At 35.4% G+C, this 70,682-nt stretch overlaps 6 protein-coding genes and 2 long non-coding RNA genes across 15 annotated transcripts; 3 read left to right on the top strand and 5 right to left on the bottom strand.

Moving 5' to 3' along the window:
- Window positions 1-18,667: 18,667 nt before the first annotated feature.
- On the bottom strand, window positions 18,668-32,060 carry LOC110119310. Of its 2 annotated transcripts, XR_007224721.1 has the most exons (10): window positions 31,598-32,060; window positions 31,135-31,296; window positions 30,499-31,017; window positions 30,330-30,426; window positions 28,695-28,899; window positions 27,967-28,594; window positions 27,670-27,827; window positions 27,473-27,574; window positions 27,163-27,320; window positions 18,668-19,267 (listed from the first exon to the last, which is right to left on the bottom strand). It is a non-coding gene; the product is annotated as an uncharacterized LOC110119310 (long non-coding RNA). The 2 variants fall into 2 exon arrangements; XR_007224704.1 differs by having other exon boundaries at window positions 31,135-32,060.
- Window positions 32,061-33,549: 1,489 nt separating this feature from the next.
- LOC100649127 (nascent polypeptide-associated complex subunit alpha) lies at window positions 33,550-39,174 on the bottom strand. Of its 4 annotated transcripts, XM_003393424.4 has the most exons (13): window positions 38,804-39,174; window positions 38,055-38,096; window positions 37,782-37,969; window positions 37,519-37,705; window positions 37,125-37,362; window positions 36,840-37,019; window positions 36,561-36,746; window positions 36,354-36,447; window positions 34,738-35,002; window positions 34,540-34,659; window positions 34,245-34,340; window positions 33,995-34,153; window positions 33,550-33,798 (listed from the first exon to the last, which is right to left on the bottom strand). In XM_003393424.4, the coding sequence occupies exons 1-13, from the start codon at window positions 38,837-38,839 to the stop codon at window positions 33,784-33,786; spliced, it is 1,806 nt and encodes a 601-aa protein (XP_003393472.1). In that variant the 5' UTR covers window positions 38,840-39,174; the 3' UTR covers window positions 33,550-33,783. The 4 variants fall into 4 exon arrangements, with proteins under 4 accessions (XP_003393472.1, XP_020720925.1, XP_020720928.1 ...); XM_020865266.2 differs by lacking the exons at window positions 36,354-36,447; window positions 36,561-36,746; window positions 36,840-37,019; ... (3 more) ...; window positions 38,055-38,096; window positions 38,804-39,174 and adding an exon at window positions 35,768-35,920; XM_020865269.2 differs by lacking the exons at window positions 36,354-36,447; window positions 36,561-36,746; window positions 36,840-37,019; ... (3 more) ...; window positions 38,055-38,096; window positions 38,804-39,174 and adding an exon at window positions 35,454-35,715.
- Window positions 39,175-39,290: 116 nt separating this feature from the next.
- On the bottom strand, window positions 39,291-41,369 carry LOC100649488 (malate dehydrogenase, mitochondrial). Its single transcript, XM_012314222.3, has 3 exons — window positions 40,760-41,369; window positions 40,269-40,652; window positions 39,291-40,170 (listed from the first exon to the last, which is right to left on the bottom strand). Exons 1-3 carry the CDS (start codon window positions 41,168-41,170, stop codon window positions 39,796-39,798), a joined length of 1,170 nt encoding a protein of 389 aa, XP_012169612.3. The 5' UTR covers window positions 41,171-41,369; the 3' UTR covers window positions 39,291-39,795.
- On the top strand, window positions 40,935-46,435 carry LOC125385784. Of its 2 annotated transcripts, XR_007225410.1 has the most exons (4): window positions 40,935-41,007; window positions 44,477-44,582; window positions 45,396-45,578; window positions 45,663-46,435. It is a non-coding gene; the product is annotated as an uncharacterized LOC125385784 (long non-coding RNA). The 2 variants fall into 2 exon arrangements; XR_007225409.1 differs by lacking the exon at window positions 40,935-41,007 and having other exon boundaries at window positions 44,107-44,582.
- Window positions 41,505-44,099, bottom strand: LOC100649367 (condensin complex subunit 2). Its single transcript, XM_003393426.4, has 3 exons — window positions 43,956-44,099; window positions 43,776-43,899; window positions 41,505-43,692 (listed from the first exon to the last, which is right to left on the bottom strand). Exon 3 carries the CDS (start codon window positions 43,617-43,619, stop codon window positions 41,637-41,639), a length of 1,983 nt encoding a protein of 660 aa, XP_003393474.4. The 5' UTR covers window positions 43,620-43,692; window positions 43,776-43,899; window positions 43,956-44,099; the 3' UTR covers window positions 41,505-41,636.
- Window positions 44,678-47,852, bottom strand: LOC125384636 (endoplasmic reticulum junction formation protein lunapark-A-like). Its single transcript, XM_048409234.1, has 10 exons — window positions 47,557-47,852; window positions 46,702-46,743; window positions 46,439-46,626; window positions 46,176-46,362; window positions 46,072-46,083; window positions 45,679-45,934; window positions 45,414-45,575; window positions 45,132-45,320; window positions 44,969-45,052; window positions 44,678-44,895 (listed from the first exon to the last, which is right to left on the bottom strand). Exons 1-10 carry the CDS (start codon window positions 47,581-47,583, stop codon window positions 44,774-44,776), a joined length of 1,269 nt encoding a protein of 422 aa, XP_048265191.1. The 5' UTR covers window positions 47,584-47,852; the 3' UTR covers window positions 44,678-44,773.
- A 623-nt stretch (window positions 47,853-48,475) lies between these two features.
- Window positions 48,476-52,843, top strand: LOC100649015 (N-alpha-acetyltransferase 35, NatC auxiliary subunit). Of its 2 annotated transcripts, none has more exons than XM_012313522.3 (10): window positions 48,476-48,954; window positions 49,135-49,196; window positions 49,507-50,039; window positions 50,136-50,328; window positions 50,400-50,581; window positions 50,650-50,982; window positions 51,065-51,457; window positions 51,534-51,707; window positions 51,783-51,893; window positions 51,967-52,843. In XM_012313522.3, exons 1-10 carry the CDS (start codon window positions 48,896-48,898, stop codon window positions 52,105-52,107), a joined length of 2,181 nt encoding a protein of 726 aa, XP_012168912.1. In that variant the 5' UTR covers window positions 48,476-48,895; the 3' UTR covers window positions 52,108-52,843. The 2 variants fall into 2 exon arrangements, with proteins under 2 accessions (XP_012168912.1, XP_003393471.1); XM_003393423.4 differs by having other exon boundaries at window positions 48,479-48,954; window positions 51,777-51,893.
- Window positions 52,844-52,986: 143 nt separating this feature from the next.
- On the top strand, window positions 52,987-62,680 carry LOC100648893 (IQ and ubiquitin-like domain-containing protein). Of its 2 annotated transcripts, XM_003393422.3 has the most exons (9): window positions 52,987-53,300; window positions 53,457-53,684; window positions 53,760-54,304; window positions 54,405-54,605; window positions 54,688-55,066; window positions 55,132-55,974; window positions 57,886-58,127; window positions 59,705-59,824; window positions 59,899-60,157. In XM_003393422.3, the coding sequence occupies exons 1-6, from the start codon at window positions 53,077-53,079 to the stop codon at window positions 55,235-55,237; spliced, it is 1,683 nt and encodes a 560-aa protein (XP_003393470.2). In that variant the 5' UTR covers window positions 52,987-53,076; the 3' UTR covers window positions 55,238-55,974; window positions 57,886-58,127; window positions 59,705-59,824; window positions 59,899-60,157. The 2 variants fall into 2 exon arrangements, with proteins under 2 accessions (XP_003393470.2, XP_048265185.1); XM_048409228.1 differs by lacking the exons at window positions 52,987-53,300; window positions 53,457-53,684; window positions 53,760-54,304; ... (1 more) ...; window positions 54,688-55,066; window positions 55,132-55,974 and adding exons at window positions 60,254-60,615; window positions 61,246-62,680 and having other exon boundaries at window positions 56,572-58,127.
- Window positions 62,681-70,682: the final 8,002 nt, after the last annotated feature.

The following is a 70,682-nucleotide window of genomic DNA, read 5'->3' as shown; positions in this document are numbered from 1 at the left end:
TGTGACAAACAATTCTTTTGCGGACCTCTACCATTTCAGCCGAATGTTTCGTCGAAATCATACAAATAATCATAATACTGTTTACTAATATCTTTTACACGTTTCAACAATATATTCTGGACGTTTTGCTTGCGATGAAATAACAAATGCGAATGGTTTGTTGAAATAAACGAAGCCTTGTTATAATAAGTCGCTATCAACTGTTACCAAGGCACCACGGTGATCACTCGTGACCACCAATAAGATAAACGGTCCATTGGGGAAGAATGTTGTCTTACATCATCAATTTATTATTACTTTGCCATTATATGCTTTGAATAATAAAAATACTCCCGTGGCGTCCTGAGCGAAACACGTGATTTCGGCATGGCAGTTAAAGTGTTAACAGAGATCGCGTGTCGTATAGAAAGAGCGTTTAGTTTTACTCATTGTTTTCTACTTAAGGGGTTAATAACAAACAATGTTTTCATTGTTTCATATTAGCTAAGGGGATTAGTTTCTTCCCTAACTGCGTTCGCTTAGGAAATCAGTTCTGACTTTTCGCTTCCTGTCACGTATTAAGTTGATCGTAAGGAAATTCTATATTTACCAGTACACAGGCTCCGGTCGATAGATACTACCTGTGATTTAGATGGTATATTAAGTGTCTGGCTATTGAACGCTCGATTCCCGCGCGATACATCATACCGATCGCGGCATCATGGATCTGTTATCTGTTACGGGCGCAACGGACGCGATCGTTTGTCAGAACGACATGGTAATATGATTGATCGAACATCGGTCTATTAGAAACGGTAAGAGAGATCTTGCTCGTCCAAACTGGGAACCGCTAATGGAATCGAATGCGTCATCCCTTTATCGAACGTTCCATTGGTTGCGATGGTTGAATTTGCCTTCGAATTAACAATTTCGATGTTCTTATCTTTGAGAAAATTCTGTTTTTATCGCCGAAGAATATTTTTATATTTATTACAGTCTAATTTTGTATTTAATGTGGCTTTGTTTACGATCTTTATTTAAATATTAATATATCTTGTATTGTGAATAACGATTTCATAATGAAAATATAGAAAAAAGGGCAAAATTTAAGAATATATCGAAGAAACTTTGATTTTTATGTCTATATTATTTATATTAATATCGTTCTAATTACATAGATGTTTTTTTTAAATAATTATACCTATTTCATGTTTACGCGTTGCAGTGTGATTATTTCACACAGAATGCCAATTAGAATACTCCATCGTCAAAATGCCAATTGTTCAATGACCCAGGCTACAAAATTCTTATTAAAGATTACGTATATTTCTGTATAATTTAATTCATATGAAAACTACATCTAAAAATTTCAATCACAACTGAATAAACAACCACAACGAACAAAATTTCCTTCATCTTCTGTGTCTACCTTACGATCATTTGCATCGAACAGACGAATGCAACGAGTCTAAAATCGATGGATGCAGAGAAGCGCTAGATATTCGATCTGGAAGCCACTTCCTGCGCCCATCTTTCGTAGAGAATGAGAAAGTAAAGGAAGAACAGGGTTGGAGTTGGATTCGTAGAGAATGAGAAAGTAAAGGAAGAACAGGGTTGGAGTTGGATTCTTCTAAAATGGGAGCTGGTGAAGGGCCTATGAAAAGGCGTCGTACACGAACGAAAAAAGTAGCAGAGAATCTTGCAAATGACGATGCGATGACGATGCGCGTGTTGTCGGTACGTAAGGGAAATGAATAACGATCAGCACCGTGGCCATTCGACTCCGCTTGTCTGTCAGCGGGACCATTATCGATTATGATAGCCGCTCGTCATGATCGATCAGGGAATCTGGAACTCGCTCGAATCATTCGTCTTCAGCTCGTTCGCCGCCTGTCGATCCGTGATTCACGTGGTTGTTGTTCGATTACCTTTTGAACATTTTGTTGTGAATATTCCATAAGACGAGCTGTTAGCCTCGTTAATGTTATTGGTTGTATGCTGGTTAAATTCACGTCGAAGTAGCGGTACGAGAAATATTGTTATAGTTGGGTCTTTATTAAGTCGTAAAAGATTACAGTAGTGCTTCGTTAACCGTCCTTCACTATATCCGGTTTTTAGAATCAATTTTATCACCTGAGTCTTGAAATCTTTTTGCACAACTATAATATTACATGATATCATTAATAAAACCGTAAAAGTTACAAGTTATAGTTATTAATGGAAAATTCTCCAATATAGAGTTAAATATTTTTGTTCAAATGAAATTTATGTTCAACGTGGATTTCGATTCGTTATAATTTTATGTAAGAAGTAATTACAACTAAATGGTTAGCTGTAGGTAATTATCGACTATTTTTTAAACATTCTTAATGACATTCGAACTTAGTATAGTTAATGGATCGAATATTTCGTCAATTCATTGATATTAAGTTTTAAATTATTTAAAAAAGTCCCTGGTCTTACGTGTACACTGAATGAAAAGGAAAAATAGATACTCGTGACTTCCTAGAAAGACATATACTTTCAACAAATGTCCAGACAAGGTTCCAATGGATCGATCCAATTAACGAAACATTGCTGCTAATGTATCTTCCTAAATATACAACAGACGATGGATCTAGAATTTAGTAACGAAGCCTACATATTATCAAGGCTTAAGAATATTTAAAAGAAAATTCCTGCCTCTGCTATCTAGTTAAAGATTATTATACAAAGGAAAAATAGATAACCATAGTCTAACCTACCTTTTACCGAACGCAGTTTCACCGACAATTATCTCGTTAATTCTACCAGCTGTCCGAAGACAACAATTGGCTGGTTTCAATTTAGACAATTGCCTGCATAATTGGCTCGCGTCGCTGTTTTTAAGGCCCGAGATGGACGCGGTGCATGTTTCATTCGCGATTAATCCCTGGGCATTTCCAGGCCCGCAATTACCCAAGCTATCTTCCCGAGAGACCTGCGGGCCAACCTCGTTTTTACCTGATCGCCTTTTTCAGTTTCACCAATGAGCAAAATCGTTTGGTCGTGGTACCTCGATGGTGCCCAAATGGCCCTGAAAAACTCCACACACGATTTCCCAATTTACTAGCGAATTCCATCCGTAAGATCGTATTAATACGTCCAGTTGCAAAAAAATTCTAATTGCCCCATTGTAATGGACGACCACGGATCTTGAATTCCACGAAGATTCTTTGCGATCGTTTTAACGTCAGGCTCGCGACGCTTTACGAAAGCGGCAATTTCGTTCGTCCCGCGTCGACATCTTTTTTCCCCTTCTTTCCTTTTCTTCTTTCTTTCTTTTTTTTTTCACCGATGAAACCGAAGGAACTTGTCAGATCCTGCCGGCAATTCGATCCTACGTAATTACGTCTTCAGCGTCTCGTTCGCCTCGGTTTCGTGTCCGTATCGAACGATTCTATTACGACGTGGACTACCTTCGAAGCGGCTCGAATTCAACCGATGAACAACGTACTTTTACATTGGTGGCCGGCATCTTTTCTTATTGGCCAATGAAACTCCTGACCAGAAAGAGCTTCTCTTTCTTTTTGTCTGACCGAAATACGAAAGAATACTTTCATCCTTTAAAAAATCGATATTCCGATTTACAAGTGGAGAAATCATCGACCTCTTCGATTCTCCATATGTTAAATCTAATCAATCAAATTTCCAACGATCTATAGAAAAAAAGTAATAAAATTAACGTGCATCAAGGATATACAACTTTACATAATATAAATTCGTATAAAAAAATGTACAGTTGCGAATTAGTTAAGTTTGCTCGCGACGAGTGTCAATAAAATGCAAACGAAATGGAGAACAGCTGTTTGGCGATCGGTGAAAGAACCGAGATGATATGATTAATGGAAACGAGTATAGTTAAAATTGTTCCATTAATGGTCGATTGAAATCAATTAAGAAGATCGTGCTAATAGGTGAGACGTTGTGTCAATATCATTTAAGCAAAATGAAGTCTGAATTACTTGTATAGCGTCGGGTCCGTTCGTTCCATATTTGTACAGCTGTACGGCGTTGAGGAATCGTTCGCGCCTCGATTCTCCAACACTCTCTTGTCATTTAGCAAAAGGAAACAAAAATCGTTGGAAACCACTCGCTGGTACGTACGATCATAGTTTCTGGCATATTTTTCGTACGAGAATGTTACACTATCAATCTTCTCGTGTCTGGCAATGAGAGCTCACCAAGGATGAAGAACACTTGAATCCACACAGTGTTCCTTTCGTCGTTACATATGGCTCTGGCTTTGTTCGTGGCTAACGATTTTACCTTTCTGTTCGCGATCATCGTTTGTCTTTGGGCTTGTCAACCGCGTGAGTCATTACTCGGTCGCTTAGATTGCTCCGTCAGGTCTACAAGTGATTATTATCTAATTACATCCCTGGGAAAAGGAAGAGAGAAAGCTAATATCTTTCACTGGAAACTCTGTTCAGCTAAATCTTAGCAACAGAAACTCTAAATAATCATTTCAAAATCGCACGGATATATGTACGCTTGAAATTCCTATTTGTTCGATTTAATTAAAAATCCTTTCCGGGTCCGCGTCTAATCGATTATCGTGAGAACAGGAATCTCATTAATAACGGAATGAAAAGTGCCTTATCGAGCATGACACACTCTCTTCCTTTTATACGACGTTATTCATCAATCAAATTCTTATATTTAAAAACGTTATGAATAGAAATTTCAGTAATTCAATGTATCTAAAATTCTAACTGTTAGTTACCTCAAATTAACTTTCAGACCAATGCCAATAATGAAATAAGTATTATCGTTGTAACATTCTCGTTCTCCATTCTCAAAGACACGAAATTATGAGTGAAAGCTTCAGTAATCCACTATATAAAATTCCAAAAACCATTAAACTCTGATAACAAAATAAACTTTTCCATTATTTTCTCCCGTTCCCAATTACCAAAAAAAAAAAAAAAAACAATAATACGGCTAAAAATGTTAATAATTCAGTACATCTGAAATTCTAAAAATTAATTAGTCCAAATAAATTTTATAAGCTGCTAAAGCGAAACAACAAAATAAAAAATCTCCACCTCTCATTCCCTATTCTCTCAGATATACAACGCAGTTGTCGACATTTTTGTATAAAGAAGTCAAAGAGCCGCAAATGAAGAAAGAACTATAAATAAAAAAAAAAAGAAAAAAAAGGAGAGACGATTCCATTGACTGGCGAAGGAGGACTCTATAAACGCTAGACCTTTCGGTAGGTGGAGCCTGGCTAGCCAGGGTGTGGCCCCTGAGGAAACCAGGGGTTGTTAGTACACGCAGGAAGCACCGGTAGAGGGGCTGAAAATGATTTAGGTTCTTTGTAGAAGGATGGTGGGGAGGGCATTGGCCGAGCACGTTAGGGGGTTGGTTTCAATATGAGCCAGCTGGCGCCTCACACGGGGATCATCGCTGATACCTATGTTCCATTTCGGTGGAAGCCGGCTTTACGTCCCACGTTTTGTGTACGCACCCTGGAAAAAAGGCAACGGTCTCGCGGATGATGCCTGGCAAAACGACGACGTCTGGGAAACCGTAACTGCTGGGCAATCTACGTTCGAGGGGTTGACTTTACTGCGGAGGATACGTGGGAGATACTTTTCTGAGAAACCACAAGAAATATTTTATTACAAACTGGGGTTCAGCAAAACGTAAGGGTTGTCATTCTAAGGGTTGTCGTCTTAAGTATTAATATGGCTCTTTTTTTGCTAATTTTAAGACTCTATTTTTTTCAATTTGCAAATTTACTGATGCATTGGTAGACTGCATAGCAATTGTCAAATTTTTCTGAACAACCGGAAGCGTTTCTATAGTTTAAGGAAGCTGCTGTAATCGCGTTTTGTCTGTAACTGTAAGTAGGAGGTATTTACACGTATTGAGGAGGTCTCATACGTATACTCATGCATATTCAAATCATCACACACCAAATTGATTTGTCACTTGACGAATATTCCGGAGCATACCAAAACACATTAGCTTCTAATTAATTCTCAGAATTTTAGATACATTAAATTACTGAAACTTGTTCTCATAGGACAATTTCACATATATATAATAGCTGGTCATCGCAATCCTAAAATTCATAGCGATTTTAAGAAGTTTACGTTTTTGAGAAGATTCCAGATAAATGATTGCGGATTTTGTCAATACCGCCTAATGATAAAATCCGCAATCACTTAGTTGCCAGCCCAATAGTAGAACGCAAATTTCCAAGACATATGTGACACAAAATCAGTATTTGTTCTATCCAACCCTGAAAAAGAAATGTACCAGCGATTTCTCTGTATAAAAGAAAATAGGAAAAACACGAAAGACGAGAAGATGAATGGTTGAACGCGCGTGTCCTAACAGCAGGGCGCAGACTTCACCGACGGAGAAGGAATCGGGGTGATACTGCGCTCTTGCGGCGACAATGAAAGGGACGGGACATCCGAAAACACGGCTACCGCCCACTCGATCGTTTGTACATTGGCATTGTCGTTCTGTTGTTGCCGCTGTTGCCGCACTCGCTGTCGACGTTACCGCAATGCACAATGAGCGTCACCGGTCGTCGACAAAAGGGACAGATTTGTCCTAGCGACCACCCTACACGACCGTCACAACAGGACGATACGTTCTAGAAGTCCACGTGTATCTCTCAGCATCGAGTTCATGGGGTGCTTCTTTTTCAAGAACTTTTCATTTTCTTCTATTTATGTCTTTTACCCCGTGTTTGGACGTTTATTAGTTAGAATTGTTTTTCTCTGCTTGATGTGTTGTAGGGGTAGATTTTTGATAAACCTTTCAACTTCAGATGTTCTCTATAGTTCATCGAAAGTTTTAAATGAAAAGATAACGAGAGAAGATTAATTCTAGTTTCCACTTTTTCTTTTACGACGTTCGTTAATCGTTAAATATAAAATTTCTTAACTACATCACTATGTTATAGATAGCAAATTGTTTGATTGTCTAATTTATTTTTAAATAGATAGACGTTATTGTTAGACAATTTACTTAATTTGGATGCCGTTAGAAATGTGTGCAGCCTGTTTAAGCCATTTTTGTACTCCTTCCATAACACCATATTATTCGATTAAAAAAAAAAATTCAAAATGTTTGAAACAAAATAATAAGTACATAAAGTACGTAATAAGATGCAGTATGTAAAGAGTATGAGCTGGAATCAAGGCTAATTATTTTCATTACTATATACAAAATCTGTTTGCGCCTCAATTTCGAATGATCTTATTATATAATTTCATGGCCAGAGGCTGTGCATTACTATCCACGTTATTCTCCAATTTACGAGCCGAAGACATCCTTATCGATCCTTGAAAGTCTGCTTCTTCGTTAAACATTTCTTCTGGTTGGTCTATCCGTTCTACTCGTGGCTCTCATGACACGCAACGTAACTCCACATGTCTCAAAAGTCGCCGACACAATGAGACGAGCGACGCGAACCATCTAACAGCCACCTTTCCAGCACCTGGCAGCCCTGAAGCGTTCGCCATAGAAATCGGAAATACAAATTGTCCGGGCGAACGTCGCGTGGTACTGGGAAAAGCCACAAATCACCCGTTTGCCCCTCTACCTTTCCTTTTCTCTATTCTTCGATCCACCATAGCCAGCCACGATCCGATCTAAAATGACGCTAACGAGGCTGCTTCTCGCCGAGCTGACGGCCAACTTCCAACAGACTTTGCATAGGTGCTACACGAGTCCACGAGCTTATTGAATCGCCAAGCAGATAGGCTTCTCGCTCTGGCTGCTCGGTGAGAATGGGAACGCACAGAATTGACGTTTGAAAATTGATCGTCTTCCTTAGATCTTGAAGACTTAATTGGGATATGTGTTTGACTTTAACTCTTTCAGGTTCTGGCTATATAGTGTTCTAAATATTAATTAAAAACTATTAATGTTGATGTATTATATATAAACTCGCGCTTCTTCGTATTTATTAAGTTTCGTGATTATTTCTATTTGTTGTTAGACAAGTTAACAAACACACCTCCGTAACATCAGAAATTTTCACCATCACTTCGATCCTTCTCCAAACTAACGTTATATCCTCTCTCTCTTTATTTTCCCAATGAATCTATAGCGACATATGAGTAGAGGATAATTTAAATCATGTTGTTATTTTGCCTCGGAGTATCAAGATCGTTAGGATACACGTAATGTAATAATAAATAAATTCCGGGTAAAACAATGTCGCTGCTACGTGCAACCGGCGAACAAGGACAAATTTGAATTTTCCGACTTTCCCCTGACCAGTATAAATAAACGGACGCAACCGAAAAGAGTTCAGTATACACCCAGTATCTATCAGTATCTACGAGTTATCTGCGAGTTGTTATTACACTGTCTAGCGAATACGTTTGTACGTGCGTTTCACGACAATACTTATTTATTTATATTTATTTAATCATTTCAAATATACTTGACGGATTGCAACAGTGAGTTCTCGTTACCTATTTACCAATCCTCTGCGAATCCTTTACAAATCTTCTGCCCCAAAAGCCGCTCTCGAACAGTAGTTTCTTCGGTTGCTGAAAATGGAACGCGCAACATCGTCGAAGTATCCTCTTGCAACAACCGCCTACCTTGATATCAATGTAAAAAGAGGAAAAAAAAATGAAAGATTTTAAAAATTAAAAAATGGAATGAGACAGAAGGGAAAAAAAAGACATGGCTTGGCATCTAGGTCCTGTGGAGGTCTTACGGTTGTCTCTAGTAGCGATTGTCGGGACCCGAGCACGTACGAGAGAGCCGATTAGCCTGGAGATCGTGTTATATTCCCCGTGGGCGAGGGCAGTCGCGAGGCAAAACGGACGATCCTGCTCGAGGACATAATTTACGCTGGGAAAGGGCGAGTAGCGACAGCATTAGTAGCTAAGTGGGGTCCTACGTTATCCTATATCCCCGGCGTGGATTGCGTCTGTACGTGTACGTAGACACAGTGTGCCCGGGGACTCACGATACGCGCTCCTTCGGGTGATTCCTATCTGCCGCTGGCACCCGCCACGCCGGCAACAACACCGAGGCCCATTCAGATTACGATCTTCCCTTCCTCTAAGCGACCACGAGAGAGCCGGAGAAGGCAACCGTTTAAGGCTCCGAGAAAAATGAACCGACTACGATGCGCGCTTATTGTTGCGCGTTTCTTCGCTACCACCACCGGTGAATCGCAAACTTGCCGCGACACCTTCGTCCAACCGTTTGGTACCACTTTCCCGAGTACGTGGAAGGGTTATTACCATTTTGTTTGGCGAGCTCCTTTGTCTTCGCGTGAATCGTAGATCGTTGGATCGAGGGTGGAAAGTAGGTAAAGAATGGTTGTTGGAAGAGAAAGGAATTTTGGAATCGGAATCAGTTAAAATTGAAAGAAAAAGCTAAACAAAATGGTAATAGTCGCGTGATACGATCGCAAACATTGGAAAGAAGTGTCGATAAGCTGAGGTATTTTGGGTTTCGGATTAATTAAAATTGAATAGAAATAGTTTTCAATGATAATGATTCCATGATATGGTTGCAAACGTTATAAGAAAGTTTTCACAATAATTGTTAGCGGATATTCGTGAATTTTGAAGGTGTAATTAACCAAACTGAGTAGGTTCACAATGTATTTAATCACAAACGATACAAAGAAATCCGCACCACGTTCATTACAGGGAACACGCGAAGAATTATAATATTTGAATTGATCAAAATTGGTTGTTATTAACAAACACCGTAATATAGTCTCAGGCACTGTAAAGAAATTCTCGTGACTAATCATAGCAGAACATGCAAGAAACAAACTTTACACTTTGATATTCGATAAAAACTCGTTTCAATGATAATAAGTCACGATACAGTCGCAAGTTCTACAAAGAAGTTACTTATTTCAACACCAAATACGATCCTCCGCGATATTCTACATTCTCTCACACAATCGCAGCACAAAAAGACGACTATAAGAGTAACCGGCGCTTTGCAACACGTATCGCGAAGCGCGAGAACAGGCGTCGACGCGAGAATCGAGCAGAAAGGCATCAAAGAGTATCGGTTCGTTGGAGACAAGGGTCGGTGACACACGATGCTCGAGGAACGTGGCGTCTTCCTCCCGAGCCGGGATTTACATTTACCTGTGGAACGATCGCCGAGACCAGGCGGCATTGAATCGTCAGTCAATGTGAAATTTAAACGTAGAAGCGCGTCCGGAGGGTCGCGAGGAGGCGACCAAAGGCGAGATAGGTATCCGAATACATTAAAGCAGGTTCGAAACGCGGTGCATGGGATTGTCGAGGCCTGGTGAAGGGTTTTTGGTGGCCGATAGTCGGCAAGAAAGTCCCGTCAATTAATTAGAGGCAAAATGGCCACCACGGGGGAACCGGTGGACCACCATTTTATCTGTTGCAGCGCAGCACCAGGCCGGATTCGACGTTAAGCGTCGAACGTAGTCAGTCGTAAAGTAGAGATAAGTCGCCGCCTACCAGAAAGGATAGCCGAAACGGCAGCAGCAGCTGCGCCCGCAGATATTATGGCGCCGAAAGGGGGCCGGAGAGGATAAATCCCCGGTAGATTAGATCGTGGGCCTGACTTCTCCTCGAGCTTTCCAGTCTCGTGAAACTTTTGGCCTTAACGTTTAAACTACCACTGATCATCCCCCTTTCTCCCCGTTGTTCGTTCTATCGCGGTGTTCTTCTCGCTGATGGCGCTGGCCACCTGGACGAGAACGAATGTCGCGTCACGCTGCCTCCAAATCCTCTTCCTTTGCGATCGTGACGCATTTCCGTGCCGCATTTTGCGTCTTTTAAGCGTCTTTTGTATTAATCCTCGCGATTGGCATGACTACTGGCTCATTTTAGATTAGGAGTTTTAGATTGTTTACATACCTTTCAGTTTCATGAAAAAATGTAATCCCCCTCTCGTTGTACAACTTCTTCCCATTTTTCAAGTACGTTGGTCCCTTATCGCCGTATGTTTATAAATCGACACATGAAATGTATACACAAAAGTCGAGATACGGATGACCTAATATATGCATTGAAAAGGATAATGTGCTAACATAAGCATTTATTTAAAAAGAAATATAATTTCGAAATTTATTACCCCATTTTTCATTGCTTATATACCTAATAATAAAATTAGATACAGCATGGATAGTATTATACTCTGTACAGAATAATCAAAATATCGCGTGTTTTAAGTGCAATAAGGTGAAATATCAAAAGTGAGAAACTAATTCGAATAGATCTATTATACTCCTATTAGCTTAACCTAATTCAGAAATGTTTCAGTGTGTTTTAATCGTTTTGTTATTGAGGAATAAACTTTGCCACGTTATACGGTAATTTCATTTTCTTATCGAACGTTATCTCCTCTTATTTGAGTAACCATTTATTTGGAATACATTTTAGATATTTCGATGATATTAATTTAAATGAGGAAATTTATAATCTCGAGGTAAAGTGGCCGTGTCGGATCGTATAAATAAATATAATTCAACAGTTTAGACGGGTTTCGACATCGTTGAACGTTCGTTCGGCTTCCCTGAACACACGCGCCATTTTAATGTTAGCCAGCGTGAACGCGGTTTACGCCCGTTAAAGGAAATAGCTCGCGTTTCAGACGTTCACGTAACAACGAGCCGTTGTAAAAGGCAGCGTGGCGGATTTTCTGTGACGAGCTGCCACCGATCCGTTAGCTCGCCATATTCGCGAGCAACGATGCTTACCCAATCGAAACGGTAACAAGAATTTCCCTCGGTAATTACGATCAATTACATAATAAATAAGGGTGGAGGATCAGTTGAAAAAAGCTGTGGATGGTCGTTGATTCATAAACAAAAAATTCTCCGAGCACGCATCTGAACTTTTGCTACCGATTGATCTAGATAATATGATTAGAGATGCGAGTAAGTGACAAGTAAATTACAAGTTCCGATGATGAGTAATCGTGTCTTTGTTTCCGAAATATTGTGGTGTCGAAAAAAAACCTTGGTTAGCAACCGATCGAAACAGTGTCGTCTGTCCTTCGGCTGTTAGTTTACATAGGAGAACCTATTGACTAAAGTCACCTAGTCCTTGCGGCACGAAAACAGGACCGGATTAGGAAAAGGACAAAATAACGTTGATCGAGAAGTGAGAATGTTTTATTGAGAGAGTCAGTGGGAGTTGCGGAGTTGCCTGAGTTGCTAGCGTTGTTGAGAGATTGAGCTGTTAGAGTTATAGAGTTGCGAGAGTGATTTGAGTAGAATAAGATTTTTGCGTTTAGTTCAAGTTGAACATTTATCGTTCTCTGTGCAATTAATCTCTGTTATTTTTATTTATCTTAAATAAATAATATTAGGAGAATTTTACAAATCTAAATTATCCCAATCCTATCCTTTCCGATACTACAATATAATACGTACACATAAATTTGTATAACGTTTCCATTGCTTTTTGGTATAATAGCGCTTTTTGTAAAATCACTGTGACGCTAAGAAATATAATACTCGTGACGAACACTGTTTAATAAAAATTTATTTGCGAGCTATGCTTTTTGTTTCAATTCTGAAATCCAGGAAATTTCACACAAGAAATATATTTTTCGGATCAATCGAAGAATATTCCTTACCTTATGTTCACGAAATATTATACTACAACGCTGAAGTCGACATATTGCAACTAACGATAAGAATAACCTTTCTTTAAATGTTTCATTAGCCGGCGAATTTCCTTTGCAAATAATTCGTAATTCGTGTTAGTCGTACTGAAATACAGATTTCGTATTTATCTGCCTAAACACGGCAGTTAATTCGATTTTTCCAAAGTGTCAGTCGAATGTATTCGATAGAATGTTAAAATTATTCTGAAAAATGAATCTTCGTGCGACGGAAAGTGCTTTGAGCTGTAAAATCTGCCGCGCCATACTTGCGGCTCACCCTTTACGTAGGTAGTAGATGCACCATGAAGAAAAATCGTTCACGATGGATGATCTGACCGATTATTTTCACGCGAACTTAGTTTACGTGGACGATGACGCAAGGATAAAGAAGACCGAGGAAATAAAAGGGGAACAATATAAAATACCAACACAAGAAATCCGAAGAGATTAAAGAAGTAAATAAAAAAATTAAGAGACATAGAGGGAAGTGAAATTACGTGAAACAGGGACAAGGAGAGAGAAAGAGAGAAGAAAAGGGGAAACACGATGGCTCGAATAATAAGCGATAAAATAATTAAGCTAGCGACTTAAACTGGCGTGGAGACTTGCATAATTTCGCACGAAAGTGTCGATACTCGGTGCAAAGCTTGTCAGAGAGGAAAGTTGACGTGGAGGGTCGTGAATAAAGAGAAAAGAACGACCACATAACCATAAACGAACGAGGATATAACGTGACTAGTTAGGTGTAATTTTAATTACACACGATACACACACGCAAACTCATACAAACATACTCGAATTATAATATTAATAAGCCATTTGGGAATTTATCAACCGACCGATCTAAATGAGAAAATAATTACGCACGATGCTTCTTAAAATTCACATCTCGCGCCATCCGTGTCTGATCTATCCACCTTATTTCACTTACGCGTTCGTATGAAAAACACACGCTTTTACCGGTGAGTTTATTCAAACCTTTCAACGCAATCTTTCAAGAGAACCATTCGGGGAGGCTATCTTTCTCAAAGAGTGCTTCAAGAACAGGAATATTCGTCTCGCTCGCCGCGTAATTTCTCACGAAATCGGTGAGATGGTGGAACAAAATCATGATGGTAAAAGAAAGAGAGAAAATAATGGGAGGGAACGACGGGATATAGGAAGGGGAAGAAAGAATCGGTCGGTTTCACGGCAAAGAGACAGGGGGGCAATTTGTTCGCTAAAAGGGAGAGCGTAATAATGCAATTATGCGCCAGCTACATACGCGGCTGGCGCGATTCTTATTAGCAGGCAATATTTTAATCCCAAATTGGATTTAATGATCCTGTAATTCGGGGCGAGTTGTTGTTGCTGGAGGGGCGCCCCTTCGTCCACTTTGTTCGAGACATTGAACGCCGCTTCCGTTGATCGAACCGTTCCACACGCTCTCTACGAAAAATGAAGAGACTCAGTCGCGGCACCAGAGAAACGTCTGGATCATACGAGCTCGACGTAAATTACGAACCGGTCAGATCCGACGTGCACATTTAGTCGCGATTATTGCACGGTAGAAATCCATGATTATTTTAATATCGAAGAAAATGACGGTTTGCATCGAGCATTTACGAAAACGCAGTTTTCTGAAATCGTTTACAGGTGTTCATTGAGGAATGTTCGAGGAAATCGAAGGCCGGCATGAATATTACAATGAGAGATAAAAGTATTCGTATAGTTGGAATGTAGAAAAAAAACAACAAATATTTTTTAGAAAATTCTACTCTTAGGATTCTTGGTTACTATAATTTTTTTCACCAAAAATCTCATCGATCTTATATGTATACATAATTTTTAGAAGAAGAAAATTGAGCGAAAGATAACAGTTTTACATAAATGTATCTACTTCGAATTCACGATTTTGCTTCGTAACCTGAATAAGATCGCATCATGCTAATACTGTTACCTAATACTCTTCCTGTTTAATGAATATGAACTATTTTTTCATGACGTCACGTCCTCTTAATTATCGGAAGAACGCACTAAAATTTCAATTAATTTTTTACATAGAAGAAGTTGATCAATATAACCACGCATATACTAACAATATATATAATAACAATAATTTAAAAAATATATAAAATCTAAATACAGATTCGTTTCATCCATTAAACATTAAAATAAGTCTTTCGCTTGAAATATTTTATATATTTTTCCACATTATATACATTCTGTACCTTCTTACATCCACAATCGAATAATCAGAACAAAGATCCTATTCCATTAAACGAATATACTCATCCCCCGAACTGCAAAACAATATCACCCCTCGTCCAACAGCATAATCTCTCACGTATAAAAGTCGACAAACATCCTAAACATCGTGCACAGAACAGAGAACAACAACGATAAGAAGAATCGCTTATTACACGTAATATCCGATGTGCAGCTGCACCAAGCAACCCTCTGATCTCTCACTTTTTTTCTCTGAAGTGCATTCATTTCGGCGAGAGATGTCGAGGGCGTGACGAGAGGATACGAAGCAGAAGCGAAGTTCAGAGTGGGGGAAAAAAACTGATTGCAGGTACCCACGAGCAGCACTCAATTCAGATAATGGAATGACTTGATCGCGGCGGCAGCTTCGTCTTCTCGCGCTCTCGAGGTACCTTTACCACGCCGGAATAAATTGGCCGCGCGGGCTGCGTCACTTCCAACGCCTACCAAACACGCTCCGCGAATAAATTTGTATCTCGGCTTCCTCTTTGCTCGTCCTTTTGTCGACCGTGCTTTCTCCATCCCGATATTAAATCGATCGACTTCGAATTCACCACGCTTCCGTGATAAGCTAAACGATTTTTCATTCGTCACTTTACGAGAGATCATAAGAAATTTCGACTCTATCCGAATAGGCGTGATTATCTCTTGACCAAGCAAAAATGCAGTTTTCGACGAGCATGTTTAACACTGGAACTACCGATAGTTAACACGATGCTATTTCTACCAAAACCAGTGAAAATGACTGGTTTTTAAAAAATACGTAATAATAGAATATTTTTGTATTTAATGATTTATTACTTTCTTGCAGAAGGAATTCCATGTTATGTAGTACATTTTTGGTATTATTAATCCATCTGGGACCATCGTCCCTAAACGAGGGTTGACACATTTATAAAATTGTAGAACCAGTCATTTTACTGCTGTGGTATTTCTAGTGTTAGCATCTAGCGAATTTTCCTGATAACTGATATCATTATATCGAATGACACGCGGTAAAAATTTTAAAAACGTATGGCAAGTTGTAGAAAACGAGGAAACTGGTTAATTGGGGTTCGATAAACAGATTGTAAGACCCTTTTACACTTTGGCAAGTATCGGTTATTTTGACTGGTATTGGTATAAGTAGCCTTGATACAAAATTGTTTTGAGTTTGAATATATAAAACACAAAATAAAATTCATTGTATTATTCCCTTAGTTATCGTTACAAAAATCATTACATCATTGCGAGGAAAAATATAACATGAAGTAGGAATTTTAAAATAAAGTTGTAAAACCAGTCAATTTTACTGGTGTGGTAGTTCTGGTGTTAACACGCGTCCCATTTTAATTTCCTACGATATTGTACGAATAAATAATCTTCATACAATACCTGTTCTTACATCATGGAACCTCATATATGTGTTCAATAGGAATTATTATAAAATACTTTTCACATTCAAATCTTCACATTTCAATTTTCACATTCGGAACAATACCATATATATGCAAACTAAAAATACCTATTTGTCGACTTTAATGTCCCATTGTAAATGTGTCAAATAGATAAAGAACAGTATGTCGATTGTCGACATTGTATATATATGGTTTCGCATATGCGGTCTGATCAAAAAATAATGAAACTACTTTCCTTATAACTCATTGCCTGACTGGTAAAGTAAGTGTTCACTTAAGAGTAAAGCTATCGCGAGTTGTTCACGAGAGTACTTCTTGCAAGCGAATACTGCGTTCAAAGCGATTATCCGAGTCACTATCAGATTGGATAGCCACTTTCAACGCAGCGAGAAATGCTGTCAAAAGTAACTCGCGATAGATTTACTTTCGAATAGACGCGTACCTGTAACTCTGGCAAAAACAAATGAATTATTACGATCTATGGATCTTATTGACGTAATACGCACGTGTTAATTGATTTCATCGATATAAAGCAATTGCTAAATAAATGATTGCATGTTTGGTGAAACAGAGATGCTGCATCACGACGTGCCAAGCAGCTCTCCATGAAAGTTACACTGGCCATTGGTCAATGAATTTTTAACAGCAAAGAAAATTGTCGCTACTGTAATTTCTTATATCGTAACATTCACTTTCACACAATCTGAAACACTAAAAAATTGCGATCAGTCAATCAAATATTCTAAAGAATTAACATTACTTTAAGAAGTAGGAAAGACGTTCTCATCGATGCACTTTTGAAACTTTCAAAAGGCACAATTTTGAAGAAGATCGCGTTGCTTCTTAGAAATCTAGCATACAAAATTTTGCGTCGCTACTTTTTCTAAAGAATTTTATTTTTGCTCGGTGAAGCTGCGAGTATCCATTTTGGACTGCTTGGTCGAGTAAAATCGGTTATTTAAATGGAAATTGTCAGAGGTGTATTAAATTAGAACTCATTTTCTGGGTGTGTTCAAACTAATGTTAGTAACGAGCTAAGTTGGGTCGCAATTACGGGACTGCCGAAGAAAGTAACCATGCCAAAGACACGTTGAACTAGTTCTGTAAAAGGAGATGTTTGAAGAAAGATTGTAATTAACGAAGCATTAGTATGGTATTAAGAGTTCTGTTAAAATGTAAGAGAAACACTTAATATTCAAATGAATTCCAGGAAATGAATAAATAACGAAGGTCGAGATAAAAGTACTCTCCAAATTACTCTGAAGATCCTCGACATGAATACCAGGATCTTACTTGTCAGCGCATGATCATTAATCAAATTAAATGAACTGGAATATATTATACACACATACATTTTAAATACGATTTACGAATATATTTGTTACATTTTCAAACACTATAAACACAGAATAGCTTCCGAATTTTTATTTCGAACCGGTACAAACTTAAAGTATTTGAATTAACTCTGATATAAGATTTATATCTATAAATATTTCGCTATAATTATATGTATACCATAACATGTAAATATCTTTTGTTATTTAATTATTCTTTTAAACCACTCTATACAAGACTGGATTATTTATATCAAAAGAACGAGGACCGGATTCAGGATAAAACGATCATATGCAGAAACCCAGAATTAACAAAAGACGATTAAACGAGTGTTCTACTAGCAAAACGAGGAAACGAGGATCGAGGAAATGTATAAATCCGTTCCAATAATCGCGATATTTACAGTTAATAGATACGACTCGATATCCAAGGCTCGTACGTTTAATAAACGTAATTAGCTTCCGCTTTTATTGCGTGCCGTTCAGCCGACACTGCTACGAAGGCTGATTTCTCAAGGTCGAAAACATCCAGCTCAGTCGTTATTCACGATTACCAATAATAAATTCACCCATCACGAGCGTGCGTCTTGCGCAAGGGTTACCGGGGAGGATGGCGCGCGCGATATATCGATTTTCGCGAGGAGTTTAACCGTCGATGGTGATTAATTGTGCTAGCGTTTAATCTTTGCGCCGAGTTTTAAGAGATATTTCGTTTAACCGACCGGCCTTGAATTATTGCCTTGAAAATAATCGTTCCCTCTGTTCTTCTGTGTGCTTCACCACGAAGAAACATCATGGTGAACATGATAACCGCGTGACTTATCTTCATCTGGAATGAATGTTCTCCTAAGTTTCTTTTTCTTCGTGGAAAAAAGGAGGAAATAAATTAGGGAAGATTTTCAAGGAAACGAATGACTTTCGAGTTTTGAACGTTTTATTGGATGACTAGGTCATTAACTCGTCGAGTGCTAAATACGACTGAGTCACTATGTCCAGACACATTAGTCAGCCTCATTCTTGAAGAAGTGAAAAATCTAGAAAAAGTCTAATTGGTTGCTATGTAACTAAGAACCGCAGAAGGATTGAAGAGAAAATTTGATAAACTTTAATTTAATTACGTATCACAACTCTTACAGATATCGTCCATTTAGTTTCGTAATTCATTAAGGTATAACTTCATCCTCTGTTACAATACGTCTTCATGACTTGGAAAATAGAACGAATTTTTATGACAATAAACGTAGAGCATCGTTTTATAAACAGTAACAATGAACTGACTTACACCACTTTGAGCCCGTAATTTTTAGCAATATTATGTATCTACTCTTAATAATTTAGTAAATAATTTTATCCATAGTTGTATATTCGAAACGTTCGAAAAATATTATCATATTTATGATTAAAATCGGTCTTAACGTTTCTCGACCAGATTCTAGCCGTTCCGTGGAAAAAGTCTTTAAATTCGATTAAAATACAGAAAAACAAGCAACGAATGTCAATTGGACGACATATATGCATAAATTTAGAAGTGAAAGTAGTATTTCCTCAGAGACACGTAAGCGTAGATAGCGATTAGTTAGCTTCATGTTTCTCGCGAAGGCGTTAGAGCAAACACAAGACCGCAGTTGGCATTCGATTACCGGCAGACTTGATGGCTCGTTACTGCCTCCGGTGTGGGAGCTGCAATTGAAAACGTTACCTTTAACACCCTGTAAGCTCAATTTCGTTCGTGCGATGGTGCAATCGATAAGCGATTGCGGGATTAATGCAGGCTTCGTTCGCATAACAGCCATATAAATTGGTGCTTTCATCGACTACGAGAATTCGCTTCATTTTGATTATTAAACAAAATTTAAAAAAACGTTTCAAAACACACAAATATATCATAGTAATTTAATATACACTTTGAAGTATTGCGGTATAAGCATAAACCTAAAATTAAGCGGAACCACGATTTTTCGAGGGTGATTTTAATGATTGTTCATAAGCTAAATCGCGGGGCGTCCGCGCGGCATGAAGAATAGTCGCGATTCATCACGCTGGAACGGGAGAGAATGGACGGAGGAAAGAGATAAGTAATCGTAGAGCTTAAAAAGTGCGCCACGGCGCGGCGATGGCGGACGAAACGATCTAACGCCGGCTTAACTACATAAGTACATCTTTCTTTTACGTTGCTCGCGAATAGAGCCTGCAGCCTCTCGCCACCTTCGTCCTTCGTTGAGCCCTTATTTCTCTCCTTTCACCTATCCGATCGTGCCTTCTTCTACCCCTTTGCGTGGTCCTCCCACTCCCGCAATTCTTTTTCATCCATCCTTTTTCATACCATTCACTCTATCTTCTATCATAGTCTTCGGCAAGTTGTGTTTCTCATATGGGAACGACTAGTTAAGTTATCGCGGATCTTTTACAAGCGGAAAATTAAGATTAAGCGGAACCAACCACGATATTGATTTTCCACGGACGAATCTTCCTATTCTTTTTATATTTGTTAGTTTCCGAATTTGTTTGGTTTCATTACTTTTTCACGTTTTCCAGAATACTCTTCTTCCTTTCGTCGGCGTCTCTCCACTTTTCCTTTGGAAGCTCGCACTTCGGGATTCTGTTCATCCCTCAACCCCCACGATTTTCCTCTTGCACCCTGTTATTCCGCGGTGGACACTTTCCCGCGCGTTTCTTCAATTTCTAAATCTTTCTCTCGAAGTCCACGCCGTTTTCTTCCTCTCGTGCGCTCCCTTCTTTGTCTCTCCAATAAAGAAGCTCCTCAGCAACCTCTTCACCACCTCTTCTACCCCCTTCTCTCTCTTCGTCCTCCCTTTCTTTTCCCTCCAGTGTTCGCTGCAGCCCGTACTAGACTCGTTCTCTCCTCGTTCCAACAACCTCCTCCCTGTCTTCCTTTCTCCGTGATCCTCCTTTCCTCCTCTCTCTTTCTCGAGCGTTCGCGCCGCCTTTCTGCGTTACGGTACGATCCGGCAGAGCCGCGCCGCTGGCGGCACGGAAAAAAGGCGGCCCTAAAAGAACTTCATATTTTTTATGCTCTGACAGCGACTTGGGTGGTCCAAAATGGCCGCCAATGATGTAATATAGTGCTCTCGCGCCGACTATCCCACCACGGAGACGTCACGGCAACCTATATAGAGGTAAAGCTTCTCTTTCTCTTTCTCTTTCTCTTTCCATTTCTCGTTCTCTTTCTCTTTCTCTTTCTCTCCTTCGTGTTATTATCTCCCTCTCTGTATTGTTTCTTCTTCCTCTAACAACCTTTGCCCCCTTCCGCCTCCGCTCGGCTTGACGAAGACCGCGGCACACCTAAACCCTTAACCACCTACTTCTAACCGCACGGGTTCCTCGGATCCCATTGCCGGCCTCTCCCGGGGCATGTAATTACTCGACGGACGATGTCTTTCGGCCCTTTTGCTCCTCGACCGTATTACCTTCTTCGGCCGCGCTCAGCCGCATGGCCAAAGCTGTCGCGCGGACAACACACCGGATCGCGTGGCCTTTTTCCCCTCAGCCTGATCACGATTTTACTCTACTCTCAGGGCTGAGTTTGTGAAATTGTAAAAAGTGCAACTTTTTGGAGGGGCAAGTAAACTGTGGAGAGGTGCAAAGGGTAAATTTCAAAAATTGAACCGAAACTTTGTCTCCTTCTTCTTTCTTGTTGATTTAGAATTAAAACGTCGTAGGATTAAATGGAATTGTTTGAACTTACAGTGGGAAAATGCCTGCTTTATTTTGGAAACTATAGAATTACCTTATTATTTTATACGAGTGTTTTAATTTCGTTACTGTAGGATCTCACGGACGACTGATTATTTAATTCGTCGATACTTCCGGTCACCAGAGACCGATAATAAAATACATTTATTTTACATCCATGTAGATATAGTTAAGAGCTATTAGGATTATCGTCATCCAATGAAAAATTCATTAAGTTTTTCAGTTAAGAGCAACAGCGATAGGCAGGAAATCGAAAGAAGAATATTTTCATTAGAGTTTTCTCATGTGTTTAAAATAATCCAAATTTTCAGTGAAATTTCAAATTGATACATCGATATCGAACCCACTTCCCACTGTCGTTCAAGCTTCCGTGCTACAATTATCCTCTGTCGCTTGAGGCCGCTTCGCAAGCGTCGTAATGGCGGCGAAGCCCTCGGGAAAGTTCGACACTTCCCTCGCCGTATATTTATGAACGCATTGTGTCTTTTATCATTACGAAACGAACGAGTTTATCCAGTTACTTCCTGTCAACAGCAAAGGAATTAACTCTGAAAAATACTACGAAGCATATTTTCACCAGAGATAATCGACTCGTCTTTCCACTTTGTTTACGATCCTCGACTACACACGTGCAGCGACAGGCGACGCTGTTGAAACGAAACAACAAACGTAGAACCCGCCTTTTCGCCTAATCTCAAAGAAAATCTTGCAAACCATCCTGAGCGTGCACAGGTACCTCAGGTCCAAAGTTCCACGCGATATTTAACGCAGCAAGTATCGAACCTGGAAACTGATACTAGAACGATTCGTCACGCGGCACAGTTAAAAGAACCGCACGTTTCCTCAGGTAACATTCCAAAAACTCTAGTCGAATCCGATGTCTCGCGATCGGTTCGTCGCTTTAAATATTATGACTTTGGCGTTCGTCACGCCGAAGAATTTTTTCGACGAGAAACCGACCGATTTTCCCATTGTCCTAATTCTGAAAGGAAATTCTAAACGTAACAAATTTGACGATTGTCATATCTTTTTTAACCGATCGATCTTTGACTGGATTTTTGCAGTTCGGCCATCGAATTAAAATTTCGATTTAGATAGCTTCTTCGATTATAATATGTTTTGGTAGTCTTTGTACTAATTAATTAAAAAATAATTAAATTTTTAAAATGTTTAATTTTATAAAATGGATATGATTTCATATCGAAACAACGAATTTGACGTTATAATAATACGACAACTTGATGATACAGGGACCTACTTATACAGACCAAAATCACTATAGCGTCATATACATATATAAATTATTAACATATATATGTACAACGTTGTGGTAAGAAACTTTACTGTTAAAATTCGCTCATACCTCTCACTTTTACCAAAGAAGCGAAAGGTATTAAAAGTATCAAATTTTCCTAACCAAATGGATCGATGCATACGAAATTTCATTTCGCTTCGAGGATTAAATTGAAAAGACCAATTCTACCATCTATCGAATCTTGTTCTAACGTCAATTGTCAGCTATTGGACAACTAAGTGATTGCGGATTATGTCAATACGTGGTCTTAGCACACTCTTTTGTTTTGTCAGCATGTTCAAACCAATATATATTGTTCTCTTGTTGTTTGGACTTCCACGTTTAATTTAGTAAAAAAATTCTATCGATTAGTTATTTAGTTTCGTTTTTATCCAAATTTAAAAATGAAGTAACAAGACGCGCATTTTAGACATATTTTATTGTATTATTTCCGTGAAGGCAAGAACACATCGCAAGCACGCGAGAAGTTATGTGCCGTATATGAGAATAAAACCTTGAAAGAAAGGCAGTGTCAAAATTGGTTTGCCAAATTTCGTTCTGGCGATTTTTCACTGATCGATCTGTTGAAGTTGATGAGAACCATATCAAGGCCATTATCGATTCAGATCATCATAGCACAACGCGTGAGATTGCAAAGAAGCTCGATGTATCGCATACATGCACTGAAGAAAGATTAAAACAGTTTGGCTATGTCAGGAAACTCGATTTACGGGTCCCTCATCAGCTTAAGGAAATTCATTTGACGCAGCGCATTAGCATCTGCGATTCGCTTCTGAAACGCAACGAAATTGATCCATTCCTGAAACGACTGATTACTGGCGACCAAAAGTGGATAGTTTATAACAACGTTAATGGTAAAAGATCGTGGATGATGGAAGATGAACCAGCCCAGACGACACCAAAAGCCGAGACTCACCGAAAAAAGATTATGCTGTCAGTTTGGAGGGATTATAAAGGAATTCTGTACTTTGAACTTTTACCAAGAAACCAAACGGTTAATTCAAACGTGTACGTTCAACAACTCGCCAAACTGAGCGATGCAGTTGAAGAAAAGCTGCCGGAATTGGCAAATCGTAAGGGTGTTGTCTTCCAGCATGATGATGCAAAGCCCCACACATCTTTAGTCACTCGCCAAAAATTATTGAAACTTAAGTTGGCCATATAGCCCTGACCTTGCGCCTTCAGATTACCATTTATTTCGTTCCATTCAGGACTCCTTAAATGGTAAAATTTTTAATGACACTAATGATGTAAAATCATATTTAATTCAGTTTTTTGTTGGCAAAAATCAAAAGTTTTATGTACATGGAACTATGACACTGTCTGAAAGATGGCAAAAGGTCATCGACAAAAACGGACAGTACCTAATTGAATAAAATTGTATTTTTACTCAAAAATTTTGAATTTTTCTTCTTATTTAAAATACGCAATCACTTGGTTGCCAATCAATACGCTACTATATTAAACAAGGAGCCTTGAAACATCCAACAAATACAGGAAACGATAGTTCAAAAAATTAAAGAATTCTTTATGATCATAAAAGAATACTCGGCCGCGAGACCTCTATAGTTACAATTTCATCGCGTTCATTCGCGATTTCTCGAACCAAGGAAACGAAAGAAACGTCGGTTCACAGAGCAATATGAACTGAACTGAACGACGAAAGAGGATAATCGTGGCAACTTTCTTCATTCCAGGGTCATCGATCATCCAGTTCGGAGTAAACACCGCGAAAGAAGAAATTCTCGATGCTGGACAACGTTAATATCAAGATGGTAGAGCGTGGAGCTGTTTCTGCTGATCGGAGAAGTTATTGTTCTTGCACGACGTCGCCATATTACCAGCGAAAACAGCTACTTCTGGGATAATCCGGAGAAGAAGCAAGCTACGTCCGAATCATTGAAGCATCACCATTTGCGCCGGATCGCTAATTCCACGCCCATTCTATGCTTTACCGCTGGTCGACCGATGGATTCAGGATATTTCTTCAAGCAACGTTTGGGAAATCTTCCAGAGAACGGAAACCGATATTTCTGACGACCGTTTGCGGTTTCAGCGGCTCGTTTCTCACCAGAAAACGGCTGCTTACCGACAGATTTTTGATGAGTTCGATCCACGGAAGTCCAGCCATTGGTCAATTTGAGACGTTGTTACAGATACAAAAACTTCTTTCATATTTTTTGCTCCTGTTTTGTCCTTCAAAACGCTTTATATATATATATAAGTATATAGTACATATAATATTTTTTTCATTCTTAATTCTATACTTTTTTCAACTCTATCGCATTCTTTGAGTCGTTCTAAAATGGATCATTTCAATCACTTAATCGTGTTTTTCCTATTTGTGAGAAATGGTTTAAATTTGGCTTAGTTTTAAATTAAAAACACTTAAAAGATTCTTTTAGACTATGAAAAAAATTATTTTCTGTTAATTGTTAATGATAGAAACACTTTTTCAAACGGTTTTGCAAAGAAGACAGAACGGGCTAAAATTTAAAATTAGTTTCATTAAGAACAGATACTTTTATCATCTAGTTAACTAATAATCTATAAAAATATACATAACATCGAGTACGGAATGTTTATATTTATAATATTTCTTAGAACGTTAAAAACAACGGTGAAATTTAAAGACGAAAATTCAAGGACCATAATACAAAATTGGGATATCTATAATAGAGACCATAATGTGTTAGAAAGGGAAGTTGATAACTAAAATACGTTCTCTGATATTGTTTTCTTGTATATGGTATAAAGTTGAATAAAATGGTTTTGAAAATGGTCTGGTTGGAATGTTCTTGTTATTAAGAAAGCACTATTAAAGTATTAGCGGTGAATCGTTGGTAGCCATTTATGCGAAGTCCTACCGATGCTTCTTACCTCCTTGTACCGGCCAGTTGTCCCCGTTTTCACAAAGAACTTTATTCAATAACGCAATTAAGACCACGGCAATGGAACGTTCGCGTGTAACGATCGAATTAAGCGCAACGAAACGTTCTCGGTCCAAAACTAAGTACTCCTCAACCGTAATGCATTTCGGATTACAAGTTTCTAAATAAGAAGTTGAGTCGCGTGAAACCTTCGTTAAAAATCCCATTTGTTCCTAGTACTTCGGTGTAAACCATAGTGATTAAAATGATTTATTTCTTCGTTTATATTGTAATCACAGTATCGTTCGATATTCTCCAGCTAAGATAGTATTCCATTTATCTAAAGCCATTGAAGAACAGACAGTTCGTAGAATAGTAGCAGTTCACTGATCTTCCACGCTACTTTCACGCAAGTTCACGTTCGGATAAGTGACCTCAGCCTAAAGGAATCTGCTTAAACATGCGGACAATTGAATTCTCCTCTAGGTTTCTATAGAAAACCGCTCCTAATGCCAATTGCCTGGATATTTTTACGTGAAAATTCACACAATTTTAAACGTCCAAGCTTCAACTCACATTTACAATTCATACATCAAATACATACATACATACGTTCACATACAATTCATAAATATCGAGTAACCTGCGAACGATCATTGGCTACGTAAAAACGCATAAATAGAGATGAAAGAGCTTAACAAACGCGCACGATTACGCAACAATAGTTACTCGAGTATTACAATACATAAAATAGCATTCCGCTAAATAAAACTCGTATAACTAAAATTTCACTCTATCATATTGATACATATATTGATATCTAGAACTATACTTACCCTAATCGAGAACAATCGGTGTCTTCTTCCCTCTTGCTTATCAATTTCAACGCGCATTCGTAGCACGCTTGAAGAACACACAGGTGAAGGAACACGATACGAAGAGAACACACAGCAACGATAATAGGGAACGAGAGGCGATTCAAGTGTTCGCGGCGGTTTCAATCTCTGTCGGGATCGGTATTAATATTTATCGAGCGTTTTCGAGGAGCAGTAAATATGGAGCGAAGCCGTGGTGCGGCGCGTACGATAATTTCATTGCTTAATTCGAGCGCGCCGAGCATCTGGCCCAGAGGGTCGAGCGAAGAGGGCGCAGAAAATCGGCCAACGCCACGCGTGCTCGTTCGTTTTTCGTGGCCGCGAAATCACCAGGCCCTCGCTGACGATACCCGATGGCTGTAAACAATCGCTTCGTACCGGCCGAAAAATATTACGTCTTCATGGACACCGAGGTTACGCGGTCGCTATAATTTCGTGATTAAACTCCTTCTGCCATGCTGTGTGTGCGTGGCCGTTCGCCTGTTTCCTCTCTACATATGCGTTTATCCTGTATCGACGATAAGGAAAGAGAAACGAAAGAAAGGTAGCGAAAGAGAGACAAAAAAGAGGGTGAAGAAGAAGGGGGAACGCGAAGGCCGTGGATCGATCGATGATAATGATCCCGTTGATGATAGCTCGCTCGTTATTATACGCGTCTCATCGGTTAAACGAAAGAGGAAAGACGTACCTATAAAGAGATGCAAAAGGAAGAGAAAGAAGAAAAAAGGAAGGGAGAGTGGGATAAGAGGTGCGTTCGTGTTTTAAGAGCTGGAAGCGATTGGTCGACGCCATTACTCACACCGTTTGCGCCTGCCACATGGCTCGATGGATCTTTTCTTCTTCGTTCGAGCCCCTGTTCCACTTTCTTCGTTCTTCTTTTGAGTTTGTAACTTGCACTTTCACGGGTATCCGATGTGCATGATTGTTAGGCTACGTGCGTGCATTTGTTGTCACGTGTGCTTCAATGAAAAAGTTATGGAAGTTTGTTAGATAAATGCAAGGTTGTCGGATAGCGTCGGATAGAATTTATATTATTTATTACATTAATACACTGCACCTCTGATCTTTTATATCGTTGCGTTATATATTTCTACATATTAACACGAATTACCTTTGTATTAACGCTTTGCACTCCTATGTCGAGTGTGACTCGACATTAGTTTTTAGCTCAGGAGCTGCTTCGTCGAGTGCGAAGGAAAAGCAGGATTGCATCCTGGAAATTGTTTCAAGATATATCATACACTTAAAAATTACAAAATACAGCAATAGTGTGAATAGAACTGGTATTTAAGTGAATTTCTTTCTTACCTTATTTATTTAAATTGTCTTATTTTTTAGTTAAAGTAAATTTCAAATAAACACTTAAAAACGTTGGAAGCTGCTGCTAACGAAATTGAAACAAAATTCGGAGTGCAAAGGGTTAAAGGAACAAAGTATATCGTGTTTGAAATATCCTTTCCTTCTTCCTGAAAAATAGATAGTTTTCATTATAAAAAAGAAGAACATAGAAGACATTATTTATTCTTGTTGGAAAATCAAACTGCTGATACGATAAAATGAAATTGTAACGCTAATTTTTATAGATTTGAACTATCTTTTGCTTACATACTGCTAAATCTGATTTCATCTCTTGCGCCTTGTATATTTGTACGAGAATGAAAAATCTTAAGCTGGTTTTACAGTTACTTTTTTTCCTTAATATGCGATACTTCTGGTACTTTGACATTTCGCAAAGGACATAATCTGATTGCATAACGCGCGATTAATTTCCGATGTCTTCTAACGATAACGACCGTCAGAAAATTCTAACTTTCCATTTCTCGGCCGTCTATTTGGATTCGTCATATCGTCTCATATTCACAGACAAACAACATGGTGGCAGCTCGTCGGCTACGCGAAACGATCCGTCAAATTGGCCTTATCGCGGTGTGTCTGTGCGTTTATGCGAACCCTGCCATTAGCGGGAAACCGACGCGCGTCAATCCGTTTTAAAAGTGGTGCGTCAAACTCGCACGCCAGCACCAGGATCCCAAGGAACACGTGCACGCTCGTCGAAGGGAAACGTGTTCATACGACTCGTCAACGGCTTGTTAAACACGACGATGGCGCGTGAACACTGTACACGAACAGAAAGTTCAACAAGGGTTCATCGACTGGAACCGTGCATCATTGCGAATGAATTCGCGTGCAGCATTTAGGTAACTTAATCGTATAATAGAACGCCTATTAGTATCTGGAAAAAATGGAAACCACTTTAAAAACAACCATCTATTACACGTGTATTCGATTTCTGAAGATTAACGATTCTAGATAGTTTAAGATTTAACTTTAACCTTTCTTAGTATGTGACCACGTTTCAGCACCACTGAATTTTTATTTAGTTAACGAAGCAAGCCAGTAGGAGACAATTTCATTCGATCGTTCTTTTGATCTAGTAGCGACGAAGCAGCGTGGTGTTGCAGAAGTACAGGAAACGTGCACATGTTTGAAGAGCGGCTTATCTTTGTGCGCTTTGGAAGACCACGAGTATCCGAGGCTCTGCAAAAATTAGCTTTCAATCTACGAGGCAATGTATTAGGTCGTTCGAAAAGTTTCTTTCGTTTTATAAGGAAACACAATAATGGATGCACAACATTTTCCATTTTATATTATTTTATCGAATTACGTATGATCCATTTTGTTCTATCAAGATAAAGATCACAACATTCGATAGATTAGGTTTCACGCTTCTATAAAGATGAATCGTTGTAAAGGACGTGTCTATAAAAGAAAGACGCTTTTCGGACAAACTAATATTTCTCGATACATTCCTTCTATTTTGTAATATTTTCCGTACCATTTTGATCTTCTGTTCCATCACAACATGTAAAAAGTATGTTTCTGTGCAGCGCACTAAATATTAGGTCATCCCATAAGTTCGTGCCGTTTTTTGAGCGGTTATATATGTTAAGATTGTTTACATACCTTTCAGTTTCATGAAAAAATGTAATCCCCCTCTCGTTGTACAACTTCTTCCCATTTTTCTGGTAGGGCCATTATTCCGTCTCGATAAAACTTCTCTTGTTTTTCTTTAAAATAATTTTCTAAGCTATTTTTGAGAATGTCAATATTTTCAAATTTTTTACCTACTAAAAAGTGTTGTAATGCTCTGAACAGGTGATAATCAGATGGGGCAATGTCTGAGGAATATGGGGGATGTGGTAAAATTTCCCAATTAAATTCAGACAATTTTTTGTAACGCTTCCGTTCCGTAAGTTCATGGGGCACCCAAACGTTTAACTTTGACACCATCCCCATTTTTTTTAAACATCTATGAATCGTTGTCTTAGGTATTTTCAGAACATTTGACATCTCTTGAACTGTCAAACTTCGTGATTTTTCAACAAGATCCCGAATTTTATCTTCGTCTGTCTGAGGAGGACGCCCGGAGCGTTCCTCGTCTTCTAAACAGAAATTCCCAGCTCTAAAACGTTGGAACCACTTCCTACGGGTGCGAGATGAAAGCGCATTTTCTCCGTAAACAGCACATATGTTTTTCGTGGCAATTGTTACAGAACTTCCTTTCCGAAATTCATATAACATGAGATGTCGAAAATGGATACGCATTTCACTCATGATTTTTTACTGTTAGAAGTCACTGTGTTCGCTATATTACGATCTTGTATCCACGAAAATCTGCTCTAGCCTGTTCTCGATCAGCTAAGCTCAAGTGCATTGGTCCCTTATCGCCGTATGTTCATAAATCGACATATGAAGTGTATACACAAAAGTCGGCACGAACTTATGGGATGACCTAATATAATAGCGCTCTTTGTAAAATCACTGTGACGCTAAGAAATATAATACTCGTGATGAACACTGTTTAATAAAAATTTATTTGCGAGCTATGCTTTTTGTTTCAATTCTGAAATCCAGGAAATTTCACACAAGGAATATATTTTTAGGATCAATCGAAGAATATTCCTTACCTTATGTTCACGAAATACTATCAGAATAGTAGATATGTTACGTCCGGTGACTCTTTACATCAATCAGAATTCATCCCTCGGTCAACGCGACCACTCGCTGTGCAAATATAATTAGTCGGACCGTAATAATCATAAGGAACTGTCATAAACCTAAGCTTTTCAATTTTACCGTTAAGGCCGTTAATTGGTATAAAACACCTTCGACTCAAGAGGTTCCTTATGGCTATTGTTCCATCAGATAAAAAATGAGAAAGTCGGGTTTTTCCCTTGTTCGACGGTCATTTCCACCCGCACGCGACCGGTGGTGGAGCGACCAACATCCAGCGATAGTTTTCCTCTTCGACAGCATCGTCACCGAACTTCACTGATTCATCATCTTCGGATCAGTCAACATCTCTTCACTGTCTATATCTGATTTAGATCAGTCATCTGTTTAACTTATATCTATAAGCACCGAGCGTAACTGTCTATGTCTACAAGTTGTTGAAATAAAGTGTAAATTGTAATTTGTTAACTCAGTGTTATAATCAATTCAACTACCTCTATTATCCTAAACGAAATAGGGGATCGATCATTTCGTGGCGTCGATTGTATAATCGTAACGAGAATTTAAGATTCCTGTCGACGCGCTTCCTCGAGATCGCGTCTCTCCGCGAACGGTCGAACAAGGTATAAAATATGAAATAGGCTACGAATAGATACAGTAATATAAATAAATAATATAATATAAGTAAAATATTAAAAAATCAAGTTAAATTGCAAGTGAGAAAAAAAGTACAATTATACCAATGGTTGAATAACTTACTTAACTTATTTTTAAAAAAGTGATCGAGAACAGGCTATAAGGACGTAATTAAATAATCATCTTCTTATTAAATTTCCATAAAAATTACACCATTCGATTTTTCTCGTCATCAGCATGAAATAAAACGTGCCTCAAAATTGCTCTTTTCTCTCAAACACGAACCTGTAACCCAAAGATTTTCATATTATTTCATATTATTCGATCAAGATCAAATAGATCTTAAAGAACTTGAAGAAAATTTGTTCAATAAGAATATTGACGATGAACGTTGAATAATTAAAAAGATAAAAAGGTGGAACATCAGATACGAGAATTTTTGAATCGATTGAATCGATGTTCGTGGGCCATGACGCAACAACGCGACGCAACATGACAGTCTTTTTGTCCAGAACGTTATGAAGATGTCGCTGAACGAACGCCACCATGGAGACGTGCGAAGCGTTTACAAAACGCTTACGCGTACCATGGGCCGCGTACACATCAACGCCGGTCGCATTATCTGATGGCACCGACATACGTCTTCCCTGTCAGCCGATCGTTAAGGGAACAATCAGACATGTCGGAGACGGATCGGCTGCCAACCACTTCTACCCTTCCTCTCTTTGATCGCAATCCTCTTTTTCCTTCTTCACTATTCTTTTATTCCTTCCTGTGACACGTCTTTCCATTCGCAAACGTCGAATCCTTCACTTTGTTTCGCAGCTTCTTTGACTATATAATAAAGAGTAAGCGATAAAAAGATTCATCATTTACATGAATTGACATAAAATTTTACAGAATTTCGCTTTTTCGCTGCGGAAGAATATTATATGTTTAATTATCTGCTATAAAATCTAATTTGTAACCGCGTGACACATGGAATGATTTCATCTGTTCACAGTGTTATAAGGTTATACTTTGTTAGCGTTATAACACTTTATAACCAATTTACTTAGTGTTTTCATCGTACGATATGAGAGATAGGACAACAACAATATATATATACTACGAACTTTGTAAGTTTTAAATGTTATTATACACAGCGCAATTATTAATTAAAATTTAGCAGCTATCTATTTGAAAGTATACGTTTATTGGATTTGACGTTACAAATATTACAAATTATGACATACAATTTTCGAAGTTGTCCAGTTTCCTATACTTTATAACACTTTATAAATAATAACATTTAAAACTTACAAAGTTGTAGTATATATATATTGTTATTGTCCTATCTCTCATATCGTACGATGAAAACACTAAGTAAATTGGTTCGATTTGATCAATCAATCCATGTTATTAGTTAACCTTAACCTATAATTCATACTACGAACATGACGACAAATTTTTCAATTTTAGTCCACAAATATCACAAATTTCCACACAATATCATAAGACAAAAAGTTAAATTCAAAATTACTAAAGGATTGCCATTTTTCATTTGGTAAGGCGTGTCATTCTTATAAAACGATCTATAACCGTTTTACGCAACGCTGGAAAGATCCAATGGCGGACCGAATGGAAATTCGATTACTCGTGTCCCGCAGGTGTTTCCCTCGCGGTGTCCCTTTATTACGTGACAATATTGCAAACGCTTCTTGCCGGCAATAAAGCGTCTTAAGATCCGTGCCAGATGTCACCGTAGGTAGCGTCATATACGAGACCGAAATCTCAAATATTAGCGGATTCCCGGCCGGATAGAGAGAATGGTGCACGTCCACGCTCTAATATCGCAGCTTTTTTCCAGCCCTCGGCGATGCGATGCGCGCCGCGACATGTGCGCGAAACGGCTTATGAAACTTCCGTCGAGCACGGCCATCGCGAATAGCTATCATCCCCGACATTACTTATCTCCGACTGATGAAACTGGAGTATACATGAAACAAGTATTTAAAGAAAATAAAAATTACGTCCTTAGTTATACTTTCGATGTATGTACTTATATCGTTTATTCTCGTTTGATGAGATTTTTAGAAAAAAAACTAATAGTCTTTTTATATGAAATAGGATATTGCAATTTTGATAAGGTAAAATGTATTTAACTTTACCATTTCTTCACAGTTTCACTATTTAATATTTAATTATTAAAATTGTATATTTTCATATACATACATATTTTAGATGATCAGAAGAATTATTTGAAAAGGTTGTGAATATCTGTAACTCGTGGAATATGTCATGCACTGCCATCTATTCATATTTCCTCGAATTTGAAATTTTTTGACATTTAACCATCTGTCGATAAGATAGAAATGAGAAATAAATCTTTATTACCACCATTATCTTACCGCATCGCAATGCTGATAATCAATAATGTTCACGCGCCATTATTTCGCGCACCGATGATTCCAGCGTTATGCAACGATGTCAACGAAGTCTACTTCGATTTTTCTTTAATTTCATATCGTAAATTTGTGAAATAACACGCAAACAACATAATGTCCTTAGTGTATTTATTTTTTTTTCATATGAATTATGTATATACATGTGAATTCTTTTGAGACAAACATCACGGTCTCCATGCGCCTCTTAGTATTCGAGCTTAATCCTTTCAACGTGTAATGAGAGAAAAAAAAGGATGATGTTCTTTCCTGATGACGTAGATGATAAAATAAGATGATGTCACAATGATAGCTACGACGTAGCATACCCTACTGCAAAGTAGCTTCATCACATTGTCAATTCCTGAAACCGACAAAAAACAAAGATAAGTTTTCGAATGATATAGATAAAATCATTTTTTTTAATACACAGATTTAATCAGTCTGCCAAGATTTTCAACAATATTATAAATCTGCTTATAAAATAAATGCGAAACCGTTGGTAAAATCATCATATAATTGTGTTCTATAAAATTTTCTATTTCCGTTTGTAAACTTACCATAATAGCATTGACAATATCATTCTGATTATTTTTAAGAGCTTTAATAGCCTTCCCTCGAGACACATTGGCTTGACACATTACTAGGTCAATGTCTTTTTCTTCGACGCCCGTTTCGTCTACTTCTTCCTCTGATTCTTCTTGTATTGGTGCAACAACCTTTAAAAATACAAAGTTAAAAGATAAAGTTCGTATCAAATATGAAATGTTGCGTTAGAGATTTTTATAGCAATCAAATACAATATCTTACCGTAGTACTACCACCAGCTTCAGTTGCTGGAATAACTGGTGGTTCCTTAAACTTCTCAGCTGCTGCTACTTGAGCTTGTTGACTAAGATCCTCAATCTGTAAAACAAATAATTTCGTTAAATAATTGAAAACCATAATATTTGAAAAAATGTACAATTATTAAACGTATCAGTCTGCCAAGGAACTTTTTCTACATTTCTTTAATTCATAATATGCGAAACACAAAACTAATCATCACTTTCTCTGAGATATTATTTTTCTAACATACTACTTCAAGTTATTTCCAGAATTTTACCTTGGCTTCGCCAAACACTATGTAAGTATCTGAAGCTGGATTCTTTAACACATCTGGCTTATTGATTACAAAAAGAATATTTTTTGATTTACGAATAGTCACTCTGTTAACTCCTTGCACCTGAACAAAACAATTTCAAGTATTTATTTAATCATATATATAAAAAAATATATGGTATATTGCATTCATACAACATACAGGCTTTAATCCCAATTTGCTCATAAGCTTCCTGGCTTTTTTCTCTCCTCGACTTTGTTTTGCTTTAGAAACCATATCAATGGGAAGACCAGTGACGGTTGTCCCTGGGAAACCAACAGTACCCCCAGCTCCTGCATCGTCCAATTCTGGGATAGTGTCATCTGAATCTGTATCAGTTCCAGATCCTGCTGCAGCTGCTTCGACCTTAGTAGGTTCGGAGCTTGCAGCTTTGTCCAGTTCAGTTAGTTCTGGCATATCTATTGATCTGTAACAAATAATTACATTAAATAAATAATAATGTACATTTACCACTTTTTATTATATATTACAAACTGAAACAAATTGCAAAATATATATGGTCAACATTTACTCTTTTTGTAAAATGTATAATTTTATACGATATGAACGAATCTGTATATTAACATAATTTATACATTGATACAATCATTCTCCATAAAAGTCGGCCACACGTGTATTACACCGGGTTAATAAAATCTGCCCCACCTAATATACCCTCGTTGATAGTATAATTTTCAATGAACATGAACGACTTCACAAGTGTAGATAAAATAACGATGAGATTGATGATCAAATTGTATGTTATTAATAAATATAAAACAATTAAATGGAAAAAATAAACACTTATCACACAATGATTGTAACAGACAAATGGACGTTGTTATGGCGCCCACTGAAGGTAGTCGAAAAATACTTGCAAAGATACGATCAACAATTCCCGTTGCTATTTATATTTAACTATCGTGACAAGATTAATTGCGTTCCAATAATTGTGAGTGACACATTTTCAGTCTATCCGCGTTTTTATACGGTGTTTTATGTCGTTATGCAGCACGATGAATTTCGTGCATGAAGATCATTCAAGCACAAACATTTTGCACGTTCATCGTTGACAATAAATCATTACACGCGATATGATTCACACAAAGTGATATGTTTGTTACTTGTCTCTCGATATTCGCGCTCTTTTACTATCATTACAGAACGATGCCGAAAAAATCGTTAGATTTACCTCGAACGATAATCCGTCGACGACCGAGCACTATTTTTACTATGTAAACTGAGACCAATTCACACGTGTACTCGAATGAGCATAGTTTCGTACTTTTAAGAACACAAAACGCAAGCAGACATTTTGTTAAATCAGCACTCGCAATTGGCTACACAAACCAAAAGAGAAAACATTGCGTTTTACGGAATTCATTTCGAAAATAATTTCGAGAATATTAAACGCGAATAAACATTAAAAAGCATATAAAAAATTTATTAAAAAGGGAAATATTTACATGTGTGTATATCCGTACATTTATATGTATGTATATATATCTCCATGTATAGTATAATGAAAACTATAATATATGTTTATAGTATACACATATTGTAGTACGCATATTTTATAACAGTTTTACAATGGAAATTACTTCTACATATTTTTTTTAAGATGGAAATTCATCGATATCTATTTTTTCTATACTTTCTTCGCGATTATGTACTTTTTTCGTTCCGATTTCGCAGTATCTAGTTAGTCTACATAATTGCAATTATTCCTGTTAGTAAAAATATTGGATTATAAACATGTTTAATTGTTATTAACTCACTTGTTATCAACATCATGTATTTTTTCTGATTCAGTAGTAGATTCAATCTCTTCCAACGTTTCTGTAGATTTTTCAACTGCTTTCATATCTAAATCTAAAAATAATTTTTTTCTTGACTCAGATTATTTTTTTTAAATCAATAAGATCATAGTAAGGTATACTTTCTATACTAAGCTATAATAAGGTATATAAGGTATACTTTCAAACCTGAATCAGATGTACCCTTTGATTCAGTTTGCCCATCTTCCAAAAGTTCTGTACTGGTGTTAGTTGATAAATGTTCAGAATTGTTTAAAGATGGATTACTAAGTGCAATATTGTATTCTAGTTTTGGAGCAGATGGCTTCTGTTTCCTTGCAGGATTCCAAAAATTGCAGTAACAACATTTAAATCCTACAAAATAAAAATACATACATTTTGAATATTTATTATTATAATTAAATCTTTATACATAATTCTTGCTGGCAGATTATAACAAATGTTTACCAAAATATTCAAATTCCTCTTTGAGAGCCATTCCATTATGCGACTCACAACCTTGACAAATTAATGCATATCGATTAGATGGACCATCCCCAAAGAGATAATCAATTATTCGATCCAAATTAGTCCTTTGCGGCGATAATATTGGACGTGGTAAAATTGATGAACGTAATAAAGAAGACCCTATTATGTAAGGATTTTGCTTTGATAAAGTTACAATAAAAGACAATAAAATAGAAATGAAATAAAAAAATAAAAGTTACTAACTGTAATCCACAAGATACTAACTATAATTGCAATTTGGAGTATTGACTGGTTTATCACTACTCTGAAGAGGAGTATTTGGTAAATTGCGAACAGGAGTTACGCCAGCTGGGACAGGGCCAGTGTTAGAAGATACACAGCTTTGCGCATTTAGTGTTTGATTTTGACTTATTGTTACACGCTTCCTCAGTTCCCCAAAAGAAGATCTAGCAGATTTTATATATTGTGGTGTACTAGATTGTTCAGGAATTTCTATTGCAGGCTAAAATGAAAGGTTCTTTTAGTAGATGCATTGCCTTCCTTTCCAAACTGTTTTCATATAACTAATTGTTTGAAATATAAACCTGTATATTATAGACAACTGAAAAATGAGTTAAAATAAAAAAAATTATATTAATACTATAGTCAATGCACTTACTGGAGTCATTTTTAGTTGATCAGGCGCAAACTTTAACAAAATTTCTTTAGCTTTTTTATATGTTTCAATCTCTGCAACTTCATCCAGAATTTTCTTTTTTTCAGATTGCATACTACTTAATCTATCTTGATTTTTAGAAATTTTACATTTATAATACCACGTTACCATCCTTTTTGTAAGCAATATTCTGTGACAATGAAATACATTTTGTCATACCTTTTGAATAATTTAGTAAAGGAAATAAATACAATTAAAATACTTACAGAATTGGAAAAATTAATAGTGGAATGATATAAAATATTTGATCATATAATGATGCAGGGAAGAAATAAAAGTAAAAAATGAATGCTGTTATAATATAAAGTATCACACTATATAATATCAGAGTCCCAATAATTTTTTTATGTCTTTGTTCTGTACTATATCCATATCTTTCTATCTCTCTAATTTTCTGTTAAAGAAGGAATTTTTTATTACTTGTCTAGTTATTAACATAAATATAATTATCAACAAGTAAAAGAATATAAATATTTTACCACATCAAGATCCTCCAAAATTTCAATTGTTGTTTTCTTCCTCTGAAATATAAAAATAATTTACATTATAAATTTATATTGCAAATATTGGCATATTTATATATGAGATCAGTTTTCTATAAGTATTTATTTTACTTTATAAGCATTACATTATATACATTACATTTATTCTCTTTTTCCCTTAGTGTATATATTTACATATTTAAAAAAAGATGAATTTCAATTATTGAATTGAAATGAATTCAGCACAATGAACCAAGGATGTTCTTGGCATAATAATTAATATGAAACTTTATAAATAACTACATGCATAGCATATTTAATTATAACTTTTGTTTGGAAGTATGATATCATATTTTTATATAGTAGTTTTTATTATGTGACATGAAACACATACATTTATACCATATTTTAATAAAAAAGGATATCATATATTTCTATTTAAAAAATAATTACAGATATCTTTATGTATATAATTTTTCAACTGTTTTTAATTCAACAGTGACAAAATTTAAATAATATGAATGTAATGTCATTGTATAGTAATTTCGTATTGCGTGACAATTCTACATGAATTACAAATCGATGTTGATTAATCATTCAATATTATAAATCTTCTTCTAATTAGGTTAAAAAGCTTAAATCTCCTCTTTATAAAAATTAAAGGTTATAAACTTTTAAGTCATAAATTTGTACTGCTTATAAAATAATATAGTATGTACTTATAAAAAGTTGATGCACTGACTTACGCCAAATCTTGACAGAAATCCAAACAAGATTCCCATCTTAACCAACCGTTGGTGCCGATCGATCCAAATTTAAACTTAAATCACTTTGTGTTTTGTTTCGATGTTTATAGTTTCAATATTTATAAGTGTCATGATTTCTAACATATTTGTCATGACCTTTATAAAAAAGTACTTTTATGGCACACGGTGTTCATTTAATGCTTAAATAATATATCGGTAAATTAGTAGATATCAGCAATTTTTCTTTTCACTTGTCACTTTCTGTTAAATAAATCAATTGAGTGTAAATATATTGTTTTCAATTTAAATGTGTATTAAGTTACGTTCCTTGTTATTTCGTGTTCGTTCCTATCGGGTATTCACCAGTCGAGATACGCTCCGTTTGAAACTACAAATCAAACTGATACGAACAACAATACATTGTATGTATATGTTATAAAATAACGACTCGGCTTGTGCATCGATAAGAAAGAAATGCAAAGAAATAAATAAAATATATGTTAATATTATATATCACTAAAAATATTATTATAAATACTTATAAAAATAATTTCAGCTATTCTTCCGAGAATGAACTTTAATTTAGACGAAACTTTGAAAATATAATAGGTTCCTTTTAGATAAAAACAATGTTTAGGAAAAAACTTTTTGATGCCTCAAAAATTGTGGCACCTTTTTTTTAACATTTTTCATCTTTCCTATATTTAAGTACATACTTTCCACATATTGAAGTACAATTTTTATGTATACAGTATAGACTTCAAACATGATATTATTATACATACATAAATAGAACAGAGGTATTATGGTCAATCACATAAAAATCGATACGTTCCTATTACTTTTATTGTATACGAAACAGTAGAGAATAAATGGTAAAAATTTAGGCATCTTTTCTGTTAAATTACCTGAAAAAAGCTAGTTTGCATTTAATAACAAGTTGTATAATTTTTATATAAGATGAAATCATTTATAAAAAGAAAAAGATGAATTTATACAGTTTTCAGTGTGATATGTCTATTATTATGTACTGCTTTCGATCCCATTTCGATATATTCATTGATAGAAGGGATTGCCTGTTCTACAAGTACTATTTCCGCAGCAGACATTTTTGGTAGTCCAAAATTTTTTTGTATACCGCCTGGGCCGAATTGCAATTGGCTGGTGAAATATCGACATCCCGGCAAAATATTTGATCGTACATAAGCAGAGGAAATAACATTTTTATAACCGCTAAGTCCTTCGACAAGCGCAAGGATTAATTTGGCAGTTGCAGCTCCATCAGACAACACTGGACCTTTAAATTCAATATTTGCCATTTCTTTATCTGCGGTACGTAATGATTGTAACAACATTTCTTGTTGCGCCTACATGAATTTTTAATATAAGGTGTTAGAATGTCCATAAAAAAATTCTCTCTCTAAATACATATAACAGTTTAATGTAAATGACTACATTTTCATACATTGTTAAATCGATTGATTGGAGAAGCACACGACAAAAGGGGAACAATAGTGTTCGAATCTGCCCCGCCAACCATTGGAACTGATAAGAATGCAGGATTTAAATCCAGAAGATTCGCGGTTAATGCCTCCATTCGCATACGATCATGTGCAGTGGAACCAATAATTCTGTCTGGATCCCACCAACCAGCAAGTTTGTAAATTTCTGACACCATGGGAAGTATAGCCGTTACTGGCCGAGTAAAAACAGCTACCAAAGATTCTGAACTCAATTGTACCATTTGTTCAGCCATTTCGCTCACGTATGTCGATGCAGCCTCAAATTGTGCTGCGGGACTTACATCAATATTAGCATTTGTCTCATCCATTAATGCGATAATATCTATCTGTAAACCATATCGATTTCTACGTATCAATTTTATCAACGTTGGGTCAGTGTTGTATTGGGGACGTACTGCTCATTTGTTTCGTTCTTTAATAAATAAATACATACTTCTTTAAGAGCCTCTTTTAAATGTTTTCTTTTAAAATATTTTACACGAGGTGATGTGTCAATATGACTAATATCTAAAATTGCATTAGCCAATGAATCTTTTGTATCTACCACATGTATTCGTTTTATAAGACGAAATTGTTTTAGAAGAACAGCAGCATACATCAATGACTCGCCGCCTCCAATCATACAAACTTTTATGTCACCTTTGATGTCTGGTGAAAAGGAATCATAATTTTTTAATTGAGGTTTGATGTTAACATTAGCTTCTTTTTTCGATTTTTGACCATTTCCTTTATCGTTTGCACATTTTGATTTTTCATCGTTAATTGGCATATTTGAAATGTTCCGGTAAAAACGGCGTGAAATGCATTTTTCGATAGATACCAAAAGATATCGCTTTCCAATCATATCTAAACATTAATTTTTATGTGAATCATTGACGATAATTTCTTAATACTGTCGAAGATGATAAAAAGATAGAATTCAGAGAATACTTAGGTTATTGGCTTAAAAGTACATTGATTTTAACATAAAGATATAAAGATAGAGTGCGTGAGCGAGCCGAAAAAGTGACATTAGAATATAAAGAAAACAATAAGTATACATATTGTCTATGTGTTTATATTTTTCATTTATTCACATTATATTTACAAAAGTTAAAAATTTTTCGTCTATATATATATATATATATATATATATATTATAATGTAATTAAAGAATAATGGAAAGAACTAGACACAACTAGATATTAACAAAACTCTGTTTTAATGCACGATTTATATAAGGTCATAACAATATATAAAATAATATTTGCATTTTATTATGGTCTTAATATTATTCTGTTATTTTATTGTTGATTATAGTATATATGTACTTAACTTGCTTCTATGATAAGATCAGACATATCTGGAACAGACTGTATTTTTAATGTCTTTTCATTTGCTAAATGTAGCAATGATACAAAAGAAATAGGAAAACTTAGGACTTCTATATTGGCTTTTGATAATAAATTCGGTAATGTTTTACAAATCTCACTAAAACATCTATTTTCTTTCATTCTATTTTCTTTTTCTCGATCTTCAATATTTTCTGTATCATTGCACATAGTTAGGCTTTTCCAAATGGATTTTTTTAGTTGTCGCATATCGATTCTTTTAGCACGTGTACTATATGCAATAGATATCTTATTTGTTAATTTAGGAATAGCTACTAAGTTATCTCCAGTAAAAATCATTTGTGCTTCTGCTTCATCATTATTTTCAAGATCATTATTGTCTTCATTTGATGCATAGTCTTCATTAGGGACATATGGACAATAATTTGATATATCATTTTCATTATCATAATTATAATTCTCTATATCAGATACATGAGTAGCATCTAATTGATCCTCTTTCATATTTATATGTATTAATTCATGAAGGTACAATTTAGCAGCACTTGCAATATCATAATGCATATCTCGTGGTAATGTAAGTCTTTCTTCATACCACTCTAAATTGGCAGCTTCAAACTTTGTAACTTTACTTACTACAAATTTTGGTATTACTGTTGCTTTTATACTGTCGTCATAACATATTTCTATTTCTTTTCTTTTTCTACCCGGTTTCTGTGGACAAGCGGCGATAATTTTACTTCCAGATAGTTTTGAAAAATTACTTATTCTCCAATGAGATGGACCAGCCCAGTGTATATTCAAACTTTTCTGAAGGAAGGAATACTCAGATGTTTTAATCATTCCAACATTAGATAAAACTTTACATAAGTCTACAATTTTTTCTGTTGGTTTTTGTATCTCTGCACATTTCTCTGTATTTTCCACATCATCTTGAATATCTAAATAATTCATATCATCACGAAGCACTTCTTCCTCAGATGGTAAGCTGGCATCTAAATCAAACTGAAATCCATTTTCATTGTCACTCTTTGACTTTATATCTTTATCATCTTCTTTTTCTTCTTCTGTTTCTTTCCCAATATCGTTGATCCAATTTTGAAATTCAAAATTGGTTAAAGGTGGACATATTTCTAATTTAGAAAAATCTTCCATCTGGGGAATAATTATTTTCGCATCTTTTTTGTCTATTTTATGTTCTACAACATCCACAATAACATCATGATATAAATGTAAAGAATAGTTTGAATTTGCATGATTAGACAGCATTACTTGATACAATGCATCTGTAGTTTGTGTATCCTCATTTTCCATTATCCACAAAGAAGGCTTCATAATTTCTACAGTTCCTTTTAAGCTATCTGTCGTACTAAAAATCTTCTGTTTGTTTTTCTTTTTCCTCTTTTTCTTATGTATTCGTAGATCTTTTACTTGATCTCCTTGCTCGGTATTTAGCTCTCCATTTACTTCATCAATTGAGCTATCATTTTGTTGCTTATCTATTCCACTAGCTATTTTCATTATTTCAGTATAAACTCCATCTACACGAAAACCATAGATTTTTGTGCTTACATCTAAAGATGTACTAGCTGCTTGCAAATTAGATATGTTGACATCTTGCTTTTTTATCATATAGGACATGAAGTCAATTATTTCAAGACTAAATGCATTTTTCACATTAATCTTGTTTTCAATATTAAGTTTTATACATTCGGCCATACGATCCTTTATCTCATGTGTTGGCATATGTGCTAAAAAACCAAGACCCAAAGATCTTCGTTTTTTATTTGTGCTTAAATTTTCTACTGATGCTATAGAAGCATTTAATTCATGACGTCTAGCCAATCTTTCAGCTTCATCATTGTTTTCTACCAATTTTGGTGATAATGTACTTTGTAGTAGAAAAGATTTTCTTCTCAGAGATGATGACAATGATGTTCCTAATATTATTTCTTTTTCCATTTTGCAGACTTATTTAAATATATACACAGAGATCAAATATATATAAATGTATTTAAATTTATTTTTCATTCACCTAAAAGAGACATTTCCGTTTATATATTTTACCAAAGTGTTAACAAAGTTCAACGAAAATGAACGAAAACAAAAAATACTTACCACTTAATGAAGTAAAATTACCTATAATCTTTTCCAAATCAACCCTCATTAAACGTAACAAAGTATAAAGTTGTTGGAGTTCGAGTTGCATTTGTCGAAGTGCTATCAGCTCGTTAAAAAGCTCCTGAAAGTAAAGCATTAATATTTACATAAATTCAATGAAACTTTATTTTTGTATACCTTATTATCCATTTAAAAGAAAGTTTGCAGAAATAGATACAAGAAAAATACTTTAAAAATTAGCTTAATATTATGCATTCATTCCACAATGTCTTTTTTTGATCAACCGAAATTATCACAAATTCAAACAAGTTTGAATACAAGTGTTCTTAAAACCATTTTATTTGAATAATAATAAATAATTCTTATTTTCGTGGTATATTTACTATATTATTTTCCTAAATATATTGTATTTGATAAATAAGAAATCAACTATAACAAAGCAATTAAAACAATTACATTTATTTAATAATTTAAAAATGACATAAAAGAATATAACATAGTGACTACTAACAGCTGCTACCAAGCACATAGAAAAGCGCCAAGAAGCTGCGACATTAGCGCACCCCATTTTTAGCGCGGAACTAATTGAAAATTATAGAATACCTATAATTGTTATCCCGCGTAAAGACAATAAATAGCCGATCAGTTTTCGAAAAAATATTCTTAAATTACCTGTGCTTTTCTTTTTTTTACAATAGGTTGTTTTTTTATTCCTAAGAGTTCAGATTCATCACTAGTAAAGATGGCAGATCTGGAATGACGTAACTATGAAAGATTTATTTTAGAGAAAAATTTGCAAAAGAAGTAAGTATATATTTTACTTATATAGTAAGGATTAATTATAAAGCATGGACTTAGGGTGGACCTTTTGCAGATCTTACGATTAAGATTGAACAAAATTTCATGTTGCACATTATTTCAAAATATATTTTGTTAACACATAACGTTTCATAACAAAAGGTTTCGTGTTATAAATTATTTCAAAATATATTTTTTTAAGACGATGATTCGTCGATATCCATTTTTTCATCACTCTCGTCACAATTATGTGCTTCTTTCGTTTCGGACTCCGTAATGTCCGATTCCGCATTATGTGGCTCGGAATTGTTTGGTTCATCTGTGATTGTAATTATTTATAGTACCAAAAAATATATTAGATTATGAGTATGATTAACAACAACGTTACTTACCACATGTATCTTTAACTGGTTCAGTAACGTGTTCAATCTTTTCCAATGCTTCTGTTGGTCGCTCAACGACTTCGATATCTGAATCTAAAAATTATTTTCGATTGATTCCAATTATTTCTTCAATCCCAAATAATTTATACATTAGTTTTCTTTTTATTCAAACCTGTATCCGATGCATTTATTGATTCCGTTTGCGGAGGTTTTAAATGTTCCGCTACATTTGGATCAGATGCTAGATATTCAGAAGTATTTAAAGATGAACTACTATGTGCAACATTATACGTTAACTTCGGAGCAGATGGCTTCTGTTTTCTTGCACGATTCCAAAAGTTGCAATAACAACATCTGAATCCTACAAAATCAAAATACATATATTTTGAATATTTAGTAACGTAATTAAATCTTCATACTTAACTCTTTTTGGCAGATTATGACAAATGTTTACCGAAATATTCAAATTCCTCTTTGAGAGCCATCCCATTGTGAGACTCACAATTTCGACACACTAATGCATATCGATTCGATGGACCATCTCCAACAAGATAATCAATCAATCGATCCAAATAAGTCCTTTGCCGCGCTAATACTGGACGTGGTAACGGAGTTCCTAGTAATAAAAAACCTCAATAAAAAAAACTTTACTTCAATAAATTAATTTTTAATAAATTAAAAAATTAAAAATTATTAATCGTAGTCCTAAAAATACTAACGATAATCACGAATTGGAGTATTAACTGGTCTAATACCACCCTGGAAGGAAGTATTTAATGGATTCTGAGTGGGAGCTATGCCAACTGGGACAAGACCAGTGTTAGCAGGTATACCACTATGCACATTCAGTGGTTGATTTTGATTTATTATTACACGTCTTCTCAGTTCCGTAGAAGGTGATGCTGGAGATATTATGTGCTGTGGTGTACTTGATCGTTTAGGAGTTTCTGTTGATGATGATGCTTTAAAAGTTGTCTAAAATGAAAGAATCTTTTACTAGACTTTTTATCTTCTATATATTCAAATGTTTCTCTAGTACTTTCTTATCCAAGAAGATACTCATAATTATCAAAAATTCATTCTTGATATATTTTATCATGTAAAATACAAACCTGCGGGGACAACTGAAAAATGGAAAAATAATTCAATTATTAAAAATTTCTAAAGATTATATTATGTAACTAAAATAAAGAAATTATATTATAGATTTACTTACTGGAGTCATTCTTAATTGATCAGGTGCAAACTTTAACAGAATTTCTTTAGCTTTTTTATATGTTTCAGTCTCTGTAACTTCATCTAGAATTTTCTTTTTTTCAGATTGCATACTACTTAATCTATCTTGATTTTTAGAAATTTTACATTTATAATACCACGTTACCATCTTTTTTGTAAGCAATATGCTGCGACAATGAAGTACATTTTGTCATACATCTTGAATAATTTTTTAAAGGAAATAAATACAATTAAAATACTTACAGAATAGGAAAAATTAACAGTGGAATGATATAAAATATTTGATCATATAGTGATGCAGGGAAGAAATAGAAGTAAAAAATGAATGCTGTTATAATATAAAGTATCACACTATATAAAATCAGAGTTCCAACAATCTTTTTATGTCTTTGTTCTGTACTATATCCATATCTTTCTATCTCTTTAATTTTCTGTTAAAGAAGGAATTTTTGATTACTTATCTAGTTATCAATATAAATACAAGTAAAAAAATATAAATATTTTACCGCATCAAGATCCTCCAAAATTTCAATTGTTGTTTTCTTCCTCTGAAATGTAAAAATAATTTATTTTAACCCAATTACATTATTAATAAAAGGAAAAGTATTTCCATATATAATATTCTCTTTCTCTCTCTCTTCTCAATGCACTTATTTACATACTAACATATTTTAAAAGAAAATGAAATTTAATTGTCAAATTCAAATGGAAATCTATGTTACGTTTTAGGTTATAATACTTTATTTTTATATAATAATTTTTATTATACAACATAAAATAAGTAAGTATCTTTATACAATTTTTTAAGACAAAGCAACTACAAACATTTGTATGTATATTTTTATTTTCTTATATTTTTACTTTGCATGTATATATTACTTTCTGTCTTTTTGGTTTGACAAAATTTAAATAATTGGAACGTAATATCATTGAATAATAGTTTTGTGTTGTACGAGAATTCTGCATACATTAAAAGTCAATGTTAATTAATTATTCAATATTAGAAATCTTATTCAAATATGGTTATAGATATTAAGCTACAAAAATCATAAATTGTAAATGTTTAGGAATTTATATTATTATATATTATGATAATAAAGTTATTCTTTAGTGAACTTATTCGAAACTTCCTTATTTTCGCGCCTAACCTAAAAATTTGTCATATATAAAGAAATGTGTTTGAATTAATTGCATTTAAATATTATAAAACATAATACATTATGCGTTAAAAGTTTAAGCATTTGTTATAAAATATTATATCTAAATTATTTTCGAATGCTTAGTAAAAGATTTATAACATGACAAAATGTTAACCTCCGTAATACAGTATTAATGTTATTTACATACTACCGGAGACTTACGCGAAATCTTGATAATATAATCCCCATTATGTCCAAATTTTAATGAGTTCTCGTCAAAAATAAAACCGATCAAACGTAAGAAATTCATGCAATTTTTTTTCTTTTTTTTTATTGAGCAGACTTCGAACAGCTCCAAATTTGTAAAATATTCTTGGAATCGTGCCAATGCTGACCCATAAGCGAAGATACATAGATATTTAACATAATATATATGTATACAGGTGAATATATATGTGTGTATGGCTAGAATATGTATTCTGTATAATGCAGCAGAAAATGCACGGTTACGCTATGCTGACAATGATATATATATATAACACCTGGAAAGAGTGCAAAGGAATCGTTAAGGATAATTCCTATGTAAAACTAAAATTTTCATTCAGAAAATTTATCGTTCTAGGGATTGTAATATTTTCATGTTACAAACAGCAATAGTAATAAACTACATACATAAAGAGATTAAATTTATCCTGATTTATCATAACCTATAAAAATTTACGATTAATTAAATTGTAGAACATTTAATTCATAACATCTAGCCGAAGTACCAATTTCATTACATGTTTTTCCATTTTGCAGATTTATTTAAATATATACACAGAGATCAAATATTTATATTCAAAAGTACTTTAACTCACTCACCTAGAAGAAATATTATTAAATTTATGTACTTTACCAAAGTGTTAATAAATATCATTAACAAACGTTAAAAAAGAATAAAAAATTAATTATGATCTAACGAAGTGAAATTATCTATAATTTTTTCAAATCAATCGTCATTAATCGTAAGAAGTTATAAAATTTTTGTAATTCGAATCCTATTTGACAGAGTATTTTTAGTTTGTTTAAAAGTTCCTGAAAATAACATTAGTATTTAAATAAATTTTGATAGAGACAGAGAATATTTTCAAAATATAGTGAGACTTTATTCTTCCATACTTTATCATCCATTTGAAATCTGAAATAAAATTACTAAACATAAAATAAGACAAAACATTAACGCTTGATCCGTGGATTGTTCTTTAGTTTACAGTGTTTTTTGGATACCCGAAATTGTCATAAATTCAGATGTTTGAATATAAACGTTCTTAAAATCATTTTATCTGAATATATATTTCCATTGTATATCTACACATGATTTGTCTAAATTCATTTCATCTGATAAATATAAAACAATATAGGAGATTTTATACTTATTCAATAATTTCAAGACTTTGTGACTATATAACATCTGTTTGACGTAAGGGGAGCTTCTCAGGGGTTAACTTTTGATACGAGGATTATGTAGAAGCTTCTACTGTTGGCAGTGCCGTTAAATGTGACAGGTCAGTCTGCAAGAATGGCGACCATGGTAGAAGAACAGAATTTGGTTGACATGGGCGAAGATAAAGAATCACAGTGAGTTGTGATATTTTAATTGTAATAGAAAAATCACCGATAACTAACGTGTGATTACATGGAAATATTGAAATAAGAATGTTACGTTTACAGCTAGGCTTTAGGAAAATAACCTAACGTATAACATTATTTGTAATTCTCGGCGATATTTTTTAATTTTTATATCTATTTACATTGCAGATTCGACCAAGTTACTTACAATTGGGTGGATATTACCCAAGAATTTTTCGATGCCATTACAGGTGCTTATTTACAAACTTATTTTCTCCTTTGCAAATGCTTGCTTTACAAGTTTTTTTTTTATTTCTTTTTCTCCCCTCATATTTTTTTGTTTTATTGTGGTAGAGGCGATTTAGTTTTCATTTGTATACAACTTGATTTGTTCAAATAATCATGTAATTTTATTCAATAACATTGTTAGCATTTAAGTATCATTATTTAATGGGAAATTAATTTATAATGATTAATGATATGAATTAATCGAAACAATATTTTATATACAAAATATTTATTTAATACAATACAAAACACTTTATTGTTATGTTTATTTAGAGTTGGAATTGGGTGAACTATTACGTGATGAGTTATTTGGATTATTTGAGGCCATGTCTGCAATTGAAATGATGGATCCAAAAATGGATGTTGGCATGCTATGTAATAGAGGCAACAACAAACCGTGCACTTTTACACAGGCTGTTGATTCTGGTGCATTGAAATTGGACAATTTGACATCATCGGAAGTTATAGGAATAATTGATTCAACATATGCGTGTATAGTGTCTTGGCTTGAAGGCCATAGTTTAGCGCAAACAGTTTTCACTAATTTATATCTTCACCAACCGAGTCAAATAGCGGATAAACCTTTGAGAACCTTTTGTTATGCTGTATATAAAATAATTGAAATAATTAAAGATTGCATCAATAAAGCATTAGTTTTTGAGGAAGAAGATTTCCAGAGTGTTACTTATGGTTATAGATTGCAACAGGATATTACAGAACAAAAAATCATATCCATGCTGAGAGAAGTAGAAGATGAACTACCTGGGAAAAGAATAAAACCAATTCATGTAGTATCAGAGAAAGAAGTAGGTGTATGTTTTGAAACACAAAATACATTTATTGAACTTTTTTGAACGACTAAGGATATAACTAATTACTGAAATTGTTATTATTTCTTTCAGTATGGTGATAGATTAGCACTCTATGCTAGAATTAGATTTACTAAAATATTTTATCAAATTTTATCATTAATGGGAAAGAAAGAACAGTTGCAACAAAATTTAAATGATTGTCATACATTGTTATCAAGATGTTCTTATATGATTCAAATGATGATTAAAACAGTAAACAGTGGAGAAAAAGCTGATGAAATATGTAAGTTTTTCAAAATTTATAGTTTACGTCATAGCATATAGTTTACATCATGTATTATGTAATGATTGTAGCAAATTATCCAAATATTATGGGGTTTGACCCTATGGTGAATCAAAGATTATTACCACCAACATTTCCACGGTATACAAAAATAAAACCAAGACTAGAGGCTTTAAAATATTTGGATGAGCTATTAAACAGATTTCGAACAGTTACTACGATTACTAATCAGAATGGATTCCATGCAGCTTTGGTAAGACAAAATCTATAGGTTACTAAAAATTTTTGGCATAAATTCCAAGTACACTGATTTCTTTTTAGGACTTTTTTTTAGAATTTTCACGACGAAGTCCATGTATATTATCCAGGTCAATGTTGCAAATAGTTTATTTACCTACAACAAATCGAGTATTCGGTGTGCAAAATTTTGCCGATGTTTTGAAAGATGCAGCGCGGAATTTCATAGCACCTCCGGTACTAATGCCAAAGAGTACGTTACTTCAAAATCATCAAGCTAAAGAATATGTTGATAGTTTCTTATCTCACTGTGTGGGGCTCTTTGGTAGTTTATTACAACTTACTGGCCATAATAGAGCAAGACAGAGAGACAAATTAGCACATTTATTGGATGATTTTGCAATATTACAGGATGAAGTGAGTTTAAAAGCTAATTTATATTTCATAACATTAGAATATTTCATAACTTCAAACTAATGTATGTTTGAAATTTTGCCAGGCTGAAAGAGTTGATGGATTTTTACATGCCTTGTCAATGAAAAGTGATACACCAAGGTCACATTTAGCTTGTTTCGGAACATGGATCTTGTATCATACACTACGAGTTATGGTCATGTATTTATTAAGTGGCTTTGAATTGGAATTATATTCGGTGCATGAATATCACTATATATTTTGGTACCTATATGAATTTCTTTATGGATGGCTAGTATCAGCTATTACAAGAGCCAATACGTTCTTGATGGAACATGATGTACATAATGATACACATAAGGGTAGAGGTGGTAAGAAAAGTGCGAAAAACAAGAAGAAAAAATCAACATCAAGACCGTATAATTTAGAAATATTAATGTATCAAGCCATGCAAAATATATGTGGAGGATATTACAAAGTAAGTTACGCATGTCTAATTTTTTATAAAATGTTATCTTCATGATTTAATTTCATCTATAAAATTTGTTTTATAGGCTTTAGTTGGTTTCCGTATGGATGGTAAAATACCACTTCCTGAGTCACCATTTGATTCAGAACGAGTTCGATATGAGCACAGGTTATTACCATTTTCTTCGTTACTCACACCACCTCCGGTACATTATCAGGAATTCTTAGATATGACGAATGCACAGATGCATAAAAGAAACGTGAGTATAGTGGCCTATTTCTCTTGGTTTTTAGCATGGAGCACTTTTTCTTAACTTTTATTTTCCTAGGAAAAGGTTACTAGTGAAATGCTGTACTTAGCCGGTTGTCGTCATTTTCATCAAGCTAGAAATATGTTAGAACGAGCTTTGTCTTTTTATCCACAAAATTCTAGTACTCTAAATGAGGTAAATATTTTTAAACCTTTTGATTCCCATGTTTGTATTAAACATTTTACTCATTATAGCGCTTGATTTACAGATCAATGATTTATTAAAAGTGGCGAAAACGAATTTCGTGGTTCTAAAGTTACTCGCTGATGGGCATAAAAAGGATTCTAAAGAACCTCCAGTATTTGACTTCTCGTATCACCAACATTTCCCATTGATAAAATTGATCTAAATCATTTGCAACGGCCATCATTTCATGCTATAAATGACATATTATTTATTCTAGCTTTAATCGTGCAGAAAAACTTTTTGTGTTGTTGATTTTGGATGCCTTTTTTTTGTCTAATACAATGTTTAAAGCTCCCCCCCTTTTTTGTTTTATTAACGATACACCCTTCATTGTACAGATATGTATTATTTATCGTACATATTTTGTGGATAAATTTCTATAAAGAATGAAAATGATATTTGTATATAGTTTATCATAAATCGTATGTTTTAAGTGAATTCATGTGGATATTAAGAATGAATGCGTCGATCGTTTGAAGATAAGGTTCGTGAAATTTACAGATCGTTATGAAATGTAAATAACAAAAGTATAGAATGTATAGTCTCAAAATGTTGTATAGTAATACATCTTATCAATGAAATTGTTAACAGTTCTTGTTAGTGACATCTGCAACATTTTGAATATATATTGCAGGCTTCAGCTATGTAACACATGTTCCGATAACAACCTTTTTTATAATAACAATCCGTAACTTTATTAATCAAACGTGATCTAAATTGTTTGCGTCTATGAGTATTATATTCTCTACATTTTAGGAAGACATGATTTATACATTATTGAATTCTGCATTGTACAGGAACGAGAGAATATTGTAACATTAAACTGAAACACTAAATTTCACTGTAAAATCAGAAAGAAGAGAAAGTGATGTATGTCTAATAAAAATAATACTCTGAAATGGTTGTGTATTTAATAAATAACATTATCCGATAATAATACATTATGTTATATATATACATATATATATATATATGAACATTAATAAAAAAAATGAATAACAAAATTTGTTTGAGTTTGCATCTATATTCAACATCTAATCTGTTATTCCTTAAAACCAAGTCGTTTTAACTAAGCAAATATTTTTTTGTTTAAAACGTTTAAAACGTCTATTAATATATACAAAATTTCAAAATGGTTTGCTGCCGTTCCGTGAAAGTGGAAGATCGAAGAATAAAAAAACCTTATTTGGGAGGATGGAAGCATAAAATTACCCAAGTAGAGTATTTAAACGCCGAGTCGCAAACAGGCCCCCTAAGGAAGCCAGAAAAAGAAAAGTGCAGTAAAAAGGTGCAATATATTTCTTGGACAGATGTATTTACGCAAACACCATGCGTTCATCCAACACAGATGTGGCGGTATATGTGGTTTCCTTGCATTTAAATTAAAACAAATCCTTCTAATTTCACTTTCAATTCCTCCTTTAATTTCTTAGTTTCCTTTGCTTGGTTTCAATAATCGTGAATTTCTTTTATCATTCTTTTTCATTAATTTACATCTTTCTCTTTGTTTAGATCTGATTACTTTATATCGGCCGAATCGGATAAATATATAACATCAAAACCATACGAAACATACGAAGAAATGATGAAACGACTGGATTACGATGGAAAGGCGCGAATTATCCAAAGAAACTATAGAATATACAAATTATTGAAGTATATCAAAGAATATGCGAGACAGTATCGAGAGTTAGTCAAAGGTTGTAAGCTATACGAAGCAGAAAAGATGATGTTATACAGGTATGTAACATATAAAATACGTAAAATGTGCAAAGTTGCTCAAAACCATATTACATATATCGATTGATGTCTCAGGAAGAGGCATCAGCAGGAAATTCTTCGAACAATTCATCCCAAAACTCGATCGGATTTTGATCTGTTATATAATTTGGTTGAAAAATGGAGACGCGATCGCCTTGAATGTGCGAAGCTACGTTTCTTTAAACCTGCGAGATGTGCAGAAAATTACGAAATTTTGGAAAAGACCATAGAAATGCTGAATGTAATCGATGAGAAAAGACAGGCGGTGAAGCAGCGCTACAGGAAGCGAAAACGCGCGAGATTTGTTGCGGTTAATTGCAAGCCTATTCTGTGGAACGGTTACAAGAATAAATTGTTGGAAATGGACACAATGAGAAACCAGAAGGCAAGAGAATTGAAAATGATTTACAACTCGTTGATGAACTACGATGTTACTCGCGAGGAACGCATGGAGATGCTCACGATACTGAAGAAATCGTTGGAGATACACAACTGTGTGTCTGTTTTCCATTTGATACGACTCTTGGACGAGGAGCTGACCTACTTGGCAAGGGGGATGAAACGCATGTCACTAGGCTACTTTCGAGAAAGGATAGTTTGTAAGAAAAAAATAATATACGAGATTTTGTCCTGTGACGTTCCAAGGTAACGGAACAATTGTTAACAAAACTTCTTTCCGCTTTCTCTTTCACGATGTAGACAGTTACTTGAACTTTTTACGGACGTCGCACTCGTGCTGTTGCGTGAACAACGACAGATACTTTTGTAAGAACGTAGATGATGAAAAATTGCGAGAACCAATTGAACCTATAACGAAATTGTGTCACAGTTGTTTGAAATTGCTTCCTATTCACCAATTCACTGTTCATGGAAGGATGAAAAGGCTGTCTACTTGCGTTGGTACTATTGATCTCGTTTGACATTAAATTTCTCGAAAAATTTAAACAGAGAATTTGCATTAAACTTTTTTTACTGCTTTAAGGTTGTACTTGGTTGCGTGAACGAAATATTAGACACGTGAACTACGACCCTTACAAATTTCTACTGGACTGTGTGCGCTGTGAGGAAACGAAAAGAGAATCACCTTCGGCCATCGCGTTTATGATGCAAAAACACGACATGTACCATTTGGTGAACAATATTTGGCACGGTCACTCAGTAGTCAGTGAAAATAGAGATATGTTCCTATTACGGATCGTTCGATACGACGTAAACGAGGAGTGGTCACCGTGGAATTGTATCCTTTTAACTGAGGAAGAGGCTGACGTTCATTGCAGGATCAAGGATTTCGCGAGTGTATACTCGAAGCCACTTATCGAAAAAATCTTGTTGTCTCATCAGTTAGCGAAAAACCAATTCAAGTACGTGCACATACGGTTTCAAAGACAGAGAAGTGGAAATAACGTATCGATTGAACTCGTTGCAGGCATTTGAGACAGTTTGAGAAGAAGTTTCAAGGTAAATTTCACAAAATCGAGGATAAAGCGGTGTACAATCCAGCGATCAAAGTGGACGATTATCTTTTTACGTGATATACTTTGCTGTATCTAATTGTCTCTTTGCTCTTTCAATATAATCAAATTATAAGGTCATTTTCTACTTAAATGTATTTATATATACATATAATTAATTGTTATAGAAAATAAGTATATGAAAAGAAAAAAATAGACGATTGCAAGATAGATGATCTTCATTTAGATTTCTTTTGTTGTATCTGGCAGCGATCGAGGAGAGGAGAGTTGGAGGATGGTGATTTCCTTCTTTTTTTTTTTTTGAATGTGCGACATATAAAATCGAAAAATAATGGACTAGAAAGTGCTTTCGATCGACCAAGCAGGTTGTCATTGGCAACGGTGGATTTAAGGGTTTGACCTTTAAGGTGGTGCAGAAGTCTCTTATGTGGATTGCGTCGCATTGAAAGCTCCGTTCTTTCTTTTCTGTCTGATCGTTCCCGGGACCGATTTCATGTTTTTTATCTGTGCAACGATGTCGTTTTGATAAATCTAATAGCATGCGTTATTTCAAGGCACGCTATGCCGCCATCGCCGCTGCCGTCGTTCGCCTCTTGATCGTTAGTGCACGCGTCGTTGGGCAATTTATAGCTGAACAAGACGAGAGACGATAAATTTCTCGGTGACGACGACAAATCTCGACGAAACGAACGATGAATAATCGTGAGACTAAAAGCAGCTGATAAACAGAAGCGTTATAAAAGTAACACAGAGCGTCGTAAACTGTACAAAACAAGAGGAACATCGAGTGAGTTTAGGTATAGAATAGCTTAAAGTAGCTTTAGTGTAGAGTACAACAATATTATTTGAATCGAAGAAGGACGAATTGCATTTTGCATACGTAGTATTCATTTACGACTATACTTCAATTCTTTACTTCTTTTGTTTCTTACATTTATACATTTGCTTTGTCGAATTTTGTATGTCGCCAGTTAATTAATATTTTCTCGTTCATCTATGTATAATGGAGTTAATTTTTAAATTTGATTATTAATTTATCGTGTATCGATTCTAAGGAAAAGAATCATTTGTTATTCGCGCGTTTCGAGATAAATACAGTGTGTTGCGAATCACGTTTGCGAATCCATTCTTCCTTTTTTCGACGATTGGTGATAGCATTATCAACGAAACCCGACTCTTAATTATCATTTATTTATCATCGATACGAACGTCCGTTTTGCGAGTTCCTCTCTTTTCTACTTCCTTTTAACGATAACGATTTAATCGAAATATTCAGTAATATTTCCTCCGGTTATATTTTTATATTTATAAAGTGTATCTTTCGTTGGGTTTGGCTCGAAAATGTTGTTCATTTTCGACGCAGAACTCTTTCGAACGTGAATTTCAATGGAATTTCAGCAAAATGGAGTTTTGCAGTTATCGTTTCAGGGTATTGGAATATTATTTTAGAATATTTATATTTGATTTCGAAAAGAAAAAAAAACGTTAATCCCGATGGAGGGATGAAAAACCATCCACTCGGCGGTTGAGCGTGGGTGCGCTCGCTGATGCAGCGGCTACATTGGCGATTCCCTTTTTGCATTTCTTCACCATTCCAGTCAATTTACTCAAATATTTTTGCATTCGTATTGGTACCTTAACAACCCTTGTTTTCGTTTCCCCGTTAAATAATTCATAATTCACAGTGAGTGGAAAATTTTGAAAAATCGTACGTAATAATTTATGGAAACTTTTACTCGGGCGTTCTTCCGATTTTCAAATATTTTCAGATGTTTCTCGTTGCTTGAGAAGATAATAGATTTTTCTGACAATTTTTTGAAAGAAAAATCTCTGTAGAATATGAGGATACATGGTAGCAAACATAAATATTAAAAACCTAAATAAACAAACAAATCCCTGCAATGTAAATAAACAAAGCGAGAATGTTTACAAACAAGTTGGGAGCGTAGACAAATAGAAAATACATCGTCATTCTGTATTTCATAAATTGAGGAGAAATATGAAATATGAAATAGAATTGTGGATAAAATGCGGTTCGAAGAAGATGCTTGCTCGTACTTGCTTAGTTGCTGCGATTCGCGCATTTTTGACTTCATCGCCTCCTCGCAGAATCATGAATGTTTCATGTGCAGATGTACCTTTAGTCAGCTGCTGGCGATCCAATTAAACACAAATTAAATTTCCGTGTTCAGTCGGCCACAAACGTTTAATAAGCGAAATGTAAACACTTAGTTCATGGGACTAGTTTACACGTGCAAAATGAATTCTCCATGTTATTACACGTTCCACGAATTCTAATTAAATTACAATTCGTCCAATCCAAAATCTATAGCGAGTCTTACTATGTATATAATCCAATCAACCTCCAACCAACTAAGCTTACTATTTCTCTGAAGCCTGCGTATCCCACATACAAATTCAGAAAATCGTAATTTTCATTTTCCATCTTTTACTCCAGTATCATCTTATTCCAGAGTTCCCAATGTTTCTGTGAGCAGGATGAAAGAGAGACAAAGAAAAAGAAAGAGTGAAATATCTAGAACGACCCGTTATCCTATAATGATAATAATAATTGAAACTATGTTGAACGAAAGAAGGGGGTGGAAAAAAAATAGAAAAATTAAAACCATTTTAAACGAAATAAGAGGGTGAAAAAAAGTAGAAATAAACTACACGTGGCCACACATGCGTGTTTTTCTTGTTTAAAGGGCCAAATTATACGCGATGCATTGAATGCATCGACCGTACAACGTGCGCTGGTACACAAGTTTTACGGTTCTCCGCGTTCTCGCCGGTGCATTTCCGCGCACTCCGGAATTACCGGCTGGATTTCCATCAGCCATAAAACCTTGAAGGGTGCATTCCTCTGTTCGCCGCAGATGCTAAAGCTTTAGCCGGCGTTTGGCAGAATAACAAAGAATTAAGCGCTGCTCGGGGCTTGAATTAACAGGTATTTATAATTTGGAAGTTAAACTTCTTCATGTAATACGTCATATCCTTTCGTATCTTTAATTATGTGCGCAAAAAGATAAAAATTAAGCTGTTCAGAAAACATACTTTTTGGTGTTTTCTGAATTATGATATTTATGTTTATGGAAAATTGAATCATAATTTAATCATGATCATAACAGAAGAATATGGTCGGTATATTTTTGTTACTCTTCTGATTTTAATGTCACTTTTTTTATTAAATAATAGAATTTTGATATAATATAAATTGAAAATGAAAACAAGCTGGTAGGTTTATAGTGTATGTTTTTTAAAAATATCTCATAGGTTGACGAAATTTTGTGGAAATCAAAGTTAGAATTAGTACTTGTCATGATATTTAGTGTATGAAACTAATTTCTGCTTTGGTTTTATTTCTTCCGTTGTATTCATAAAAATTTAAATTTTCATAAATGACCACAGTCTAGTTATAATTTATTTTAATTGATTAGTCGCGTGGAATATTTTGGCGAACGAAACGATAGTTTTCTAATTCCAACTTATTTGCGGTCAAATTTACGTTTGCAATATACTTATTCATAATCGAATTTGTGCCAGTCCATGTTCGTTTACGGTGAAATTTATGCTGCACTAAGCGGTCACCGATAACATCTACGTTTATGACGGAATTTATGACGCAATACGCGATACGTCGATGATTGACGTTATAATATTTACGCTGTTTGGCTATTTCGGTTATCAATGGCTAACTTTATATGCTTATGATTTTTTCATTGGCCATTACGGAACGAAAACTAACGGGGAAGAAAACACATTCGACCATGATGTTCAAGACTAATAACTTGGAAGCTACTCGTGCCACGGGATATTATACTTTCATTCTCTAATGGGAAATTTGGACCTTTGCTTCTTTCAAAGAATTAAATACAAATGAAAATGTTGTACCATTAAAAGCATACTAATTTCTGCAATTATCTTTATTATTTATTAATGGAACTGAACAATTTTAAATTGGTAATTTCCTAAAAACTTTGTCCCATTCTATGTATGCATAAGCATTTTTTATGAATCAGTAGAGAATATACGAATAAGTGATAAGTTTAGTAATCGATGTTTAAGTAGCATTTAATGGGACCCCACTGCGTTGATTGCATTTGCGGTATTTTATGAGGTTGCCAGATTCACCGGACAGCCTGTTTGCCCTTTGTGATTTCTAATGTCACATCAGTGCTTTACACTGTTAATGGCACATGATTATGTTTACAATACGCCACGTGTCCTCCAACGTTACTGTTCGTTGTTTGTGCAGAGTATCATGTGATTTCTGGTTTGGGATACACTTGTAATGGACAATACCGAATTGCATTTACCCAGCCTAAATTATGGATTTCGTGTAAATTCTACAATTAGATCAAGTGGAATATTAAGTTACGGCAAATGAGATTCAAGGACAACGATCCTTACATTTATTTACAATTGATCTCCTATTTTTCCCAGAGTACAATGGGCTCGTTTCTTGTATTCCACATTAAAAAGATGAAAGAATAAAAAATATCAAGAAATTTCTTGTATTTCCAGGTGCAGTTTGGTTACAAGAAGGAGAAGCTTCTAGGAGGAAATTATTCAAGATCGAGAAAAGTGAAAGGACATAAAGATGTTGGCGGTATTTTACAACCGCTGATCCTCTATTTTTTCCAGGTATTAATAATTTTATTTATCACACTAAGAGAAGAAAAAGACAACAAGATTAAGAATCTTTTTGTATTTCAAAGATCAGTTCGATTTTAAAATCGAGAAGAAATTTACACAAGGAAATTATCCAAAGATAAATAGAGGAAAGTAAAACAAAACGATTATCAACGTGCAAAACGACGATGGAGGTCGGAAGACACGCAAAAACAATTCCGGCGATTAAATCCGAGTAGTCAGCTTCGGTCGCTCTTTTTCTCGTGGAGTCCAACAACGCTCGTTTGGAATTGTAAAACGGCGGACGATGCAATCCTCCGAACGGATCCTTTAAACCTTGGCACAGTAATTTTCTTTTCTAGCCACATTACCATTATCTTCAGGCTAGCTCTTAGCCGATGGTTATACTTTCACAACCGCGTTTCCTCTTTTTTTTCATAGTTAATTCGATCGACCGTGTAGCCATACCACTGATAACTAATTAAAGTTCAAATGGAGAATTCAGAGATTAAAACACAATCATACTTAGTTGGCTGGAAACACAAACTGACTGGAACTATTTATCGGAACACGTACACGCAAACTGGTAAACATGACGGCAAAAATGACAAAAGAACGCAGACAAATTTTACGATGGATAAATTTACGAATATGGAATGTGACGTTGAAGTGCAGACGAATTTCTTTCCTAACGTCCGCGACAGATTTATAAAAAGTTTTAGAAATTCCAAGGAACCGAGATTCAAGGATTACTCGAACGAGAAGATTCTAGAGAGCATCGTAAAGATACAGAGATTTTACAGGTAAAGTAACGAATGGCGGATATTAAGGTAGCGAGTAGAATACGAGCAGGACAGGGGAGGTTTTCGCCATATCTCGTGACTAGCAGAAATAAAGCCACGAAGCTTCGTTAAATCAGTTATTTTTATTAATTAAGTGCTCTAGCCGGTACGAAGAGAAGCATAAAGCTCGATATTGCGGTAAGATATACAATTTACTCGCGTTGCATAGGTAAGTCGAAGAGAAACTGGTTAAGAAAACAGAGTTTCTCTGTTCCGGGACTCGAAACTTTTTCACGCCATTTACGATAATTTAACGTAATATAGATCAATTTTAAACCTTTCCAACCTTATCGAATTGTTACACCGATTAACCTACACAGTTTTACAATTCAAAGTATTAGTTTAGTACTTGGCGCTTAATGCTCTCCACTGACTTTTCACCCGATGAAATATTTCCAAGAGCCCAGCTTTCAACCCCCGAACTTCGCCAAACCGTCTGCTCCCTAAAATCCTTTGGATTTCCTCGAATCGAACGTGTCAACGAAGAACACAGCGCGCACACGAGCTCGTAACTCCGTGGCGTAAACTTTTGGCGACGAACAAAATCTCCGAGGAACACCTGTTCAAACGTCTGTTCGACGTTGCCCGCAGAGCTCACCGCGGCCGGCAAACCACGATCTCGTCGAGCGGCGTTTCAGTCTGTGCTAAGAACACGAACCGGCGGCAAATACAGCCAGTACCGAGATTCTATCGCAGCCGGGATTTCGTGATACTAAACCGCACGTCGCCGAGTACCAGGGCGGACTTCGAGTTGCTGTACAATCTGCTGGATCGTTGGCGTATCCACGAGACGAAGAGTGCGAGTGAACAGCTGTTCGTGTCGTCCAGGATAGCATTGTGCAGTTTAATCCTATCAAAGGAGGTAGAGCTATTGCGAGCTATTGATTCGAGGAAAACCACTATCAAATTAAAAAAGAGAGAGCAATCATACAGAAAATTCTTGGATGAGTTGTGCAAACCTGTCGTATGGAAAACCAGTCATGGAGAATCGATTCCTGTAATTACACCATTCGTACAGCACGCCAGATGCTTTAGAGACACGTTCGAAGAGTTATCGAAGGAAAATATCACTGTTAAGGAAAGGGTTGAGATGTTGTCTAAATTAAGAAAGGATATAGAGCCGCATACGTGTAAGGAATCTGATGAACTGGTACGTTTGTTGAATCAAGAGATTGATCTGTTGACCCGTAACGTGGAGGAAAGTAAGTTGAATTGGTTAAGGAGTGGGCTGAGGATGGCTTTTTTGAGACTGGCAAGGGAGTCCTTGAGAAACGAGCGAGAGGATTCGAGGCTGATCAGTTGGTTCCGGACCAGTTGTAAAACTATCTGCAGGAGCTGCGGTAGACTATTGCCTCTCGAGAAGTTCCCACGCGAGAAATGGTCCCGTTCCTCTTCGTGCAATTACTGTCTCTACGTGAGAGTTCGCGCTGGGCCTCGGCTCGTATACGAGCCGTATCAAAGACTTCTTCGTGATGTAAGACGTCAGGAAGCTAGAATCTATTGTTACACCAGTCTGGCTTTTATTATTGATGCAAAAGCCGTTTACCATTTGGTGAACGATATTTGGCACGGAAAATCGGCCATTTCTGAAAACGATAATTTAGAAGAGTTGAGGTTGGTGAGATTTCGAAATGACGAAGAGTGGTCACCGTGGAATTGTCTTTTATTAACCGTGACGGAAGCCTCGTTGCATCGAAAGGTAGTTGACCTCGGTAAGTTTTACGGACCGATGATACTACAAAAGTTTTGCACGAAGAATCTTCAGGCTAAACTTCGGTTCGAGTTCGTGGCCAAATTCAAGAACCTTCGTGGGAATAAACAATGACATCAAACGCTCATTTATTATTGTTCTTCGTGGGAAGTTAATTAGCAAGTTGCGTCAGCGTACAGTAAAAGGATAGAGTAAAGAAAGCGAAGTTTGATATTACGTTGAGAGTGTTGAGCGAATAGTTAGATGCTGAGAATATTTAATTCGTATACATGGAATATCTGGTATAAAATAAAAGTATTTTCATGATCCTCTAAATTTATTCAATATGAAAAATCTATCACCTTATACCTCCACGCGATCTCAATAGAAAGATGTTAGAGGATAACAAGTACCGTGTATTTCTTGAAGAATCCAATAAATAATTATTCTTATAGTAACTTTTACATCAATAAAAAAGGATATGTTATTTGTGTCTTCTACTTTTTATCGCAGTTAAAAGTCATCCTACTTTTTTAGTCCTGTTCGTGTGCAAGTTTATTAAAGAAATAACGTCGACACCAAAATTTGATTTTCTCATTTAAGAAAGTTTAAAATTGATATTATATTGGTATTATGGTATATTATATTATCTTCTGTCATATGTATTACAGGAGAATTTTTCGCGTTGAAAATACCTTACATAGCGTATGCGTAGAAACTGAAGAAGATCTCTGCTGTACGTTTCTTTTTCAGCAATCCTACAGTCTGTTTCTGTAATTTCATTCTGGGTAATCCTAAGCATTTTCCAACCATTAGACGAAGGTCCAGCTTTATGGAGGGGAAGTAAAAAAGATATCTATGTATTTATCCTTACAATTTAAAAAGATGGAAAACAGTAATAAAGCCCAACGAAATGGTCGTCTTATGGTTTATCGCAGGGTGCGTAACGCGCATGTTCTCATAAAGCTGCCAACTTTTATTTCCTGGTGAACTGTGTCGTAACGTGAAAGTGTTTCGTGATTTAAATTTAAAACCGTAACCTCGTGAAAGTTATTCGTTTAAAATTGTAATTTGTAGACGAGGTCTACAATCCTAATTGTTTATCAGAAATTATTAAGATATTACATCGAAATGTATGTAGGACGTGAAATGTCGTAATGGATCTTATTCCTTCTGCGGTCAAGGCTTCTAATATTGATAAGGAATATGACACCGCATTCAATTTACTTAATAAATGTATTCACTGAAGAAGCTTTCAGCTGTATATGACGTCTGATCAAATGGTCGCTAAGCTAATGCCATAAATTTCAAATATACTGTCGAGTGGTTCCGCGTCAAAGCGATTAAATTGACCATAGTAACGTCTCTGATATCACACTTACACAACACTTTTCTGATGTTCTGCTATCGACTAAATCGATCTAGTCGCTTATAAATAAATCTATTAATCTATTATTTCTAAAAAGCGAAAGTTGCTTAAATGTTGATTGGATATTAATCGAACGTTCAAATTGAATTTTTATTTTTGAATAAGTTAATTGTAATTGTTTGAAATTCAAAGTCCGGATGAAGCATTTAGTTTGGTAGTTTGTGTGATAACAGATAATAACAGAAACGTTACAACTGTCGCAGATAATGTCGTCGCGTCTACTACAGAACGCGGTTAAGTAGTTTAGGACTACATGTGGTCAGACACAAAGTTTAATATAAGATGATTAACGCTGAATGCGATAAACACATGTTAAATATAGTACGGGACGCAACTATGCCAAATTGACGTAACAGTCTCTTCCTGTGATATACAAAGATCAAATGATCGTTTGTGAAATTGTAATTGTCCAATGTAATTGTCAAATGTTCATTTCGTAAAATAACGATACAAAAAAACGACAACAATGGAGGAACAGCGCGATATTGTACGAATGCCCATTAAACGGCCTTTTCAACGTTGTTGGAGCTGTTCGAAAACTAGGGGAAACACCGGAAACTCTCTAGAGCGATCTGCAGCAATGTTGCAAACTACAAAATTACTTCCTGTCACTTTGCAACGATGCTTGGAAAGTTCAGTGATGTTCGTGAAATTGGAGACTACATTATAGATCGTGTTTTCTTTTCGTAGAATAAACATTGTCTTTTAACGAATTAATCGTACAGGTGGATTCTAACGGGACCGGACGTCGCACAGTTATAGAGTTTTCGTCTTGGTGAATGCATAAACAAGTAGCGTCTTTCACGGAGAAGGAAGACGGTCACGATATTCAGCGAAGAATTGTCAAAGTGAATTGAGTTGCCAGAACTTCTCTCCCCCAGCGAACTTTTCGATTATTTGAAATTATGGCAGCTCCCTGGAGAAGCAGAAGGAGATTTTCAACGATTTGTCCCTGTGGAAAGCTCTTCCATCGTATTCACGATAAGATATTATCATCGATTTCTTCTAATAATTTGTCAAGTGGTCGAAAAATTCGATCTCGTATGGATTTATCGCGATAAACGTGGCATTTTAAAAGTTGAAACTGAATTATCGATACTTGAAGGAACTAATTACGAAGTCGACGTCGAAGTCGAATACAGAAGTTTAGCAGCGGCCAGGAAGAAATCATTTTGCAATTATCGAACGTAAACTTCAGTCAGCTCACGATTTAATCAACTGGTCTGATGCAGTTTTGATTGCTACCTCTGATCTAATCGAATTGTTCACTTTCATCGTTACTTTCATTATTTCTACGTTTCAACGTGGAAATTATGTCTATAATTTCGGTTGATTCGATTGCAATCGTTGGTGAGGAGGATTGAGGAGAAGATGTTGAATCGATGAATCGTTTAATTTGTACTGATAATGTAGGTATGCCTTTAACGAGTCGCTTTTAACGACGAGATATACGACATCGATAGATTAAAGCTTTCAATTAATTAGCCATCGAATGGCAAACGATTAATCATTTCTATTGATAGTGTCTAGTGAAAGGAAACTAATAAACCGAAATGGGGCTGTGGCAACGATTAATTTTAATTTTTTTTCAATCCCCAACCTCTATTCTGATTGGGAGTCTGTCCTCGGTGAACCAATAACGCGACAAATCGATACATACCTACACACGGATTCGATTATAGCCAGGTTACAGGCGAATTTTCAACTTTTTACCAGGCCCGTACGTCGATAGTTTCGCCATCGATTAATCATTTCTTTCAATTAAACAACCGACGAAAGTTAATAAACCGAAAAATGGGCTCTGTTACAGTCATCAATTTAAATTTGTCAGAAGTTGGCTGACCGTTTAATACCCTATCATAGGTGTCTGTGCAAATCGATCGACTCGACGTTCGCTCGATTATTACGTCCGACAAAATGAATTGAAATAAATTAACGATATACCAGACCAAACGATTGTTATTCCCGGTTTCACGCGCAAGTAACTTGGTTATTCATAATTTAATTGTCGGTGATCGAATGGTCTCCGAACGTTGTAATTATCATAATAACGCGGGCCATGTAATAATGATCATTATTAGAATGATACGAGTGACCATTATTAACTTCTAAATAGCTGTTGCAATTTAAATGCGATTTAAACATTCTGTAGATTAAATGGCAAGTTATAATCATTATCCACTTTACTTTTCTTAATAAGATTAAAATTGTAACATAGGAATCTATTATGACGTCTTGTTAAATTTTTCTGCGTGGAACAATAACGAGACAAACTGGGATACCTCACATTATCGACCACAAATTCGAGCGCATTAACATCGCTTTCGATTTCAATATATCGTTAATGAGTTTTATACGTAGCCACGAACAAAGCGGTCGGGGTATCAACGCCACTATTAAAACGTTTGTAGGGTGACGTGTCGTTAGTAGACTGATGTAATGACAGCTTATCGATGAACCAGTCTACCGCTAATCGTATGCATTCGATTTTAACGATTAATTTGTTTATACGACGAAACATCAGCATTGTGGACGCCATCGATGTTAGAGCCATGGACGGAGGTTTTGCACCTTTGTTTATCGATGAATTAGATTAATCTTATTACTTCATTAAAATTCTTGTATTTTATTCCAAAGTATATTCGCAAATATATAGTCTCCTTTTCATAACAACACATTTTCTTACAGCGGTCTCTGTCCCTTTTCTTATTTCCTTCTACTCGCCTAGAAAAATATACATATACGAATAATACGATATACGTATAATATACGTAATACGAAAAATATATGTGGCTAATATGTGGCAAAAATATAACAACTTCATTGACAAATTTTATCATGCGTTCGTTTAAAAATATCTATATATTAGGTCGTCCGAAAAGTTTCTTTCGTTTTATAAGGAAATAATGGATACGCACCATTTTCCGTTTTATATTATTCTATCGAATTTCGTATGATCCATTTTGTTCTATCAAAATAAAGATCACAACGTTCGACAGATTAGGTTTCGTGTTTGTATAAAGACGCATCATTGTAAAAGACGTGTCTGTAAAAAAAAGACATTTTTTGCACGACCTAATGCTTTTATAAATCTGTTCGGATCAATCACGCTATTGCAAGATCAATTATTATGCAACGAAATTACGCGTAAGCTTATCATTATCCGATTCATTAAATCATCGATATCGTAAAATCTTCCGAATCCACTCCACAAGTTATTCACAAATGCCTAAAATCTCTTCAATGATATCCCTCAATCACAGGGCACTTTAATCATTTTCCGGGACCTCTAATCACTATCAGAGAGCCGCAAGCGAATCACACGCGAACGGTATCACCATCAGCGTGTTTGAAATGCGGAGCATTAGCCGAAGCGCGGCTTCCAACGCCATCAGAGGAGATTTCGCAACACGACGCAGCCACGGTCACGATCATCGCGATAAGTATGGAAATTAATATGAAATCGGCGAGAGAAAGGCGGAGACTTGCACGCAGGTAACGCACATACGTTACGAAAGTGGTGGTTTGGAGGCTGACAGGAAAACACGGAGGTTGGGCCCCAGTGATTCATAACACGGGTGTCGCATAAATTGCGGGTGATATGTTGGCGCGCAATTAGGGTTTGCTAAATCGGCATTACTAATTAGATTTGGTGTACCGAGCTCGTCTGGCCGACCGAGCCGCCTCCTCCTCGTCGCGCGTATAATTGATTCGAGTTTCAAACTAATCTATACTCCCGGTTGCCTCTCGATAGTGATCGATAATCGTTCGTGAGGGGATGAAACCGGTGCTAAGACCGGTGAACCTTGTCATCGGCTTGTGTAAGAGCTCTCAGGGGGAATCAGCGTCAAAAATCACGTGAAATGGGAACGCCTTGGAATCAACGTAAGCTCTGTCTGCGTCTAAGTATGGGTGGTTCGCTAGAAAGTAAGAAAGTTGCTTCGCTGCTAAAGACGTCTTTTCGTTGAAAGCCTGGTCTTAATATTAGAACAAGTAAAATGTGTCAAAATGAAAGGTTCTATATATTTTGTTTGTGCAGTTATTAGATTCATATATTGCTGTACTCAATTAATGTTGACTTTGAAAAGTATGGTTTTTATTAGATCTTTATTAATTTTTGTCTTAAGGACTACAAGTAATTTGCAATTTTTGCAAGTCTTCAGTCCACATTTTCCTTTTCTAAAAAAAAAAAGGCAGAAAATAGCGTGGAATTAAAAATTTTAGCGAGTTTAAAGAAAACATGTGTTTTATAAAAAGAAAAAAGAAACTTTAAGGTGCTATAACAATTATTTAAATAAACTCTTTGACGAACTTTTTTAGTTCATCGAGAAGAAAAATATATAATAATTTAATCTTTTTTTTGGTTTTTTGTTTCGGTCAAGAATTACGAGGTGGATGTTTCACGCCGATTGAAAACTGCAGCCGATGAAATAGGCTTAGAAATCTGTTATAATTTTCTTTTTTACTTAAAAAAAAAACTTTTTTGTATTCGTTAAATATATATAAAACCATACCTCAAAATTCAATAACTTCATTTCTTCCTATCCCTTTGAAAAAAAATCACAAAAAGATGCTGTTTCAGAACATTTTAATTCAGGACACCCCCTTAAATATTTCAAAGTATCCCTTCTGTGTCTGTATAATTTTATTCCTCGTTAATCTTCAAATTTCATGCTTAAATCTTTTACTGCCAGAGCCAATCTGTTAAATATATTACGCTATTAATAATGAGCGGTTATTTACCAAATATTTGCCGAGATTTACTCTTCCATAAACGTGCGATAGCTCAGAAGTCCCATGATACCGGTCTACTGTTTAGAAATTTACCCCGACGGCGCAAAAGGCTTGGTTTACTAAATATTTGATGGCAGTCGATTACCGTGTATCGTTACGCGGAACTATCATCGATTAATTTTGCAGCTAACTGAGGGGATAGTAGAAGCGTCTGCTTCTAACGATAGTTACTGTCCTCGCGGGACCAAAGACCTGCGATACTTTGTCAAATCTCGGCACGAAAAGAGGTTAAATCGCATCTCTCTCATCGCCTACAAGAAAGATGGAGACTCGTGATACACTGTTTAACGTTTTTCCTTCATGTGAAAACATTTCAAGGGACGCGAAAATGCAGTTCGAAAATTAAATTAATAGGCATCTTCAAGGTACATTCTAGCGAAGAAAAAAGGAAAAATCGCATATTAGAAAGTCGGTTCACTGATTACGAATATATTACGTAGTTACGGACGATAAATCTGTCCATATCGCCTATATCTCGACGAAATAACTTAGCGCTCATTTTCCTATTTAATAAATAGCTTCTCTGGGCGCGTTGTTCATTGTTCATTGGATACCTCGTATCCGTTTTTGCACCCCTATACCCCGGTTGTAATTAGCCCCCCTCGAGGAACACTTTATCAAGCCATTAACTTTCTCCGTAGAAGAAAATTAATTTACCCGATATTCATCTCCTCTAGAACGCCTTTGCGAACGTGTTTTCCTCATCGAAATAGACTGATGAAATTAAATCAATATATTGGGTGATTAGCTATTGATAATTCAATACTAGTTAACAAACTATCTGCTATAGTAAATACTTCCACTGATACTTACGTATTTTTCACACTGAATTTTAATCTACAGTTAAACATTTTTCATTAGTTGTTATAAAAAATGCAATTAAATATATTAAATTTAGAACTACCAATTTCTAAAGTAATATAATTCGCATCTGTGAGAAGTCAAAATGTGTATGAAAAAAACGTAATTTAAGAAGAAAAATAATCTTTTATATTTGACAAAAAATCATTCAAATTTCCAGAAATTCCTTGTCGGAAATTCAAACATTATTTAATTTTCACTACTCTGATACTTTTAATACAATATTTTACGAACTGTAGAAGTAATTAACGGCAACGTCCTCGATTTAATTGGCGACCATCGAGGCTACTTCTATCGGAGATTCGTGTCGTCCGTTACTGTACCGGAGATACTAGTAGTAACTGTTCGAAACGTAGGACAGGAGACAAAGAGCCAGCTGGAGACGCTTTAAAAATGCCTGTCGTTACGGTATAAGGCAAGCCAGCTTGGTAAACAGATTATACGTACGTAACTGCTGATAATTTATGTGGCTGGAGACCGAACAGACCGTGGACGCGGAATAAAAATTATTCTCCGGGGCAATCGTCGAACGAAAAGTTTCCGCGGTTTCTTGTTTCTCGTATGCATTACCGGGGCCGAAACTTTTCGACACGGATGACATCACGTGACGCATCGCGATGTTCTATCTCGAAATTATTAAGCGTTTCACCAAAGTTCAACCGGATATTACAGCGACGTTGAATCGTCATTCATCCAGGCGAATCTCATCGAAATTTTCACGTTCACGCGCTACGTGTTCTGTTAATCTGTTTACGAAACGAATAACAGTGCGAAATGTTTTGCTGAAAATGTGTTGCAAATTGTTTTCACCAATCTTTAACAGAGTATATGTAAATTTTGTACACGTAATTTTGTATATTGTTCATTGGCACATTCAAGAGCTTTCAACTCCAGTATTTTGAGATAATAAAATTTAATTTCATGACCCGTGGATATACTTTTCCTGCTTTTTGAAATTTATTTCCGGATGTAGGTTTTATTAACTTTTAAAGTCGTTTATGCGACTTTTCACTGTGCAATTTTCTGCTTTCCATCGTATCTTTATTCTTTTTAGTTTCTGGTATTAAGTGGTACGCTGTGGTAATTTTTTATAATTAGAGAAGTTGGTCCACACAAACCACCTAAACCATCATTTCACTCTTTGTCATTAATCGTAGGGATTATACATTAAACATATGATATTGTTTATAAAAAAATGAGTTTAGTAGAAAACTACAAACTAAGATCTTTAAAGATGGGAAAAACCTGAATTAT

The sequence above is a fragment of the Bombus terrestris genome, chromosome 1 (genome assembly GCF_910591885.1).
Source record: "Bombus terrestris chromosome 1, iyBomTerr1.2, whole genome shotgun sequence".
Classification (NCBI taxonomy): Eukaryota; Metazoa; Arthropoda; class Insecta; order Hymenoptera; family Apidae; genus Bombus; species Bombus terrestris.
This window is presented reverse-complemented; position numbering and strand designations above follow the sequence as displayed.

What these genes read in the sequence shown, in the direction of transcription:
- LOC100649488 (XM_012314222.3), bottom strand. Translation starts at nt 41,170, where the DNA reads ATGATTGGAAAGCGATATCTTTTGGTATCTATCGAAAAATGCATTTCA. An exon ending in TAAAAGAGGCTCTTAAAGAA is followed by an intron (nt 40,653 to 40,759) that starts GTATGTATTTAT and finishes TATGGTTTACAG; the next exon opens with ATAGATATTATCGCATTAAT. An exon ending in CAATCAATCGATTTAACAAT is followed by an intron (nt 40,171 to 40,268) that starts GTATGAAAATGT and finishes AAATTCATGTAG; the next exon opens with GCGCAACAAGAAATGTTGTT.
- LOC100649127 (XM_003393424.4), bottom strand. Translation starts at nt 38,839, where the DNA reads ATGGGAATCTTGTTTGGATTTCTGTCAAGATTTGGC. An exon ending in ATCAACTAAAAATGACTCCA is followed by an intron (nt 37,363 to 37,518) that starts GTAAGTGCATTG and finishes CTTTCATTTTAG; the next exon opens with CCTGCAATAGAAATTCCTGA. An exon ending in ATACATGATGTTGATAACAA is followed by an intron (nt 35,003 to 36,353) that starts GTGAGTTAATAA and finishes TATTTGTTACAG; the next exon opens with ATCAATAGATATGCCAGAAC.
- LOC100648893 (XM_003393422.3), top strand. Translation starts at nt 53,077, where the DNA reads ATGGTTTGCTGCCGTTCCGTGAAAGTGGAAGATCGAAGAATAAAAAAA. An exon ending in GAAAAGATGATGTTATACAG is followed by an intron (nt 53,685 to 53,759) that starts GTATGTAACATA and finishes TTGATGTCTCAG; the next exon opens with GAAGAGGCATCAGCAGGAAA. An exon ending in AAGGCTGTCTACTTGCGTTG is followed by an intron (nt 54,606 to 54,687) that starts GTACTATTGATC and finishes TACTGCTTTAAG; the next exon opens with GTTGTACTTGGTTGCGTGAA.
- LOC100649015 (XM_003393423.4), top strand. Translation starts at nt 48,896, where the DNA reads ATGGCGACCATGGTAGAAGAACAGAATTTGGTTGACATGGGCGAAGAT. An exon ending in ATGTAGTATCAGAGAAAGAA is followed by an intron (nt 50,040 to 50,135) that starts GTAGGTGTATGT and finishes TATTTCTTTCAG; the next exon opens with TATGGTGATAGATTAGCACT. An exon ending in ATTCTAGTACTCTAAATGAG is followed by an intron (nt 51,894 to 51,966) that starts GTAAATATTTTT and finishes CTTGATTTACAG; the next exon opens with ATCAATGATTTATTAAAAGT.
- LOC100649367 (XM_003393426.4), bottom strand. Translation starts at nt 43,619, where the DNA reads ATGGAAAAAGAAATAATATTAGGAACATCATTGTCATCATCTCTGAGA.
- LOC125384636 (XM_048409234.1), bottom strand. Translation starts at nt 47,583, where the DNA reads ATGGGGATTATATTATCAAGATTTCGC. An exon ending in AGAGGAATTTGAATATTTCG is followed by an intron (nt 45,321 to 45,413) that starts GTAAACATTTGT and finishes TTGATTTTGTAG; the next exon opens with GATTCAGATGTTGTTATTGC. An exon ending in ACCAGTTAAAGATACATGTG is followed by an intron (nt 44,896 to 44,968) that starts GTAAGTAACGTT and finishes TTACAATCACAG; the next exon opens with ATGAACCAAACAATTCCGAG.